At 40.2% G+C, this 63,385-nt stretch overlaps 3 protein-coding genes and 1 long non-coding RNA gene across 10 annotated transcripts; 2 read left to right on the forward strand and 2 right to left on the reverse strand.

Annotated features, from left to right (window-relative positions):
* Positions 1-2,273: 2,273 nt before the first annotated feature.
* On the reverse strand, positions 2,274-21,390 carry FAM210A (family with sequence similarity 210 member A). 5 transcript variants are annotated; one of them, XR_008331515.1, is made up of 7 exons: positions 21,274-21,390; positions 18,551-18,738; positions 12,034-12,529; positions 10,744-10,855; positions 5,084-6,174; positions 4,780-4,861; positions 2,274-2,658 (listed from the first exon to the last, which is right to left on the reverse strand). XR_008331515.1 is itself a non-coding variant. In XM_053396606.1 (5 exons), the coding sequence occupies exons 3-5, from the start codon at positions 12,501-12,503 to the stop codon at positions 5,875-5,877; spliced, it is 882 nt and encodes a 293-aa protein (XP_053252581.1). In that variant the 5' UTR covers positions 12,504-12,529; positions 18,551-18,738; positions 21,274-21,390; the 3' UTR covers positions 2,274-5,874. The 5 variants fall into 5 exon arrangements, 1 of the variants encoding a protein (XP_053252581.1); XR_008331514.1 differs by lacking the exon at positions 4,780-4,861; XR_008331512.1 differs by having other exon boundaries at positions 2,274-4,861.
* A 159-nt stretch (positions 21,391-21,549) lies between these two features.
* RNMT (RNA guanine-7 methyltransferase) lies at positions 21,550-35,721 on the forward strand. 2 transcript variants are annotated; one of them, XM_053396594.1, is made up of 12 exons: positions 21,550-21,651; positions 22,913-23,169; positions 23,341-23,580; positions 24,772-24,892; positions 25,713-25,835; positions 27,494-27,609; positions 28,139-28,320; positions 29,397-29,561; positions 30,385-30,502; positions 31,883-31,984; positions 33,689-33,722; positions 34,776-35,721. In XM_053396594.1, exons 2-12 carry the CDS (start codon positions 22,945-22,947, stop codon positions 34,811-34,813), a joined length of 1,464 nt encoding a protein of 487 aa, XP_053252569.1. In that variant the 5' UTR covers positions 21,550-21,651; positions 22,913-22,944; the 3' UTR covers positions 34,814-35,721. The 2 variants fall into 2 exon arrangements, with proteins under 2 accessions (XP_053252569.1, XP_053252570.1); XM_053396595.1 differs by lacking the exon at positions 21,550-21,651 and adding an exon at positions 21,663-21,761.
* Positions 30,496-33,564, reverse strand: LOC128417646 (uncharacterized). The gene is made up of 3 exons (XR_008331516.1): positions 33,453-33,564; positions 32,527-33,092; positions 30,496-30,895 (listed from the first exon to the last, which is right to left on the reverse strand). It is a non-coding gene; the product is annotated as an uncharacterized LOC128417646 (long non-coding RNA).
* A 19,298-nt stretch (positions 35,722-55,019) lies between the features above and the next one.
* Positions 55,020-62,274, forward strand: MC5R (melanocortin 5 receptor). Of its 2 annotated transcripts, XR_008331517.1 has the most exons (3): positions 55,020-55,228; positions 56,039-58,551; positions 58,901-62,274. XR_008331517.1 is itself a non-coding variant. In XM_053396607.1 (2 exons), exon 2 carries the CDS (start codon positions 56,125-56,127, stop codon positions 57,100-57,102), a length of 978 nt encoding a protein of 325 aa, XP_053252582.1. In that variant the 5' UTR covers positions 55,020-55,228; positions 56,039-56,124; the 3' UTR covers positions 57,103-62,274. The 2 variants fall into 2 exon arrangements, 1 of the variants encoding a protein (XP_053252582.1); XM_053396607.1 differs by having other exon boundaries at positions 56,039-62,274.
* Positions 62,275-63,385: the final 1,111 nt, after the last annotated feature.

Raw genomic sequence — 63,385 nt, forward strand, 5'->3', positions numbered from 1 at the left:
CTTCTATTTATTTAGTTTCTTTCCTTTTGAATGTATAACGGATTTGTTATTCTTTCTCATCTATATCCTCTACTCTCCAGACCTTAATATATGAAAGCAGGAATGGCTAAAGTGGGCACCCACCAGTTAATGTTGGACTACAAGTCTCAACATGGCAATTCCTGCTCTAATGCTACCCCTACCCCAAGGTACTGCTTGATATAACAAAGACACACACACACACACAAAAAAAAAATCAGTGTTAACCCTGGCTATAGTCAATCCTACAGTCATTATAGAATAGTTATCAGCAATGAAAAGCTGCTGACTTCTCCTTTTGTGTACCTTGCATTACTTACATTGTGGTGGACAAGTTCTCCATTATCTATTATTATTCTAGTCACATTTGCATGTCCAAATACATCCCCTTAATAAAAATCTACCACTATACTGTATGTTTTTTCTTTTTTTAAAAAAGCTGACAATTCCCTTTAAAAGCAACAAACCAAGTTTATATTAATGCACAGAGTCGCCTGTGATTGTCTCATCAATTAATCAGGCTGGGAAACAAACTCAATGTTACAGGCTTGCTTGCAGGCTTATACAATCAAGATGTGTTCTTTCTACTTACAGAATTGTCCTCATCAGACTAGCCACATAATTGCTAGAGGTAATTAAGATTCTGTAATTATTATTATGGGTGACAGTAAACGATTTATGCAGAAGGATAGAGCTTGATTTTTATTAAGCAAACCACCCAAAGGGATCACACATAACCAGAAGACCAGAGCATTAAACAAACCTGACAGAAAAGTCATAGAAAGGAGGAAAAAACACAAAGGCTATGCCAATATGAAATCAGGTTACCTGGGAGTCTGTTGCATGCAGATTCTGTGCACACATTATCTAGCATCTTGTTTCAGCGAGACAAGCAGCAAGTTCATGAGATGTAGCTTCCAAGCTAAAATAAAATCAGATGCCAAGTAAGCATGGCTGTTGAATTCACAGGTACTCTAGGGACACAGGGAGTGACCTGGATAGGCTATGATGGATGAATAAATTATTGACTTTGTGGGCCTTGTTCAGGTTCCAGTTCTAAGCAGATGTTGTATTGCAAAGCACGGAAGCTTTGATTTTAAACCCAAACTAGCCCTGGATTTATGAAAATACTAATTCACACACGAGGTGCAGTAATAGAAAGTTGACTGGATCTCCATCAGGCTGAAACAACATGAGAGATGCAATCGTGCATCTCGCAAGGCTTGGTTTCCAGACCCTCGATCATATAAAAATGGCAGAGGAAGCATTTATGCAATTGCTATCATGTGATGTTTAAGCCTCAGACCAGTATACTTATGGAAACTTACCCAGAGAGATCTTTACATCTGACCATTTCCAAAGTCTGAAACCTAAGTAAGATTACTTAGCTATTACAAAGCTTGTTTGTTCATAACAGTTATGTTAGACAGAAACTTGACAACCTAGTAGTGTGGAAATACCAAAGTGTCTCATGCTGTTTTAATACTTATTCTAAAAATGGTGACAAAAACTTTTGTGCATCTAAAAAGTACTTTATTTATAGTATTTTGTTTAAGAAATTAAAGGAACAAGACTAGGCTCCAAGAAAAGATGGCTGAAGGACTGTTGGATCCTGCAGGTGTCCTACTTTCTGCGTGGAAAAGGAGGTCTGCTGCTACACCAGCCCCTACCACCTTAGGATTGCTCTGCTGGTTGAACTTGTATTGATCACTTTGGTATATGCCAGGAAACACTTCATTATATTTGTACAAAACAAGTCTTGATAATGCTCTCTTCAGTTGAATCACTGCTGGCACCAGCAGCTGAGAAATTTATTTCACTAAAGATGCCTTCACATTACGTTTTATGCAGAATGTTTTGATTCAACTAAGAAGATAACATTTCACAGTCTGATCCATACTTTTCTGGAGAAGTTTGTTGGAATTAGTACCAGTTATTTGGAGGGAAATATTATGGATTTGTGCTTAACTGAAGTATTAAAACAGAACCCTTTCACCAAAGAATGAATGAAAAGCCATGATGTTTGGCGCTCCTGCTATGAAGCACGTTCCCTCCCCCCATATTGAATTATGTAATTCATATAGAATACATGAGGCCACAAGGTGTTTGAAGCAAATGGCTTGGGTCCAGTGGAGCTTTCTCCATTTGTCTGTTTTCTCTTTTGGATGGGAGTCACAAAGATAATTACGGTGGTAAAGAAAACAGTTCAAAGGAAAATTTGTAACAACAAACTAGTTATTAGGGACCAAGTGGAGAATGGTTGTGATGCAATTCAATATTATAACCATTTCACAAGCAAAAGTTTATTTTTCAGAAGAGTATCATTAGCGCTTAGGGAAAATTAGAATAACATCTCTGCAAACTCCAAGCAAAAGTCTCAGCACAATTATTTCCACAGTAAGGATACAAAAGTTATGAAAAAAAATCATTTAAAAGGTAATTGCTTTTCAAAAACATACACTACACACAACTTATATCTATATCAGCATAATGTTTAAAGCATATTGGAGGATGGTGAAAGGGAGTTATAACTTACAGATCCTCTTAGCTAGTGACACAAGAAGAACCCACAGACAGTCATGATGTGCCATGAGTACTTTAATAATGGTACTTTGCAAAATTTATTCCAGCAAGATCCATCTACAGTGGATATAAGAAAAAGGCAAACTTGTCAAGGAATAAATTGGATAGTGGATGAAACAGAACATTTCACCAAATATTGTGGCTTTGCCATCTTCCTTCAGTGTGGCTGGCGCAGAGAGCCAGGGAAAGTCACACTGAAATGAATGATCAAGCACAGCAGCAGCATGCAGATACTGCTTCCATCCCACCCCAATATTATTTTTAAGCCCTAGGTGTTATCACTACAACAAAACACAAATTTTATTTCAAGAAAGAGGACGGAATTGTTTCATTTTAAATAGACTGACATTAAACCAGAATATATTCTTTTAAACTTGGCTTAAAAGTACAGAGACAAGGAAGGGAAAGTCGTTCAGAAATAGAGGACTGCAGCCTAGAAATCTATTTCCCTCCTGTACTATTTTATGTGTATTATATATGCAAAGGTAAAAGTGGCCAGGTCTGTACTAGGGTGAAAGCTAACATCCATGCAATTGACATCTGACAGCATAACTCTCCAACATGCTCTTTGTGGAAACATAAAATATATATTGCGCTTAAGGCCATGGTGGTACTTCACTTCCAGCCATGGCTCTTATTTTTCACTATGCTGTCCTTGCACGTTGTGATGACCTCATGACCTCAGTGCTGCTTTCTGAAGTATGCTGTTCTAAGTATCAACCTTTGGGGCTTTCCTCTAGCAAGATCCGCAAATCTACCTAGGAAAAAGCAAACCAATACACACCAGGGTACAAGGCCAGGTAAACCATTTCTCATTAATAAGCAGGTGCCCACTTTGAATTCAGACTAACATTAGGGCTGCTTATTTTAGAGCTGCTTCTTTTTGACCCAAATATATGGGGGCACAACCATGGTCACAGTTCCCTGCGTCTCCCGATGCTGCCCATGTGCCTTGCTTTCATGTTGCTTTTGTTATTTTCAGCTTTATTACATATGCTAAGAAACTTTGTGAAAATGGCTGCTGATTCAAATCTCTGCAACAGGGGAGGTCCCAGTTTGACACCTGCAGTTAAAGCAATTTAAAATTGGTGTGGCAAATGTTCATGCTATACTGACTTCCACCTTTTTGAATATTTTATCCATAGCTATTTTCTCACAGAATCCTTTCACTCAATTAAAAGATACAAGAAAGACAAAGGGAAGACAATAAGCCAACTGCCAATGTCTTCTCTCTCGTGCATCCAGTCCCATTCACAAAGCATGCTTATAACAGCATTACACTGGTGGTGGATACAACTACCTATTTTATCACATATTTTTCTTCCTGATGTACACAGAAAATCCTCATTGCCAGCTGCCAGAATGACACAGGCAATTCATCTTCCATGTGATGAGAGAAAGGAGAAAAATTCATGTCAGGGGTATCTTGGATAGTTCAGTTGAACTAATACAGTAATGCCAGGATGAACATGCAGTGTCGAGTGGTGCTCATCCTGCACAATTGGGACCAAAGGAAACATACCACCTTGGAAGAAAAAAGGCATGGTGAGCACTTGGAAGATGGATTCAACAAACTCAGTCTGGGATACACAAGTGGCAGTAAGTTCAGCCTCACCATTGAAAACTGACCACATAAAGAGGGGAGCAATTTATATCATTGTACAATACTGTCTTTGAACTCTTATACAGGGTGAGTCTTTTAAAAGAGGTCCCGTGGAACATGGGTACATTGTATCCACGGGGGTTGTTTTAAAGGACTCACCCTGTAATAGTGTAACTCTCAAAAGTCTTAATTGCTCTGCACAAGATGGTTTGTTGGTAAGTGCTTCCCTCTTATACTTGAAAGCATTAAAGAAAACAATTCCTTAAATCAGTAGCATGAAAAGGTAGTCAGAGCACATTTTGGCAATGGACTTTGCAGATGCCTCTTGGACTGCCATCAATCTCCCTTACACTGTCCCTGAAAGAGGGCCTTTATGAAGTTAACTCTATAGATGCTTTCTGGTAACTTGACAGAAATAAAAGAAGCAAGTCTAGAAATAGATGGACAAATACATATCTTCCTTCATATAGCTTAAAGATAACCAGATTGCAAAAAATGTTTGCTGCTTTGGGTGCAATCCTCCTATCACTGGCTCCTTTTTCCACCAGTCACAGCACAAGCAGTGGTATACATACACAAGAGGTTGAAAGGGTGCACCATGAGTTTCTGGATCTCCCACTCCAATGCAGTACTCCTTTATATTCCAGCTTATAAGCGCTTTAAAAAACAAAACCATAGGAGAACTGAAATGCCATGTTATGCTTCAGACAGATCAGGTAACTTTGGATGGCATTCAATGAAGATATACTCAGAGATGACCCACTTAAACCAATGAACAAGGCTAAGTCAGGGCCATTAATTTCAATGGGTCTACTCTGAGTAAAACTTAACTGACTACCACAGAAAATGACAACAACATGGGAATCATAAAAATCACACCTGTAAATTTTAGATTACTCCATAGTACTCAACAGTATAGTAATGCTGAAGTTTTGTGGAAATTTTCTAGGATTCTTCAATGTAAAAGGCAGCAGCATCTATCAGTCTTTACTCTAAACACAAAGATGAAAATGTAAATGACTATTCATATGCAGAGGTAGGTTTATCTTCTCCATTTTCAAAACTTTTAATGATGGCATGACATTTTTAGTCTAACCGTGGAATAATCAATCCAATTGCACATTTGAAATATACAATTAAGTTTAGTATCATTTTACAGTCTCTCTCATACACCATTCAGTAAACTGTTTATAAGAATATAGCAGTAATATATATTTTATAATTACCTGATCTTTTAAGAATATTATGATTAAATGATTTACAAATATTGACACCATCTCCAAAATATGTTTGTGTACATGACCCAAACATTCTCATACATTGCTTCCAAGATACTTAACAGTGGCAAAGAGGTCAGCTCAAATCAGATGTGTAGATAACTTTGTTCTTTCTCCACAAAGATCCAGACAAGACTGTTGGTCATAATTCGGCAGACCACAGAACCCCACTTTGGGACCTAGCTATAGTCCCAAATCATAACACTTGAAAATATTGCAATAATTTTCTAAAGTTGGGTGTGAGCCTTAGATGTTATTCTTTTAGTTTTCAAATCACTGGCACTTTCTAATCAGCCCAAAACATCTAAAACAAGCAGAAACAAAAAGCAGCAAGTGTATACATTCCACATTTGCTAGAGAGTTACGAATGCTTTGGTTTTGCCGCCAATTTTCCTATTCTTTCTTTTTTATAAATGAAACCTTATCTTTTGTTTCTTGTATCTTTTCTGTTATCCTCTCTTTTGTTTCTTCCATCTTCCCAGTCAGCCTCTCTTTTGTTTCTTCCATTTTGCCACTAATCATGTCTCTGGTTTCCTCCATTTTCCCCGATAGTCGCTCTTTTGTTTCTTCCATTCGATCCTGAATGTAGTCCTTGACTAGAGGTGGTGTGGACATGTAGCCTTGCTTACGAAGGTACTTTACAGTGATAGATGTCCCTCCTAAAGTCACTGTGTATCTGGCCGGAGTTGCAATCTTGTCAATAAGAGGGAGGGAAATACACATACATGTATAACTTCAACGGCAAATTCCTCTTACCAGGCAAAATTCCTGACAGGTCTATCATTGTTAGCTGCAGCAGCACAAAAACTACTCATACCTCTTAAGCTAAAGCATCATCCTTACCCTGGCAGGAAAACTCTCCCTGCCATCCCAGTTTCCTACTATCTGAAAAGATATGTGCGAGTTTTCCCAAGCTTCAGTATACCTTCCAGTGACTAAATGAACACGAGGTATGGGGCAGTCTTTTTATATCTTCCCTTGTATAAGTAAGTATCGCTGCCTGACAGGAGCTGACAAATACTGCAGCAGCAGTGAGGATGCTGCTGAACTAGCAATGGTTGCTAGCAACAATATAGTTAGATCATGCCCCCTCCAGACCCTTAAACCTGATCCTTTAGAAGTGAAGCACTAGGAAATAGGATTAGTGTGCAAGTCATGACAAGCTTTACATGGTAAGGCAGCAGCTACTCAGTATCAAAGAAACTGACAATTAGGTTGAAGTATCTTTAGGATAACGTGAGCATATGAAGGCTAGACAGTGGTCAGGGTACCTTTTCATTCCTTACTGAAACAATGCTGCATTACTCTGTTATGGTAGATATTTTAAGGAGAGGGCAATAAATCAGACATATATTGTGGTCTTATTAACCTTCTGCCACATCCTCTAGACGTTACTAACTGAAGTTGTTTAGGGATTGATCAGTCTATTTCTGTCTCTCTTCAATTTTGCACATGCTCATTGAGAAGTCTATCCTGTCCTGTTTCAGCATACATCTGCAACTTTAAAAACCTGCACGAAAATTTATATTTAAATACTTATTCTGATCAAAAATATATATGTAAACATGCTTTTATTTCAGTGTGCTTATTTCCTAAACTATTTCACCCTAAAATATGCATTTAAATATATTTTCTCAGCTGAGTACCATATTACAATATTTAGAGACATGTAAAATCCAAAGGTTAATTTCCCATCTGCACATCAGGCCAGATATTGTTCAACAGGTCAGCTTGCATCAGAATTTGCAGAAATAAACTTTCCTAGTTCTGTGCAAAGTTATTTAGCGTCCAATCGTATGTCTGCTTGAAGGACTTATGACTGCAGCCTTCTACAGAAAAAGGATGAATTCTCCAGTATTATATACTTGAGATGATGGACAATAAATGACTGATAAAATAAAGAAGATATGTCACAAAAGTTACTAAGCTCATTAAGTTCTGTCTGCATTACTGTGCTTTTCTTAAAGTTTCTGAAGGTTGACAGTTGCAAAGCCCTGCTTAAGAAAAAATGGAATCTTGCTTTGAAAGTTAGCTATGCTATAGTGTGGCAATGCAATACAGTCATACCTTGGAAGTTGAATAGAATCCGTTCCAGAAATCCGTTCGACTTCCGAAACGTTCACCTTCCAAAGTGCGGTTTCTGATTGGCTGCAGGAATCTCCTGCAGCCAATATGAAGCCATGGAAGCACCGCCAGATGTTTGGCTTCCAAAAGAATGTTCAAAACCGGAACAATCACTTCTGGTTTTCGATTGTTTGGGAGCCAAAATGTTCGATTCCCAAGGCATTCGGGAGCCGAGGTACGACTGTACAGGTTTAATCTTGAAGAGTGACTTCAGTGGAGTGTGAAGCTTTTTCAAAGAATACATTTTCACAGCATGAAGATGATGTTATCTATGTAAGGACTAAACAAGACCTTTATATGCTTTTGATTGTCCTTTCTAATCTTGTACCCTCTGTGCTCGCTCTTTACTCCCACCCAAATCTTTGTTCCCAGTTTTGAGTTCCACATAATGACATATCATCAGGAAATAAGTGGGAGGACATATACTAATTCCTACTTCAATGAAAGCTGATGGTTTGGCAGTTTTGTATCTACTTATAAATGCTTTCTGCCTCTTGCATCAGAAAAAGCTCTCACTTTACTTGATAGTGTCTTATTGGAAAATATTTAGCACCTGGCAGTAGAATTAAAGCTCAGAGATCTTAATAAAAGGCTAGCCAGTGGCACGACGTGAGAAACGCAGGTGAAAGAAAAATAAAAAGCATTAAGACAGAGCACAGCCAATTCTATTGAGAGAGGAAAGCAATTAAAGCAATTCAGTATCCATGCAACAAAACAAAGCTGTTGTTAAAATTCAAATTGAGAGAACAAAAACTAAAAGACAAAAAAATCCCACATTTATTCTTTTTGAGAAGGTAAAATAATTTCCAATATTGTTCTTCAATTCTGGAAAAACTGGCAATTCCTGCCTTAGTCCTACGTATGGGAAGCAAGATCCAAACTCTATTCAGGAGCAAGGCTACTGCTGGTTAAACCAGCCTAAGACCAGCAGAGGGGAAACAAGCATAAATTCCACCACGTTGCCAGGTTACATGAGAAAACAGAATAGAGTTAGGATCCCGCATTAAGTTCACTCTCCCTGGTCTCACCTCCCTGCCCATTTTCCAAGGTTTATGTCAGTCTGGGCTCGGCACTAAGCCAGGATTAATGATTGGGGACTTATGCTGGCATAACCAGGCTGAGCACAGAGCCTGCTGGCTAAACCAGCGATCTGCCACATCTCTCATTTCAACAGATCTAGGGTTAGATCTTCACCCTTTGTATTGTATCCTTAGATGCATCTTAAAATCACTTCATGAAAAACAGCAACAAAATAGATTAAAACCTAAACTCTTGGGTGTGGAAGAAGTAGTGGGATTTTTAGATCTCATTCTTACTGGACTTGGTCATATTCATTTTAATAGCAGTAGGGCTTCCAATAGAAAGAAAAGAAAAAAATCTAATCAATTATAGTCTCCTTAGCAACTGAGAACACAAGTCAGACTCTCATTGAACAGACAAGAGAAATATCTAAGACATGTGAATCGGTGGGAGAACAACTCCCTACTTAATATTGATACCATGTACAGTGGTACCTCGCAAGACGAATGCCTCGCAAGACGAAAAACTCGCAAGACGAAAGGGTTTTTGGTTTTTTGAGTTGCTTCGCAAGACGAATTTCCCTATGGGCTTGCTTTGCAAGACGAAAACGTCTTGCAAAGTTTGTTTCCTTTTTCTTAAAATCGTTAATACCCAGGGTGCATTGCTTGAAGAGGTGCAGTTGCATGCAGTGTGGTAGCCTTTTTTGAGGTTTTTGTTGACTTTGGTGATTTCTGAAGCTTTTCCAAAACTTATTTTGAAACCGTGCTTTGCAAGACGAAAAATTCGCAAGACGAAAAAACTCGCAGAAAGAATTAATTTCGTCTTGTGAGGCACCACTGTATCTAGCACTTTCATCTTGTTCATTCTCAGAACAAATCTGCCGAGGTATGGCATTATTATTCCCATTTCACATATGGGAAATGGAGGAAGTGCCTTGCCACTCAAAAGTTCACCAGTATCATGGTTTAAGCTAGTGTCTCATTGGTTCACAAGCACTCCTTTTAATGCATTCAACTGGTCTTACAAATAAATGCAAAAAGGACAAACCAACACCATTAGTGCTGTGTTATATTTCCATGGTGACACACTAATGGAAGGACTGATCTTCTATTGCCTCCAGAACTTACAGGTTCTAATTCTGAGGAGAGGAAGAACATGCATGACCTTTCTCAGAAAGGAAAATATGTGGCCCTCCAGAACTACTACAACTCCCATCAGCCCAAACCAACATGGCCAATGGTCAGGAAAGATGCAACTTAGAGAGTTGAGCATCTGGAAGTTCCTCACCCCTGGCTGCACTGATGATAAATGAAAGCACTTTCATGCAGCGACACACAGAGATAAATAAGCACATGTAAAATCAGCCAAGCAACTTTGCTGTTCAACAGGCTTTCTTCATTATAACAAGGTGATAAGAAATGAAAAAGCACAGCCAAGAGTGGGGAAATAGCTAGCAGCTTAAAGGACAACAAAATGACTGGCCTTTTTGCAAGTCTGGAATTACAAGTTAGTGTAAATAAGGTTCCTGGAGCAACACAGCAAAGCAGAGAATATCCCATAATTGCCTAAACCCACATGCGTCAACAACTGAGAGGTCTTTCGTTCCTTACTGTGACACAAGTGTTTGACAATGGTGAAGAGTCAAATTTTACACCACGTTTTGCTAGAGAGGATGGACTTAGAGAGAAAATAAAGAATGGCAGGCAGGTAAAGTAAGGTGTTCTTCAGCTACATTACGTACAGTTTACAGAAAACTGTTAAAAATACCCACTTATTTCATACGTACAACTCTTAAAATGCTTTATGTCCACATTTAAATCTCTCATGATGCCCTGTAAATAGTATTTCCAATTGTTCCCTTCCTTTGCCAAAATGTTGACTTGGAATCTGTCTTCTTCATAACCACAGGATTGTTACCTACCCTGAGCTCTTGTGGCAAGGTCTACTTTGATAAATTTATTCACAGCTGTGACCTTTATTTCAGAAGTTCACAGCCTTGGTCATAACAGACTGCAGGGTTAATCAGTGGGCTGTAGCCCCTTCATTATACGATTACATGATCAATATTTTTATGGACAAGGTTGCAGATGAAATTAAGAAATCTTTGCAAGTACTTACCTTATACATTGCATAGGCAGTTAACGCGTTACCACTCTGAGAATGCTTTAGAATATTTACAATGCTTTCAGGCAACCCTATGAATTCGAGGAAAGGAACAACATTTATTCCTCTGTGAAAGAAAGAGATTAAAATGAATAAAGTACTAACAACCTTATAAACATTTATTCTGACAAGACTGCAGAATAAAAGATTTTTATATTTAACAATAAATACAGTACACTTGCAACCTATGCACATTTAACTGAACACTCATTCAGCTTTATGCACTTGAACATTAAAAAATAAAAGGGGGCAGACATGTTGGGGGCAATCTCACCCACTATTGCACTCAATGGGTTTTGACTGTAACCAATTTTGGCTTCAGGTGCAATGCCCGGAAAGTAACTCCTGTATAAGTTGAGGGCTTACTGTATTGCAATCAATCACACTTTTATTGCACCAGTATAAAGTGCAGATTCAAGCATTAATGGCCAATGAAGAGGAAAATGTCAAGAGAGATCATTCAGAAGATATTCCCAGTTGTAATACTTTAAACCAGAAGATCAAGATCAACTGTCAGATTTCTGGTTGATTTTCAATAGAATATTCAAGGGTTTTAGACTTAGTTGTTTAACAATAGCAATATCAAAATGACTTCTGTAGCCTAAATTATGCTGTTGAAATGAAGAAAGCACCCAGGAGTGGACTTCTGTATATAAGTCTATAAGCTCAGTTCATCTCTGATACTGAAATCAAAGTGCAAGGTACAGAGCTCTATAACCAGGTACCAGAGAACAAGAGCGGCAATGTACATGACTTCACAATGAATAGAAAATGTAGAAAAAGAAAAAGACTTCAAAAATATGACACAGAGAAAACTTCTAGAGTACTTTCCCAGATAGTCCCATCATTTTGGAAGGAAAATTGTGCACCTGAAGTACAAGCATTAGTGATTTACACATACATACTCTTTAAAATATTGGAATGTTATGTGCAACAGAATATCTTGTCCTCAACTGGTGATATGGGACACATACCTGAGTTGCAGCCTAATCCAAGTTGGGTGACCACCATAACAAAATGCATGATAAAAATTAAGAAATTGGATGGAATATTACTGGAATAGACCATTACATTCTACATATGCTTTTAGAACTTGGGGTTTTAATAATATCTGTAATGGAAGGTTGTGTGTGCATATTTGTGTGTGTGTATATATATCTCATACACTGCATAAGTGATTGGGCGCATTACTGTAAAGATTTGCTTAAGACTAATAAATATAGTGATTATGAGTTCATCACTTACTTTAAAGCTGCATAGTAAAAAATTCCAAACCATATGCTGGAAGTCAAAAGATGCACTGGAATCATAACTTTGCCATACTGTTTAAAAGTTCTCTTGAATCTCTGCACGAGACTAATAGATTTGTCTTGTAAGGGATCAAGCTCTACAGAATTTGGTTCTACAGAGTCTTTCTGGGCTAAGTTACCAGATGGTTTGGTATGAATTTCTCTTTCCAGTTCTTTATTGCGATGGTCTTCTAGTTGGGATGATGCCATGCCCAAGAATTGCCTTTCTTTGGAAACCCAAACAGCAGCAGATGCATGTAGACACTGGTGCTGGGAGCTCAACGCCAAGGAAACCATTTTCTGTCTAGTATTAAGCAAGGAGGCTTTTCCTTTTAAGAATGGAAAGATACAGCTGCGATAAGGCATCCAATATGTCCTGTACACCAGCTGAAATGGTTTATGCATTTTGGTTGATGGCAACAGCATATTGAAGATACTGTTATATACAGCTCCTAAGAAACGTTGAAAGGAAAACTGTTAAAATTAATAACAAATACATTGTAGGCTGCTGTAATACACTGAAATCAACTGTTACATTGTTATACCACAATGGTAAAAACTTTGCTCAAAAGAGGATAATTAATATTAGTACAATTATTCATCAGCCTGCAAATTTTGGCTGTGTTTACAAGCGAAGCCCATTGCCACCATGTGTTTCTGAAAAAGGTACAAACAGCACTTTGTAATGCTAACATTCTACAACAGTCCAACTATTCCTCCCTTCCAATTGGGTGGGTGGGTGAAAGGAAGGTTGTTGCTCTCCTGAGAGTAGGGCTTTTGCAGAAATCAAAAGCAATGGTTTGCTGCTGGCTCCTGCAAAAACCTGTCAGAAAAGGAAAGAAACTACACCTTTGTCCCCTTGGTTCTCTCCCTGTTGGGTTTTTACAAGAAGCTGTAGATAGACATTGCAGGAGTTTTCTGTAAAAAGCTCAACTTGCAGGATAGAAACCACCTCTCTTTCCCTCTACAGAGTATAGGAAGGACATTGCCTGTAGGAAGATTTTTGGGGAACCATCTCATGCTAAAACTAAACAGGAAGAGAAACATCTACTGCTTCTTTCCTCCACAGAGGAAAAAGACAAGAGTTGTTCCTTTCCCGTTGGGTTTTTGTTTGAAATTATACAAAAGGGAGGGGGGGTAAATGAAGTATTATAGAACACAATTCAAAACTGCATTCAAAAAACCATGAAGTCTTTGCTCGCTTGATTCCTTGTTTATTTGCGGGTGTGGGGTGCGTTACTTCACAACTTCCCCTTGCTCCACGACAAGTTCCCCAGGCTTTGTTTCGAAACTTCTTCACAAGCGGAATTTGAACTTCATTTAACAAGCTATAAGCCTGGGGAACTTGTCATGGAGCAAGAATTTGTGACGTAATGAACCCCGCATCTGTAAATAAAAAAGGAATAAAACAAGCAAAGACTTCACCATCGTTTTTTGAATGCAGTTTTGAACTGTGCTATATAGGGTTTCTGTATGAAGCAGAATTGAGATACTGCAGTGCTTTTTGCAAAAGTCAAAGTAAATTCTCCTTCTCTCCTAGAGCATGGAGAATGAAATAACTAGAATGGGGTATGAAAAAACTACCACAGGCAGGGCTGTGGGTGGAAAGACAGGGGGTGCTTGCTACTGCTGAGATGGTGCATGGGTTTATGGCAAGGAAACATAGCTGGAAATTAGGTTGTCACTCATTCTGTAATGTAAAGCACTTAAAAACTGAACTGAGATTTTAGAAAACAACTGAGTCCTAAGTTGTTGACAGAATTTTCCATTCTAGACACCCAGTTGCCTGAATGCACTTTTAGTTTACCACAAGCAAGTGACTAATTTGCAAGTGTGGTCCAAGGCCACTCTATCTTCACAACCCACTCATTTAATCGTCAAGAATATGGCTGCTCCAGAAATCCAATTTTCCAGGTCAACTTTAACTGCCTGCCTTTTTAATCAGACTTGATTTCACTAACATGCAGCTAACCTAGTGGTGCCATTCTTTTCTGGGTTCACAATGTTCATACTTCTTGATGATTTCATGTGTGTGCATGCATGTAACATAAATGTACAAACATGTAATGTGACATGGCTTTGGTTCAGAGGAACACACTTTTGATAATCATAAAAGCAGCAACTGCCTACTAAATCTTGAACATTTTAAGAGCTAAAGATCCCAGAATATATGCCTAAACTTTTCTATGCATATACCATGGCTTTCACAATAATTTCTCCAACTACATGAGACACAGTTCTGGAAGGTCTTTTAGTTTTCAGCTGTGACTTATATATGTATGTATACATGCATGCAAGAGTCACAAAAGGCCAAGTATTTGTTTCTATTAATTATTTTATTGGGGTTGAAGATCAGCGCTTTAGTAATGTTGTCTCAGATGAGGAATTAGATAGATTGATTTGAAGTTACGGTCTGCCCTCTACTGCACCTTCCTTAGATTACAACTAGTGTGGCAAACTTACTGTAATTGACCAGTAAACCTTTGTTACCCTTTATTCCCTGCTCCTAAAAATATCTCTTAGAATATCTATTGATCAAACAGCAAAGCAATTCCAATAAAAAGAAATTTTAGATCCTCATCCCACACATTTTCTAAGCATATTTTAAAAATGTTGGTTACTTTCATACCATTCACTGTAGCTAAGTTGCCTTAATTTTCTTTTACTTCCTATTCCCTATACAACCAAGCTAAATATAAAGTGCTCTCTTACTCACTTGCTGGAGCTGTCTGTTTCACAATGTGACACAAACACAAATTAGGCCTAAGAGCTAATGTACTGGCTAAATTTAAGAGCGGCTCTCCTTAGCTGAATGTATTTCAGCCATCTGCCAGAGATGCTGTAGTAGTTGCATCCTGCATTGCAGGTCCTGTACTGAGCATGAATTGAATTAGAATATGATTCATTCCAACTATGATTTTATTAGTGCTGTATGTGTATACAATAATGCCACTAGTGGTCAGGTATCAATTTATGCTAAATCAAAACTGAGTAAACTTTCATCTCAAGTAAGAGTTGGAACAGATTAATAACTTCTCTCAAAACTAACTTAATTTGTTCTGCAGATTTTTGAGTCATATTATGAATACAAGTTCCATAGGGAATTCACGTTATCTATAAATATTGTGATTAAATCCTTAGTTTACTACTGAATTAGTAGCAACCACTTTCTAGAACCCCTTCATGGATCACTGCCTTGCCGTGGCGAAGGGGCTTGAATAACTCAGAGAAGCTATGAGCTATGCCGTGCAGGGCCACCAAAGATGGACAAGTCATAGTGGAGAGTTTTGACCAAACGTGATCCACCTGGAGCAGGAACTGGCAAGTCACTCCAGTATCCCTGCCAAGAAAAACTCCATGGACAAAGACAACAGGCATATACAAGTTATGACGCCAGAAGATGAGCCCCTCAGGTCAGAAGGCGTCCAACATGCTACTGAGGAAGAGCAGAGGACAAGTACAAGTAGATTCAGAGCTGATGAAGCGGCTGGGCCAAAGCCGAAAGGTCACTCAGTTGTGGATATGCCTCGAAGTGAAAGGAAAGTCCAATGCTGTAAAGAAAAATATTGCATAGGAACCTGGAATGTAAGAACCATGAACCTTGGTAAGTTGGATGTGGTCAAAAATGAGATGGCAAGAATAAATATTGACATCCTGGACATCAGTGAACTAAAATGGATGGGAATGGACGAATTCAGTTCAGATGACCATCATATCTACTACTGTGGACAAGAATCCCGTAAAAGAAATGGAGTGGCCTTGATAGTCAACAAAAGAGGGGTGAAAGCTGTACTGGGATGCAATCTCAAAAATGATAGAATGATCTTGATACGAATCCAAGGCAGACCTTTTAACATCACAGTAATCCAAGTTTATGCACCAACTACTGGTGCTGAAGAAACTGAAATTGACCAATTCTATGAAGACTTACAACACCTTATAGAAATGACACCAAAGAAGGATGGTCTTCTCATTATAGGGGATTGGAATGCTAAAGTAGGGAATCAAGAGATAAAAGGAACAACTGGCAAGTTTGGCCTTGGAATTCAAAATGAAGCAGGGCAAAGGCTGATAGAGTTCTGTCAAGAGAACAAGCTGGTCATCACAAACACTCTTTTCCAACAACACAAGAGACGACTCTACACATGGACATCACCAGATGGGCAGCATAGAAATCAGATTTGATTATATTCTCTGCAGCCAAAGATGGAGAAGCTCTATACAGTCAGCAAAAACAAGACCTGGAGCTGACTGTGGCTCAGATCATCAGCTTCTTATAGCAAAATTCAAGCTTAAACTGAAGAAAGCAGGAAAAACCACTGGACCAGTAAGATACAATCGAAATCAAATCCTTTATGAATACACAGTGGAAGTGAGGAACAGGTTTAAGGATTTAGATTTGGTGGACAGAGTGCCTGAGGAACTATGGATGGAGGCTCATAACATTATACAGGAGGCAGCAACGAAAACCATCCCAATGAAAAGGAAATGCAAGAAAGCAAAGTGGCTGTCCAACGAGGCCTTACAAATAGCGGGAGGGAGAAGGCAAGCAAAATGTGAGGGAGATAGTGAAAGATACAGGAAATTGAATGCAGATTTCCAAAAAATAGCAAGGAGAGACAAGAAGGCCTTCTTAAACGAGCAATGCAAAGAAATAGAGGAGAACAATAGAATGGGAAAAACCAGAGATCTGTTCAATAAAATTTGAGATATGAAAGGAACATTTCGTTCAAAGATTACCATAATAAAGGACAAAAGTGGTAAGGACCTGACAGAAGCAGAAGACATTAAGAAGAGGTGGCAAGAATACACAGAGGAATTATACCAGAAAGATATGGATGTCTTACACCCCAGGTAGTGTGGTTGCTGACCTTGAGCCAGACATCCTGGAGAGTGAAGTCAAATGGGCCTTAGAAAGCACTGCTAATAACAAGGCCAGTGGAAGTGATGATATTCCAGCTGAACTATTTAAAATTTTAAAAGATGATGCTGTTAAGGTGCTACACTCAATATTGCCAGCAAATTTGGAAAACTCAGCAGTGGCCAGAGGATTGGAGAAGATCAGTCTACATCCCAATTCCAAAGAAGGGCAGTGCCAAAGAATGCTCCAACTACCACACAATTGCACTCATTTCATATGCTAGCAAGGTTATGCAGTATACTGCTTAAGCAGTATGTGGACCGAGAACTCCCAGAAGTGCAAGCTGGATTTCAAAGGGGCAGAGGAACCAGTGACCAAATTGCAAACATGCGCTGGATTATGGAGAAAGCTAGAGAGTTCCAGAAAGACATCTACTTCTGCTTCATTGACTATGCAAAAGCCTTTGACTGTGTCGACCACAGCAAACTATGGCAAGTTCTTAAAGAAGTGGGAGTGCCTGATCACCTCATCTGTCTCCTGAGAAATCTCTATGTGGGACAAGAAGCTACAGTTAGAACTGGATATGGAACAACTGATTGGTTCAAAATTGGGAAAGGAGTACGACAAGGCTGTATGTTGTCTCCCTGCTTATTTAACTTATATGCAGAATTCATCATGCAAAAGGCTGGGCTGGATGAATCCCAAGCTGGAATTAAGATTGCCGGAAAAAATATCAACCTCAGATATGAAGATGACACAACCTTGATGGCAGAAAGTGAGGAGGAATTAAAGAACCCTTTAATGAGGGTGAAAGAGGAGAGCGCAAAATATGGTCTGAAGCTCAACACCAAAAAAACGAAGATCATGGCCACTGGGCCCATCACCTCCTGGCAAATAGAAGGGGAAGAAATGGAGGCAGTGAGAGATTTTACTTTCTTGGGCTCCATGATCATTGCAGATGGTGACAACAGTCACGAAATTAAAAGACACCTGCTTCTTGGGAGAAAAGCAATGACAACCTAGACAGCATCTTAAAAAGCAGAGACATCACCTTGCCAACAAAGGTCCGTATAGTTAAAGTTATGATGTATGGAAGTGAGAGCTGGACCATAAAGAAGGCTGATCGCCAAAGAATTGATGTTTTTGAATTATGGTGCTGGAGGAGACTCTTAAGAGTCCCATGGACTGCAAGAAGATCAAACCTTTCCATTCTTAAGGAAATCAGCCCTGAGTGCTCACTGGAAGGACAGATCGTGAAGCTGAGGCTCCAATACTTTGGCCACCTCATGAGAAGAGAAGACTCCCTGGAAAAGACCCTGATGTTGGGAAAGATGGAGGGCACAAGGAGAAAGGGACGACAGAGGACGAGATGGTTGGACAGTGTTCTTGAAGCTACAAACGTGAGTCTGACCAAACTGCAGGAGTCAGTGGAAGACAGGAGTGCCTGGCGTGCTCTGGTCCATGGGGTCATGAGGAGTCGGACACGACTAAACAACAACAACAACTTTCTAGAATAACATCTCAAAATATCTGGTCACTTCTTAGCCAAAAAAATTTCAGTCCCAATACCATATTGCTAGGTTATTCACACACAGAAAAAGGAATTGCTTACCTTTTCCCAATACTCTTAAAAACAGAAAGTCTATCACAGGGACAATGCCTTTATCCTTAAAAGTTTATCACTTGTTTGATTAGGCTCCTGATCAAGTCATTGTACTTCTGATGCTTCAAAGGCCAAAGCCGCTGGACCAGACCACCGATTCGGTGTAAGGATTCTTCAGCTTCCAGCTAGAGTAAAACCTACATAAAAGTGAGGACATATTTCAAGGAAGCAAGGATCAGTAGAACAAATTTTTCATCTGGCATATGATGGTACCATTACCTTTGACTAGAGATACCTAGTTAGGAAAAGCCTCCAGGCCAGAGCTATCCCACTTTGTTCCAGCTGATTATTTGACATAGTATAGCAACCAGCTAACCATTAACGGACAGGCTGGAGATGGGATGGTGATCTACACAGACAGCTTACCCTATTGAAGGCATCCAATACCTAAACTGTAGAAAAAATGCTAACAGCATTTATTGAAGGGTACACAGTATTTATAAAATTGATTTGGGGATAGGCTGGATATAGCTCACCCATACAAGGCTTCCTAGCCAACTAGATCTCAGAAGCAGTGTTGAAGCTTCCCAGACTTCCAGAATGAAGTTGGTGCTCAAGGCTGCCTTGAAATTTCATAAACTTCAAGGCAAACATGGATTAATTCCATACACCTACTTCACTGAGCACAGATATAGAAATATTCAGCATTTGAGGTTTCAGATGGTCCATAATAATCCATAATACAGTACATTAATTCATGTCAGGTCTCTCGCTTGCTAAAGAAAAAGGTATGCACAGGGACATGAGAATGACCACTTGTAAACCTGGTTGGGAAGAGCTGGACTCTAGGAAAATTTCCCCCTCTGATTTCACTTACTTATTCTACACACCAGATAGACGAAGAGGTGTTTGGTGAATTGAGTACTACGCTGTTTTACTGAAGAATAATTGTTTTGATTGACAGTCACAAGCCTACCTCTGCAGCTGTGTTACTTTTGTTACTTCTACACACTCAAGGTCAATCTTCGGGTGATATCAGATGGCAGAGCCACAGGCTGACAAGTACTGTATACTAGGTTAATAAGGCCTAATTATTTTCCAGTCTACATAAAACCCCCTGAAAAGCTACCACAAGCATTTTAAACAATTCACTAGAAATGCAACACTCATTTTTGAAGTGATCACAACAGTATGCAAAAGAAAACAAACTGCTAAATGACATATACAGCAGAGCTATGAGAGCTAGGGGGTGGATGGGATTCCATTAGTCTGAATCTATGAACATTTGTTTGGAAGCCTGTCATTTAGTGCCATTTGCTTCCTAGAGTGTCTGACATTATCTCCTTGGTCTTCTTCGGGCCTTTTTGTTGTTGTTTTGTTTAACATACAGCCTGAAAAAAGAGTTCTGATAAATTCAAAAGCTCCTTTGCTTCACGATGACTTTTTTTGTTTTATCACTGAAGAGGCATACCACAAACACTTTCATAGGCTGCATAATGTGGTGTGTTCAGTGGCCTGGAGCTTCTGACCCCATTTGGAGGAAACGTGCAGCCATCATGACCACCGGCCTTTAAAAACAACAACAAAAAACCAAACCCACCCCACAAATTGGACACGAAACATTTCTTTCAGTTAATTTCAGCTGGGGGTCCCCGTCACACCTTTGTGGCGCCAAAGTCTACATTTTAACTATGCGCTCAGTGAGGAAGCCCTTTCTTGCGCCCGGCCTGAACCTCTCAACCCCCAGCTTCATTCAATGAACCTGGGTCCCTGTATTATGAGGGGAAGCATAGGAGCCAACTCCTAGGGCCCGAAATCCCTATGGCACCCCCCCTCCATTAAAATGTTTGAGGGGGCCGCCCTGCAAAGTTGATGGGGCATTGCCGTTCAAATAGTGAGCGTGCACCACGTTTTGTGATTGATTATGCCGGGTGGGGCTTACCTACCCCCCCCCCGCAGTACAGTGGTACCTCAGGTTACATACGCTTCAGGTTACATACGCTTCAGGTTACATACGCTTCAGGTTACACACTACCCAGAAATAGTGCTTCAGGTTAAGAACTTTGCTTCAGGATAAGAAGCGGTGGCAGCAGGAAGCCCCATTAGCTAAAGTGGTGCTTCAGGTTAAGAACACTTTCATGTTAAGAACGGACCTCCGGAACGAATTAAGTACTTAACCCGAGGTATCACTGTATTTTATTCAAGTTGGCACCCCTGAGGGGAAGGAAAAACCTGTCCCTTCCTTACTTTCTCTCCGCCCTGCGTGATTTTATACACTCCTTACTGCCCCCCCCCCCGCCCGCCGGCAATCCAAACGCGGCGACCTTTCACCCACAGTCTTAAGGGCTGCGGTCGTTGCCCGACCATTGAGCGAAGCCACTGAGGTATTAGCCATTGCCTCGGTCGATACCGAGCGGGATTTAGCCTTGCACCTGGTGGGTGTGGCGACCTGGGAGACGCAGCTTTCTCTCAGCTAGCCGAACAACGCCGGCCGCCCCGATCCCTGCAGCTTTCCCTTCATGGAGAGAGAGTGTGAGGAGGGGAGTTGCCTCCTCTGGAAAAACCAGCAGGACTTCCGAAGAAATAAGAGGAACGAGGAGCCCGCGCACCAAACTGGGCCCACAAGACGCCACAAAACGCGGGAAGAAGAGAAATAAGAAGCTGCAGCAACTCCTCTCCCTCATACGTCCTCCCCCCGCCCCGGAATAATACTAATAAAAATAATTCGCTACCTTTCGAAGAGAGCAACATCCCACCACAGGCGCGAAGCAGCGGGAGGTCGCTCTAGGCTCACTTCTCTCCTCCCCTCCACTGACCCCCATACGAGCAACGTGCCATTTGCAGTCCCAGCTGCTCCGCGAGGGGAGCGCGCTGCTGCGCATGCTCCTCGCGGGGTGCCTCTGGGGCTTGTAGTCCTTCCCGGCCAGCCGCATTTCTTGCCGCGTCTTGGTGGAGAGGGAAAGGGAGGCACGCTTGGCACGTATGCCCAAGTAGGCGCGCCCGCCCACTTCTTACGGAGGAGGAGGAGGAAGGCGCGCGTGGATGACCCGGATGCAAAACTGCGCCTCGTTTCCTGAGAGCGGGACGGTAGAAAAACTCAACTTTGGCGGGTGAGGAAGGTGGCTGCGCAGCGGGGCCGCTCGCAGGGTCTGAGGTTCGGGGCGGAGAGGCGTCGGCGGCGTCCTCGTGGCCGGGCAGAGTTAGGCGCGTTGTGCCGGGCGTAAGTTTGGGCCTACGCCGTCGCCGCCTCCTCGCACCGTCTAGTTTTTCTGAGGCCTTATAGGAGAAACGGTCGGTGGTGGGGGAGGGGAAGAGTTGTGGCTATTTGGATAATAATAACGGGCCTCTCTCGCCTCTCCCTTCGGAGTGTGAGAGGCCTCTGGAATCGGGGGCGGGAGGTTTCCACGCCATGGGACCCGCGAAGGGAGCGCCTGTAGCTGTTGGGCCCGACAGCCCTGCGTTGCGGGGCCCGTAGCTTTTGCTGGCGCTCACAATGCGCTCCGGAGCTGCGGTTTCAAATCCTCGGTTCAGAGCGACGTGAAGGGCTGCTTGCTTCTGCTTTGGCCTGGTTCCCAGGAAACTTAGGCAGTCTTCAGTCTGAACGTGATTTTTGCTGGGAGTTATCTCCTTGAGCACAGCGGGCCTTCCCCCCCCTGCCCTTTTCGAGTAGGCGTGCATGGCATTGTTTGGGGTGTGGAGGTGGTCGTTCCCTTTAATGGCAAACTCAACTGAGGGGCGCTCGCGGGATTGTAGACAAAACGGACCACCGAAACAAAAAGAGATGAGCAGCCTCAGGGAACCCCCAAGTTTGCAGGCATACAAAAATTAATAAATAGGAGTTTGTATGGAAGTTATGGTCAACCTCCCCCAGCTGCCCAGTGGTCACAATAATACTAGGTGGGGGACACAGTAATGGAATAGACCATATTGGAAGATAGCAAAATACACAAGAGAGCATAATAATACATATTGCTAAACAGCCTGTTTGCCTTGGCCAAGGGCTTTGTGGGAAGAAGTTTGGATTGCTGAAATAGATGCTTTAAGTACAGTAGATATTTCCATGAACTACTTTAGTTTTCTCATGGAAAATGTAAATGCCACCTTGAGTCTTTGTCTTTCGACAAAGAGGCTCAATACACAAATGATTTTTATATATATAAAAAAAGATTTAAACATCTTGGGATTCAAAATCAAGTTAGGCACAAATGAGCACATTTTAGCATTCCGATTTTAAACATAACAAGAACTCCATTTAACATGCAGTGTAAAACCATGACCACATCCGGTTTATCATGTTAATTATATCAATTATAACAGATTGGGGGTCTGAAGACTTGTCTTACAACAGAAAAAATATAACTCTGTTTACAGATATTTATAACACAATAATATTTATTGGAAGCATGGCTGAGTTACTAGACAGCGGAAAGAAAAAAAGAAAGAAATTTGAAGAAGCTGATAGCGCAACTGCTAAGGACTCAAAGGCTGATTCCTCTATCATAGCAAATGATGGTAAAACTTCTAGTACATGTGATGAAGATAAGGGAGATGGGAGTGCTCTTGATGACAAAAGACTGAAAAAGATGAAATTTGAATCTGAATCTGAAGAGGTTCCTGCAGATAAAATGGTGAGTGTTTCAAACAGCAATTTTGAAGCCTCTTTCTCTTTGAAGCATTTGTGCACTGTAGGCAGAAAATGTCTGTTTAGTTGTAACACACATTGATCAAGGTCATCAACTTTATATACAGATTGAGCTAAGGAATTTTTCTTCCATACCAACATGACTCTCTTTCCACAGGCTAGTGTTACTGACACAGCCAGTTTGGAGGTTCCAGAAGCTGGAAAGAACTTGGTTGAAGAAGCAAAGAGAGATGCTTCCCCAGACCTAGAGATAAAGCCTGCTGTCACGGTGGAAGAAAATAAAGCAGCAATAAATAAAGAATATTGTGACACAACTGAAAAGGGAGATGTGGACAGCAGGAGAGCAAGAAAAAGAAGAGGGGATCCTGATCTTGACCAAAGCCCAACAAAGAAAAGAGTAAGTGTTTCCATAGCAGTTCAGTCTTTATTCTTGAACTATAGCAGCACTAATAGGGGAAAAAAAGCTACTCTTTATTTCCTTAATCCAGGGATGTGTTTCCTTATTCCTCTGGATGTTTTTGGACTACAGTTTCCATAGTCCCTTATTGGCTATGCTTGGGGCTGAAGGGAGTTGGAGTCCAACATCATCTAATGGGTCACAAGCTTCCTACAGACTTCGTCTTTGTTTGCATTCATGTGTCATGACAAAACATAGTCAAATGGCTCCTGCTTGGCTCTTCCTGGTACAAGAAACAAATTGTGACTCCCGACTTAGCATTACATCTGAGCTGACTATCTTATTCTTGCTGTATGGATTGCATGTGAAGCTAAGGTTTGATAGGTTGTAATGCTAAATAAGGAGTCATAATTCTTTGATCACACAGATGGAGAGTAAAGCAGGAGCAATCTTTATGTTCACAATAAATGATTAAATTTGTCTTAATGGCATGCAGACTGAACATACAGATGATCTCCTGTTAAAACTGCTTGCTTGCATGATTGGACTTGCAGTTTCTCTTCTTGGTTCTCCAGCTGGGTATCTACAAGTTCTAAAACAGATTTTGGGAAGGTTCCTCCAACCCTTGGGAGCAGATTTTGGGAGCGCACCCAGCAGGAAGTGGGTGAAAGGAAAAGTTTCACTGCATAGGTCAACTCCTGCTTGTGCTACATTGGATCTCGCCCTATGTGCTGTTTAATCTTAGGAATTTTGTATGAAACAATACTTTTATATGTTTATTCCTAAAAAAAATTCTTTCTGGGTGGGGTAGGAAGCTGGAAAAAGCTGGATAGAGTTCAAGGTAATCTAATTAGTTGCATGAGACATGCTATTATTTTTATAGTACTATTAACTTTCCAAGGTTATTTAAGTTACAGTATTTCTAAGGTTTTTTAAGTACAATAATTTGTTGATCATCTAGTAACGTTCTTATTTACCAAGTGATTTCATTCTAGATTTCTACATCAAAACCAGATACTCTACCTACAAATCAGTGGTGTTGTTTTATGTTTGTATAAAGCTTATTTTTTTGTACTGTTCATAGTGCATAATGTGCTGTTCATAGCACATAATGCTACCACTAAGTAGCAAATGAATGCATATAAAGCTTCATATTTTTCACTTTATCTTTTATTTGATGTTCTTGTGCAGCATACTGAAACTGTAGCAGCACATTATAATAAGCTTGAAGAAGTTGGATTGGAACAGCGTAGTATGAGTCGCATTTTCTATCTTCGGAATTTTAACAACTGGATAAAGAGTGTGCTCATTGGTATGGCTATATATTTTGAAATATATATACTTCTAGTGTATTCATATTTTCAGATGCTACTTTGTTGGGATTGAAGAAAAAGCTACATTAGTAGTACAGTTAGGTATGGTGGGTCAGATCTTGCACTTGATTTTTGAATCCCAAATATGAAACCTAATATCTAAAGCAAAAGAACCATTATAATGTTAACATGTTTACTCTGTACAGTGCTCCTTAATGTAATACTAATTTATTGTTTGAGTGATTTGAGTGAATTCTATGATTGAGTGTTGGACTAGGGCCTGGAGTTTACTGGATGATATTGAGCTAGCCACTTTCTCTAAGCTTAACCTGCCTCACAGTGTTGTTAGGATAAAATGAAGAGAACCTTGAGACGGCGTATGAATCTAGTAATAAATAAAATAATTACACTATATTTAGATATGTATTTCCTACATCTATTGGGGTCTCTGGCTCTCAGTTTTAAGTGCTATGAACTTGTAATTGCAAAATTATTGTGAGCTAAACTACAATATTTTTTCTTTAAGAGATAACAAAAAATAGATGCCAAACCTATACATTTACCTGGGAATAATTTCCAGTGAATTCAGCAGAACTTATTTCTGAATAGGCATGCATAGGATAGTATTGTAAATGCCTTTTCCATGCTTACATTTTAAATTTATCTCAGACAAATGAATTTTCTTTGCTTTTAGTGGAGTGCAACTTTTTGTTTAAGTTACTCATGAGATGGTAAAACTCCCAGAATTACAAAAGGAAATGCACAATAGATGTATTTTTTTATTTATGCTAAAGATTTTATGTGTCTTTTCTTTCCTAGGTGAATTCCTTGAGAGGGTGCGGCAAAGAAGGCAAAGCATTGCAGTTTTAGACTTGGGATGTGGCAAAGGTGGGGACTTGCTAAAATGGAGAAAAGGCAGAATTAGTAGGCTTGTGTGTACAGGTAAGAAGGCAAATTTGATATGGGTTTATTATTCATAAAACTCAATTTTTTAGCAACTAAAAATTCACATTGGAAGCCATGTTTCTTCCGGTATATGGGTACCTCCATAGAAGAGTCCTGCTGCTTGCCTGAACCTACCAGCCTTGCCATGGTAAGGATACATGGACCAGAGACTTCGTGGATTATCTTAAGGGTTTGGCAGTTTCATTTTGTTCTGTATCTTCTTCGCAAGGAACTTGATTTAAACACTGAATCACTTAATATTTGGAAATGCATAAACTGTTATTTCAGTTCCAACTATTTAGCAAAACTGGTCTGCAATGCCATTAGCCAGGCTTTGCCAACCTGTTGCCCTAAGAATATTAGATATGCATTTCCAATTAGGCCTAATCAGCATAGGATGATGGAAATTGTAGTTCAATAGCATATGGAGGGCCACATGTTCAGCATTGATGCCATATACGGTATATGATATATCATATGTCATCTGCTTACGTTGAAAAACTCTGCAATTGTCTTTAATTGTCTTTAATTTAGCTGTTAGCATTCCAGTACTGTATTTTCATAGCAAGTTACAAAAAGTTATACAGAAACAATAACAAACAGAATGTCCCCTCCATCCCTTACCATTTTGCTCTGTCTCTATGCTAGATACACATTCCAGGGCTTGACCTTTGGAAGTTGCTATTTCATTTAATGTGATTGCAGCTTGAATTCTTCATTGTTTTGGCTTGAGCTGCTTGTCCTTTTTAAGTTCAGGTATTTTACAATTATTATATCCTGTGGTATGGCAAGCACTATTTTTAGTAAAAATTCACTCTGCAAATTACTTAATTGAGATGGCTCCTGGGGTTGTCTTCAGATTTAATGTAAAACTTTATCTGTGAAGGCATCTACTCAAATAGCTTGCTGAGAGTTCTTTAATTCTGAAAGACGAGGTTGCAGTGTTAAGAGTGGTTTTCAAGTCTTTTGTTCAGATATGGTTGTTTATTGCTTTCAGGAATACTTTTCTGCAGCTATTCAAAAGTCTAAATTAGGGTTTTCCAAGGCTGTCACCCCTTATATTTGTATTCACTGCCTGCTTAGTATAGCTGACATGATTACTTCCTTTAGCTCACTAACAATAAATGGTAAAAAGCAATCCCAGTATTGACCTAGAGATGGCAGCACAGCCTCCTTTTTGTTTTCCAAAACATGTGTAAATAGTTGTGTTAGGTAAGCATTCTTAAAAAGTTTTTTATGGTCAGAATAAAATTACTGATAGTCCTTTTCTTCACAGCATTAAGAATTCAAATTGAAAGTTGTCATGTTACAAAAAAGTAGTGTACTAAATCATTTTTTTAAAAATTAAAAACTTTTGAGTTAAGCCAAGAATGTGACACAGCTCTAGTTTTAAGAAAAATACACATCTCTTCCTCATGTAAATATTTAATATTAAATTATGAAATCTTTTTGCACATAAGGTGCAAATGCTTTTCTTTGTTTCCTAAGTGTTTTGGTTATGTACAGTGATTTTTTAGCATACCCTATGCAGATCTCTGAGTAGTTGTGATAAGCAGTTGCCAAATAAAATACTTTTAGCCTTCAATTATATACTTGCCTTCTCCTGCTTTACAGCTTTCTGAAGAGTTTTTTGATTATGCGTTTTTTAAAAATAGATATTGCTGATGTTTCCGTACAACAGTGTGAATCGCGGTACTATGATATGAAAAACCGTGGTCGTCAAAATGAGAGAATATTTAGTGCAGAATTTATAACTGCTGACAGCACAAAGGTATAGTTATTCCATGTTTTTTAAAATTAATGGTGGGTGTCTAAAATGTAAATGAAGGGAAAGGTTAGAAAACAAATGTGTAGAAGTAAACCAGCCATTGCCTTATTTTCTACATGATTGCATAGTTAAAAGACGAGGTCTGCATGAAAGTATTACTTCTTTGATAGGGTCACTTTATCAGGAACTCTAAATAAGTTAGTGTAACTATTCTTTTATGTGCTGTAGTGCAGATTTTTGCCTAAAAATAATTTATCTCCAATATTGGTGTTTTCTTTCCAGCAAGAAATATTTTTAGTTTTAGTTTTTAGTTCCTAACATTGGAGATAGGAAAATATAATGGGTTGAGGTGATTTAACTTGCAGGTTGTCAGTTGAAAAGAGCAGAAAAATAATCAGACGACTTTAGGTTTGTGCCTCCTAGATTAAAAAACTGTGTTTTTGTGGTAAGCGTACTGGAACAATGCAATTGTTTTCCCGTCCCAATTTTTTCCTAACAGCAAAAATAAACAATTCTCTTCTGTTTGCCTTAGGAACTTCTCTCCAAAAAGTACAATGACCGAAACATCCACTTTGACATTTGCAGTTGTCAATTTGTGTATCATTATTCTTTTGAGACATATGAACAAGCTGATATGATGCTTAGAAATGCCTGTGAAAGACTTGGCCATGGAGGATATTTTATTGGCACAACTCCAGATAGCTATGAACTTGTGTAAGTATGTATGAATGATGTTTTTTGATAATAATTGGGGGTGGATACTTTTTAGACTTCGTGTAGCATATTTACACATGTAAGCTTGTTGAGGACTCTTGGAAGAACTAATGTTGTATTGATACATTAGAATAGCACAGTCACCCACCTTATACACCTGCAAGTGTTTGTTAGGTCTCTTGTCTGCAGTTTTTCCACACTTTCCATCCCACACCTGCCTCAAAATACAACAGTTAGGACATGAAAAGGAATAAACTTTCTCCATAGATTTTGCCAGACTGTAGCCACAAAGAAAGTCTGGCGTCCTCAAGAAAATTCCAGGCCCTCTCCTTGAATTTCCATCTTTTGTCTGCAATAAGTCTGGAGTTTTTATTCTACTATCTAATAATTCACTTGCCAGCAAATGCAAAGGCCCCTGACTACCTAGTCCAAATATATGCAATTTAGCTAGATGTGCATTCTGGCAGGCAGGGCAGAGTAGTCTGCCATAAATATTGGAAGTACAGTTGTATCTCTGGTTACGTACTTAATTCGTTCTGGAGGTCCGTTCTTAACCTGAAACTGTTCTTAACCTGAAGCATCACTTTAGCTAATGGGGCCTCCTGCTGCTGCGCCGCCGGAGGAGCATGATTTCTGTTCTCATCCTGAAGTAAAGTTCTTAACCCAAGGTACTATTTCTGGGTTAGCGGAGTCTGTAACCTGAAGCGTATGTAACCCAAGGTACCACTGTATTATCATAAGTCAGCTGAAGAAGGCCATCAACCTCACTGGTGCAGTTAAAAGCAAGATTATCTGACTGGCCCAAATATTTGGTTAATCTTTTTTCCAGTTATTTAAATTCATAAAAATGAATCGTGGAGATACATATTACTGAAGTTACATTATATACAGGAAGTTAATATATTGCTCTAAATAGTCCTGGGATAGGATTTTATCATTGTTTTACTGTATCTGACTTCATTAGTGAGGTTAGAGATATGTAAACAGGCCCATACTGTTGTGTTATGTTTCAACAAAAGAGTTAGACGGTTTTGTGGGTTTTTAATTCCATGTCGATTTTTATTATGCTGTCATAGAAAGCGCCTTGAAGCTTCAGAAACAGACTCTTTTGGGAATGAAATATACACAGTGAAGTTTCAGAAGAAAGGAGATTACCCCTTGTTTGGCTGCAAGTATGATTTTAACCTGGAAGGAGTGGTTAATGTGCCAGAGTTCCTGGTCTATTTTCCATTGCTGGTAGAGTAAGTTTTTATGTTTTACCTTTTATTGTGTGTGTGTGTGTGTGTGTGTGTGTGTGAATGAAAAATGGTTGCTAGAGGAGTGCTATGTCAGCTTTTAGCCACTTGAGCTAAAATGTGGTAATTTGGAGGTTGGTCCATCATATCCTAGATATTAGAAGAAAATCTGACATGCCCTCCCTTTTAACCGCTTTCCTTTTTCTTGGCATCTTTTTAAAGCCATGATTCTTGGTTCTACAGGGCCATGGTATCCAGTTTTGTCTTCTATACTGCATAGCTGTTTTGCTTCCTTTCTGTGCCAGGTTCCCTCTTCTCCCCTGCTTATTATTTCCACTATAATGGTTGTTTTCTGGTCTGTGTTTACTAAGGCACACCTGAACCTATTAAAAGTGTATCCATAGCTTGGATACATTGCCACAGTCCACATTGTACTTCAAGGACATGATCTATATAAGTATGCATTGGTGCCAATGCCTAAGCATTTCATAACTAACTTATAATATTGAATATCTAACCCCCTGAGCTGCACTTTCAGGGTGTGGTTGCTGTTATAGTTGGGCATCAGTAGGTGTATGCATGCTGTACTGTGTATGTATATATAATAAATACGTATTTTAAATGTACAGTACCCTTACTAGTTTTTTTTAAAAAAACATGTTCACATTAAGTAGTGGTGAATTTAGATGAGTTGCAATGTTTCTTATGATCTTGTATTGTGACACAGAAGTAGTTTTTGGAAATTTGAATGATGCTTTGATGATCACTCATGATTTGTGTTTTGTGCTAATTAAGCATTTATATTTCTAACAAAATTTATTTTTCCTAGAATGGCCAAGAAGTATGGCATGAAACTAGTCTACAAAAAGACTTTCCGGGAGTTTTACGAAGAAAAGGTTAAGAATGAAGAACATAAAATTCTTTTGCAGCAAATGCTGGCATTGGAGGTTAGTTTTCAAATGCATATAGACAGATTTGTTCTAATTGTCAGCCTTGTCAATTGTTGCATTGCTTTTTGATAAACACTGTGCAGTAATTCTAAGACAAGTTAATTTATATGTTTACTTAGGCTATACTAGTTATCCATCTTACATTGCATTTGAATGGGATTGTGTTAGGTATGCTTTATTTCACGTACCCTGATATCTTGGTGTGTTCTGTCAATGTACAATCAGTGTGCAGACAATTACACTGGAGTTACATTTCTCATTTATTATAAACATGCTCACTTGGAAGTGTCTTTTTGATAATCTGTAGAACATAATTCTAAGTTGATGTACTGTACTTTGAATTCCTCCATTTCAAAACTTTTGGCTCATTGTAGTGCTAATGGCCTACTTCTGCAATAAATAACAATAATTAAATCATGATCATTAGAAATCTAAAGGATCTTGTATTGCTACAAGTGTTGGGCATGTTACTAAGAGATTCTATGATAGCTATCTTCAAATTCAGTGGTACCTCAGTTTTCGAATGTCTTGGAAATCGAACGGTTCAGTTTTTGAACGCCAAAAACCCGGAAGTAAATGCTTCTGTTTTCAAACGCACCTCGGAAGTTGAGCAGCTTCCACTGAGGTACCACTGTATTTTACTCAATTTTCTCTTTAAATTTGCAGACTGCCCTTTGGGCCTTGGTTTTCGAATGTTTCGGAAGTCGAAGGGTCTTCCGAAATGGATTACATTCGAAAACCGAGGTTTCACTGTATCTAAATGGAAGATAGAGAAAGCTTGTTTTCTACTGCTCCAGTGGGTAGGACCAGAACCAATGGATTAAAATTACAAGAAAGAAAATTTCTGACTAAACATTAGGAAGAACACTCTAGTAGAATGAGCTGCCGAGGTTTTTAAACAGATGTTGGATGGCCATCCATCAGTGATTCTTTCGCTGTGAACTAGATGATTTGTATGAATATGTGTCTTACACATCTCAGGCTGTGGTCTGAGGACGCTCCTTTCAGAAGCTAAGCAGGTCTGGATCAGGCCATTGCATGGAGCATGCATAAGAGCACAAGGTGAACCTCTATGAGTTTCATCATACAATAAATCAGAGCTATAAATGTGGAATGCAAGGTGACAGTGTTGGTGACACAGAATACATCTTTCATTGGGTCAACTACTAAATAGTACTTGGGGGCTTACAGTTGGAGCTATTATGACTGGGTATAAATACCTCATTTCTTTGTCATTGTTAGCTCAAGGGCAAAGTAGGCACCAGTACAGACAATTTGTGTCTGAATTTTCATTTGGGCAGGTACACAACAGTATTTTTTAGCTTGCCAACCCTTGGCTATATTTGCAGTAATTCTGTATAATCTGTTTTTTTTCAGAAATACCCTGCTGATGAAAGTTCCAGGCTGGTCTCAAATAAAAAAGAGGACTATGAGCATGCAGAAATGCTTACGAATGGTGGGAAAGCCAAGTTACCCCTTGTAAGTATCAAGTATCCAGTCTCTTGATAAACTAACGGGGAAAATCAGATTTCAGAGAGATTATGAGTTTTTAGAGGACTGGGGGAAATTCAGGGATTATTTGAAAACTGTATGTGAGGAAAATATAACGCTAGTGTGTTTTAAAGAAGCTTTGTGAAAAAACAAGGAATATTGCAAAAATGTAAAAGAGGATGGAAAATGTACTTAAATGGTAATATTATAATTAAGGAATGTGTAGATAAGAGATTAAGTATGGATGATTGTCAGAGGAGTTGAGGGAGGTCGGATAAGCTAAAATAAGTGATGTTCAAAATTGTAACATTGGAGATATTATGAAAAAATTTCAATAAATATTATTAAAAAAAAAAAAAAGTATCCAGTCTCTGGAGCAGATCAGGCTGCTTTGCAGCCCACTGTTTGCCTTCTGTGTCTCAACACTTGGCAAAGCTTATGCATGTTGGGGTGGGTCCATGGAACTGAAAAACTCAGGATAGTGCCCTGAAAATCATTGATGGCCATGTGCTAAGTGGAAAAGAGCATACCTTCCTGATAGCGCCATTGTGAAGCAAGAAGTAGTGACAAATGCTGGCCACCAATGGTGCTGCTGGATTTCTGTTCTTTTGTTTCTGCAGAATTATGAAACTTCTGTTGCCATTCTAATGCGCTTGAGTACTAGTCTCTCTGGGCATTAGAGCAGCTGCAGAGAGGCCTGTGCAGGAACTGTCCTCTCATTGTTGCTTTGAAAGTTTTCAGCCTTGAAAGGAGAAGGAAATGTGCTATATTCCCTTTTGTTTGGCATCTGAACTTTGGCAATTACAGCAGACTTATTTCTGAAGAGATAGTCCATAGTCATAATCTATGGTGCTCAAAATCGTATAGTATCAGCTTTGCAAATTAATCTATAAAAGCTATTAACATATAACTTTACTAGACAGCCTGCCCACCACATACTAATGCAAGTCATTTGCATCTTTAAAATAAAAGAGAAACTGCTTGATTACAAAAACTCATGTGTCTCCTTCCCTGAATGTGCAATCAGACATAGCTAAGTACATAATAAACCCGCCCCTTTACAGTGAGATACTTCAACTCACTGGTTGATCACCTTCTAAATGTGCTAACACAGGGGTGTCAAACTCAAATTCATCGGGGGCCGAATCAGCAGTTTGGTCACCCTCAAAGGGCCGGTTGTATCTGTAGGACTATGGCATGCGCTCAATATAAAAACAAGTGGAGGTTTCCTGAATGCATGTAAAGTGGAGGTTTCCTGTATAGAACGGCCGGCGCCGCTAGAGGGCAGACGTTCTCTGGCTTGTAGGCTGCCGCGCATGCGCTGAAGAGGCGGCTTTCTTGTGTCAAAAAAAAAAAAGCGAGAATAAAAGGTGAAGGCTGGCGGCCGGCGGCGGCTACACGGGCCACATGACGAGGTCTGGCGGGCCGGATTCGGCCCGCGGGCCTTGTGTTTGACACCCGTGTGCTAACAGATCTTTCCCTTTCATTGAGAATACTGAAGTATAGTGGCACATGTTTTGGCTTTCTGAAATCTGAAACTATTATTGATATCTGAAGCATTAAAATATTGCAGCAGGAAGGAACAGTTTGTCCCTGGAGAGAGAGAGAGAGAGAGAGAGAGATTCCTGCTAATTGCTTAAAATGTATACAATAATTTGCTGTCTGTAAATGTGACATTTTCTTTCTTTCAAGGGAACCCTGAGTAAATCTGAATGGGAGGCAACAAGTACGTACTATAACTGATGTTTAAATATTACTATAATAGTTCAGTATTGTATTTTATTCCCCCAAACCTGTTCTATAGCTGTCAGGCTAGTTTGTTTTTAAAATGTAAGAATTTCTCCAGCAGGAACTTTTTATGAGGGTATCTGCTAAGTACAGAGTTTTCAGGAAAAACGGGCGATACATAGCTGCTATGTAAAAATGCCTCTAGATCACAACTTCATTCAGCTCAAGTACATCACAAAGTAAATTTAGTAGCAAAATTGTTAGCTAACCAAGATTTGTTCTTGGCTGTAGAGCTTGTGGTAAGCGAGGCTAGAGTTTAACCACAAGCCCCAGTTCAGATGACATGGTAAGCCAAATGTTGGTTTAGCTGCTATGGGAGCACAAAGGACCAGACAGGTGTTGGAGTGACTACAACTTCCTCTCTGGGAATCTGCAGTTTGGTGATTTGGCTTACCATGGTGTGTGAACCAGGCCAGTATTTTTTCTATTAGGTATAGCCAGACAGCTTTGGTGCTATAATTTTTTTGCTTGCCTTTTGGTTTTGGATGCTCATAATAGCTGTCAGAGCTCTTATAAACAGAGCCGTCCCCTGTGTCTGGCCAAATACCGAACCAAATTGGGTTGACCCAGAATTTGGCTGGATCACGTTTGGGGCAGCCCCAAATCACTCCGAGTTGGATCAGGTCCACCTAAAGTGAAGTGGTCTTGGCAGTAAGGAGAGAGACGGGAGGAGAACTGCAGGCATCCTGCATGTGTCTTCTTTCCCCCTCCCAACTGAATGTTTAATTAGGATTTAAACCCCCGCCCAACCACCTGAATGTGCAAGGCCCTTGCATCAGTTGATAGGCTGGTGGAATGGGTCAGATTGGGAGCAATCCAAAGCCCAGGAGCACCACTGGAACTCTTCAAGGCCCTATCACCAGTGGCCTCAGATTGGCAACCCTTGCTCTAAGCTCTATTAGATGGTTATATGTTGTCAGATTTGGTTGTTTATGAACAGAAATCTTTGAAACAGGAGAAGGTTAATGCTTTCTTTTTCAATTTTTTCCAGGTATATATTTGATTTTTGCCTTTGAAAAGCAGCAGTAAAAGACCACAAAAACACAATTGAAGTGATCTAGCATCCAAAGTGACAGCTATTTTATATTTTTATGTTTAAAAGTGTGCAGGACACAACCAAATTGGGCAAGCTTACCTATGGTTTATGGTTGACTGTCTGTGACAGATGGAATTTTGTTTTGTGTGTCTGTCTATACACACATACACACACAATATGATTTTTTGTTTGGGAGGATGATTGGGTTCTTACTTTTAACAAAGGATACATTTCCTGAAATACTTAGTTTGCGTTCAGTTGCAATGGTTCATTACTGACTGCTTATAAACTTACAGCATGACGGTGATCACAGGATGAAGAAATTATAATGTAGCTTCCATCCAGATGGTAATCCAGCTATTGCCATACTCTTTCAATACCTTGACAAGCCAAGGTAGTAAGGGTCTTGGTAATTTATTGCAGATAGTAAGCTCTACATGCTGTTTAATCTGCCCCCAAGTTTTGAAGTGTTCATCATGCAACAAGTGTTTATTTGAAATCACCTGTTGTTCTGCTTCACAAAGTTGCAGACAAGCAAATTGGTAAATGTCAGCTGAATTCAGAACCACTGCACTCTATGGAAAAATAGCTGCCCCCATTCCAGAGCTATGTAACTGGGTGTCTCCTTTTAGAGGAGAAACCTTTGTCAACCAGTTTAAGTGAATGACGATGTGCTTGCATGCATGTGAGCTCTGTGCATCAGAATGCCAGACATCATTCATTGGTTGGGCTTTTTATCGCCACTCCACAGTGCAGTATTTTCAGTGTTAAATAATTGTGGTTGATGTGTCAGATGGGGAAGTATTTGGAGGAACACGAATTTTGTTGTTTGTGCTCATTGGTGTGTAATTTTTCATAGTATGTGATCAAGATTAAATAGAATTCTGTTCTGTACAAGTGATATGTGTCTGAGTTTTGTTTCCTTATTACATGACTGTTTATGCAGAATGGTCCAAAGAACTGAATGTGCAAGTAGCAAAACAGTCACTAAAATAACCCTTAAGAATTTTTGTCACCAAGAACTTTTGCAAACTAGCTGAGCTTTGGAAAGCAGCATAGAAACACAGTAGAATAAAGTTAATTACATAGGGTGAAATTAAACATTACTGTGAGCCATTTTAGTGAATCTTTGAACAAGAGATCCTTCAAATATTTAGAGGAAGTAAACTGCACATCAGAACTGCTTTGCATGTCATGATTGTCCTTTGTGCATGTTTGTATCTTGCTGTGTGTGACACAATACATAACTCTACATATATATGGTAAAACACATGTTTGTGTTCATCGAACATGAGGGATATGTGTAAGGAATTGTTAATTGAATATTGCCTATAAGATTTAGGCTATATAAACTCATGTCGAGACATATATCCTAAGGAAGCCTAATCAGAGCCCTGCAAAAGCATCCGGTCTTTTCAATGAAAGCAAAAATCTTTTGTTAAACAAGAACATGAAAGACTAAAGGAAATATGGTAGGAAGCACTTTGCAAAGGCAGAAATCAAGAGAGCGTAGAAGGTAACAGACCTCTATCAGATTGAGTGAGGACTGCAAGAAGCAGCCACAGTCCTGTAGATCACAGGAATACGCCTTTTATACCACCTGATTGTTTTAGATATAGATGTTAGGGATTGAACCTGGACAACTCTGTGGCCTCTGAACTTCGATTAAACTTCACTGTTGGAGGTTAGCCCTACCATCGCTTGGTTTACAATGTGTATTTTCACCAATCGCCGGTGTTTTCTAGAGATCCCTCCTGAGCACATGAAATAAAGGAGACACAGCTGTAACATGTAATTTCAATTATTCTCTGGTAGTTATTGAAAATTGCTCTGAAAATATCCTGAAAACAGTGAAGGGGAAGCTACTCCCCAAGAAAGTTTCAGCTTTAAAAATGGGCAATTGTTAAATGATTTTTCAAATATTTCCACAGCTTTATCCAAAATAACACATGTTGGAGAATAACCTTTAGCCAGGAATAATAACACATTTGATATACTTCTCACGAGAGGTGTTCCTTGTACCCTTAGCAAGGAGCTGTATCTGCTCCCCTTCTCCGCCCAGAAAAAATCGCTTTGCTGCAATAGCCACATTAGAAATTACTACATTTTACGTGACCCAAGTACAGTGGTACTTCTAGTTGCATTCCGCTCTTGTTACGGACTTTCAGCTTATGAACGCGGCAAACCCGGAAGTGTTTACTTCCAGGTTCGCCACGCACAGAAGTGATCTGCACGCTTTGTGCATGCGCAACAGCGCTTGATTGCGCTGCACTCATGCGTGGAAGAGGCGCTCTAGTTGCGGACTTTTTGGGGTGCGAATGGCATCCTGAAACGGATTAAGTCTGTAGCTAAAAGTACCACTACTTGAAGCATCTGGAGTGAGGGCAAGAAGGAAGGGCGAACATGTGCACACCTTTGTGTCACAGTGCAAGGACAGGAAGCTTCTCCTGTGTTGGATCTTGCCACAACAACAGCACCACGTTACACACATATACCTTTCTTAATTTTTTTCCACTCCATTTGATCTACACAGGCTAATTATACACATGCAGCTATAGTAACCATTGATTTGTGGGAATGAGAGAACTTTTGGGTGGGAAATGGCTGTCTTGCTGTTAGAAATACTGACACCAGCCTTTTTCTTCAGTGTTGGCCCAGGGCAGAAATCGGTGCCTCTATCTCTCACACACACCTTGTTTCCACATTTATTTTTCATGCATTTAGATGCATATGAAAACATTTCTATGCCTGTAGCATCTCTGTTGCTTAAAGAACAGAAATCTTACACTCCCTGTAACCTTGTTTGAGCACTCATGCTTTAAATTCACACTTTTATGTAGCCAAAATTTATTGGGCCATTTTGGATCATTAAAGGTCATATCCCATATGTTTGTGTGAAGCTGGTATATTGGTACCACCTCTGTTGTCTGCTTGGATAAAACTTGTCTGAGTGGCTGGTAGGATTTCAGTTCTCTTTCTGTCTGCCACCCCCTGCCTTTATTCCCCATTGATTACTTAAGTTATGTAGTCTTGAGAGGGTCAAGTTAAGATGGCTGAACACTGCTGAGGCACACCAGTCACAAAATGGTGGTGCAGTGAAATAGTGAGCCCAAAATGGTAGCAGGTGGAAGCAGAGTTTGGCATAATCAGCTGGCAGTGACTGAAATGATTTCCCCCTGTCATCTAATTCATCTTTGGAAATCGTTAAATTCTTGCCAAAACACTTTCCTTGTGTCAAGGAGTGCCATAGTTTTTCTTCATAGGCTGCAGGCATTTGTTCTGGACATACTGTGATAATCTCCCCATTTTAATCAGAATTTGAGCCTGATTCTTATTTTTCTCCATCTACTTTATATGAAGTGAAAATGGAGTAAGGTACTGTGAATATTGTCCCTGGAAGAAAAGGACATGGGGGAAGGGGATATCTTGGCCTAGCAACTATACTCTAATAACTTCATTTTCTTTATGGTTTCATGGTTTATAACAGGAGGCACAATTGAGGAAATTTGGGGGTATTTGCAGTCAAAAGACCAGGCCTTGAGTCTTTAGGAGCTACTTTTTCCCCCAAGCAAAATTTAGAAGGAAAGGGAAAATCTTTCCATGCATGTTCTGCACATTTTGCAATATTTTGCATTTCTTCCTTGATGCTCTTGGAAATTATTTCAAAATGTGGCTTTTTTCCAGGCAGAAATTGAAAGTTAGAGCCCCAAACGCTTATGCCAGCTGGGTACAAAATGTGATTTTGGGGCTATCCTTTAAATGTTTCTTCCAAAATACTTGAGCATATTTTGGAAAGAACCTTTAACCCAAGGTCTGGGGGTTATTGTCTATGAATATAAATAAATAAATGCAGAGATACTGTTATCCTCAAAAGCTTGCCATGACATATTCAATCACAGAGACCTTACCTCATGGCCTATATATCAAAAGTGTCACGCTTTCAAGCAGAAGAGCCCTTTTATGTATGACTTCTGAATCATTCTAGACAAAGCAAAAGAACATAAACATGAGATTTCTATAGCACTATTCAGGCCTATAGACGAAAAAAGCATTAAATAGCACTCTTACATTTTGACACCCAATATGATATACCCATTGATTTCTTCCTAAAGAAAGAAGTCTCTAACAGGTATTGGCTGATTACTAATGAGCATTCACGGTTATGCTGCTTTTCAGTTAAAAGGCACTCAAAGTGAACAACTTATTAAAATGCAATAAAAGCAATAGTAAGGCTAATATGAACAATCAAATTAAATAAATGAACAATATGAATACAACCGAAAGCAGAACAAAAACAACTGCCATGTTGTTGTTGCCATGACTTATCAGCAAAGGGAGGGAGATACTGTTTTACTACCACCAGCTGTTTGGACCTCCATTCTTCTCCTCTTGCTTGGCTTTTGTGGGTGATGTTACTGCCAAGCCAACCTCCATTGCGTGTAAAGAAGGAGGGTGCCTTGATGGGCTTCAGTATGTCCTGCCATGAACCTTATTTAGAACAGAGTCGGGTCAATGCTACCATCGCCATAGAAGAGCATGTGGCATTGTTAACGTCTAGACTGGTAATGACTACTTTCATGTTAAGATTTATTTATTTTTTAATGCTGATAACTTAAGTCCCATTCACAAATTCCTCACCATGTATTCTTCTGGCCCCACCCCAAACACTGCTGTGCCTGTAAGTTCTTTGCCCTCCTTGCCTCAGCATCTTTGATGACTGGTCTCAAGGGCAGCCTGCACATGTTCAGCTGAAAATGTATAGACTCCTCTTTCAGAGGAGAAGCAGAGGTCAGGAGGGAGGAGCCTGTGGGTGTGGACATAACCCCCCCCCCCGCATGTTTTGTGAAGGGAGTCTAGAGTGGTACTCTGTCACACAAGATTCTTTTCCTGTATTATTACCTCACATATGACTTCACAATGGCTATGTTCTACACCCACTGGAGGAGGCACTCAGCATTCTTTGGTTACTTATTAAACTGGTGGGGGGGTTGTTGGGGAGGGAGCTGCGCTCTTAGATCCTCTCCCCCCCCCATTTTAAATTTGGAAACCTTCTGCAAACCTTGGTATTTCCTGAGCAAGTTGATACTTCCCTCTTCTTTCTCAGTGCCCCCATTTGGGTTACGTAGCTGTTGCCACTCAGCACCTGAGTTTGGTACTAGAGGGGGTGGTTTAATCATTAGAACAAGCGAGAGGATCGTCTCACACATTTGTAACATACCCTTTTGCCTATTGTGACAGTCTGTTTTCCTTGTCACACAGCAGAAACTAAAAATTAGGGAATCATGGTGTTATGTACTGAGTTGAATAGGATCCAAAATGCAGCAGTCTGATTGGTCCTAGAACAATAGGATCCAAAATGCAGCAGTCTGATTGGTCCTAGAACAATAGGATCCAAAATGCAGCAGTCTGGTTGGTCCTAGAACAATAGGATTCTGAATGCAGCAGTCTGATTGGTCCTAGAACAATGCAGCAGTATGATTGGTCCGCAGGAGCCACCCAATCCAGCTCCAGATGGAAGTGAATCCACAACCTGATTGGCCTACAGGAGAATTCTGGAATTAGCCAATCATGTGCAGTCCATTGTGTAAATAATGTATATAAAGCAGATACTGTGGGGGAACTTTCATCCCTCCTCACCACTATGAGCTGAATAAAGAGCATGAAATCCACTCTCGACTGAGTATATTTCACATGGTTTGATTTCAGTTTGTAACTGCCGAAGTAGACTCGTGAGAACAAAAAGGAGCTCTTCCCCTGGCCCTTCATGATTCTTCCAACTTCTGTATTCAAATTAATTGAAGAATACATGTAAAGCCATGTACTGCCACAGGAGCATAGCCATTAGCCTGCAAGATAGGCCCGTAACATGCTTTGCTGAGCACTCAGGGAGAAATGGCAGATATATATATGGTCAATGAAGAATATCATTGCATTGCTATTTCCCTCCATGTTTCTATAGAATTTCCCAGGAGCCTTCCAAAAAACAAACAAAGGAAAATAAGCTAATTTAGTTCACCCTGAACTAGGGACCTGGGATATTGTATAGGCCAGGGGTGGCTTTTGGTGCTCTCCAGGTGTTGTTTAACTACAGTTCCCATCATCCCTGACCATTAGCCATTCTGTCTGGGTGTGATGGGAGTTGTAGTGCAACAACATCTGGAGGGCAGCCCATTGGCAGAGGAGAGGCAAAGGGTTTCAGAAAAAAAAAGTGCTGTCCTGGTCCACTCTTGTGCTCCTGTTCAATTTCTTTGTCTTTTAAAAATCCTAGATGTGGATTACAGTTTGTCTGGATGCCATTTTTAACCCCTTGACAGAGTGAGCAAGCGTGTGAGGAATGACAATATAGTATGCTTGGATTATCTGAAGGCTTTGTGTTGATGAAAATCAATCATCCCTGGCTTAGGAGAATGAAATAATCATTTGGCAGCACATCAGCCGTTTGTGATGACATCCAGTGTGTACAAGATGTGAAATCAAAGTCTAGGGATAAATGGTCCATTTCGACTGTGGGGAAGGTTAAATAGTGAGCTCCCAAAGGACTTTCACATTTTTTTTTTAAAGTGAAAAAAGTCTTTAGTGTAGTGCCAAGATTTGCACACATGAATTATTCAATCCAATCAATTCCTCTTCCTATTGTGAAGTGTTACAAAAGAATCTTGCAAAATTAGGTGAACAGATAATGGGGGGGGGGGAATCATACTTATATATGCCAAATAATATAAGTACAGTTGATACTGAGCAGCAGACACAGTTAGTTGCTTTTAATTTTCTTTTTAAAAAATCAATCCCATTCACTGCTATAGTAGAGCCCTATTCTCACAGAGCTACAGTTGCCAGAATTGTTTAATAATTAGTCCCTCTTCCCAGAATTGGAGTTGGAATAAACTGGAAATGGAATAAAATGCCATGATAATACAGCCACATTTTTGCATTTTTCCATACTTCTGCATCAGTTTACAGTGAAACCAGGAATAATAATAATAATAATAATAATAATAATAATAATAATAATAATTTATTTATACCCTGCCCATCTGGCTGGGCTTCCCCAGCCACTCTGGGCGGCTTCCAACAAAATATTAAAATACAGTAATCCATCAAACATTAAAAGCTTCCCTAAACAGGGCTGCATTCAGATGTCTTCTAAAAGACTGGTAGTTGTTGTTCTCTTTGACATCTGGTGGGAGGGTTTCCACAGGGCAGGTGCCACCACCAAGAAGGCCCTCTGCCTGATTCCCTGTAACTTGGCTTCTCGCAGTGAGGGAACTGCCAGAAGGCCCTTAGCATTGGACCTCAGTGTCAGGCTAAACGATGGGGATGGAGACGCTCCTTCAGGTATACTGGACCGAGGCCATTTAGGGCTTTAAAGGTTAGCACCAACACGTTGAATTGCGCTTTGAAACATACTGGGAGCCAATGTAGGTCTTTAAAGACTGGTGTTATATGGTCTTGGCAGCTGCTCCCAGTCACCAGTCTAGCTGCCTCATTCTGGATTAGTTGTAGTTTCTTGGCCACCTTCAAAGGTAGCCCCACATAGAGTGCATTGCAGTAGTCCAAGAGAGAGATAACTAGAGCATGCACCACTCTGGCGAGACAGTCTGCAGGCAGGTAGGGTCTCAGCCTGCGTACCAGATGGAGCTGGTAAACAGCTGCCCTGAACACAAAATTGACCTGTGCCTCCATGGACAGCTGCGAGTCCAAAATGACTCCCATGCTGCGCACCTGGTCCTTCAGGGGCACAGTTACCCCATTCAGGACCAGGGAGTCCTCCACACCTGTTCACCTCCTGTCCCCCAAAAACAGTACTTCTGTCTTGTCAGGATTCAACCTCAATCTGTTAGCCGCCATCCATGCTCCAACTTCCTCCAGACACTCACACAGGACTTCACCACCATCACTGGTTCTGATTTGAAAGAGAGGTAGAGCTGGGTATCATCCGCATATTGATGAACACCCAGCCCAAACCCCCTGATGATCTCTCCCAGCGACTGCATATAGATGTTGAAAAGCATGGGGGGGAGGACAGAATCCTGAGGCACCCCACAAGTGAGAACCCAGGGGTATGAACACTCATCCCTCACCACCACTTTCTGAACACGGCCCAGGAGGAAGGAGCAGAACCACTGTATTACAGTGCCCCCAGCTCCCAGCCCCCTAGACGGTCCAGAAGGATGTTATGGTAGATGGTGTCAAAGGCCGCTGAGAGATCCAGCAGAACTAGGAAACAGCTCTCACCTTTGTCCCTAGCCTGCCGGAGATCATCAACCAGTGTGACCAAGGCAGATTCAGTCCCATGATGAGACCTAAAACCTGATTGGAAGGGATCCAAATAGAAGAAAAATGCTTTTCATTTTCCCTGTATTAATGTGACTTCCATTAGCAATGGATCACTTTGAGAGCTGGTGTTAAACTACAGAAGGTGATAAGACAAAATTAGCTTGACATCCTTTGGGAGAAAAATGATTCCTTCAACTTAGGTTCTTATTAAGCTTATTCTTCTCTATTTGGCAGAAATGAAAAAGAATGCCTAATTTTCATCTCATTCTTTGACGGAAGGTTTATTATTCTGTTCTAATAGAGAATGTGTTCTCTGAAGTGCAAATGACTTAATACTTTTCCTATTGATGAGAAACGTCTGGATACTTTTGCATATGAGCTGTGTGGCACTATTATACTGAAATCAAGATTTTATTGTATCATTTTTCTAGGTTTGCTATCACATACTCAAGTTTGTCAGCCAATCTGGTTTTTCTTTTTTTCTTCTTGGTTCCCCAGAAAATTTGAGTATTTGATGACACAGCATACACATTAAAATGATTTCACTTGCCACTTTGAGATGGGAATTGAGACCAAGTTCTCTGCTGGTATAATACATACTAAAGGACAATTATTTAATCTTATAGCAAACTGCTGTTCAATTCTATTTTTTTTAAAGCACTCTATAAAGTGCTGTAATTCATGTACTTAGCTTAAAGAGTTCAAATAGCACTGCAGACTTGACTGGTATTGCTGCTCTGCTTATCATGAGCTGTTTTCATAAGTGTTCAGGACACGAGGGCCTTTGTTTAAACTGATTGTTGAAGATTACCCTGCAGAATCAAACTGCAGGTCAACCTTTTATTATTACTGTTCTATATTTACGACCTAGGAGTGAAATCTGCAGTATCTCCTCTAATTTATTTTAAGAACTTCACTCTGCTTCTCTGCAAGAAGCAAGGTTTATGCTGCAATCCTATGTCCATTTAATTGGGACTTCTGAGTAGAGACTTCTAGGCAGGGCTTTCTTTCAGCCGGAACTTGCTGGAACTCAGTTCTGGCACCTTTCAAGGTGGGTGCCATTGCCATTCTACGAGAATGAGGGAGATGTTAACAGTGAGTTCCGGCACCTCTTTTTCTAAAATTGCACCTCTGCATAAAGGAAGGAATTTCAGCAAGTGTAGTTCCCATGTCACCAACTGAAATTCTGCTCCTCTACACAAAAGGGACATATTGCAGTCTCCTATGCACACCCATCTGTGAGTATGTCCCATTGAACCCATATGGGGCTTACTTCTATTTATAGGATTGTGCAGTTACACATTAAAATTGTGTGTGCATGTGCATTCATCAACCTTTGTTACTGACTCAAAAATGACAAATATATGCACTGTTATTATTCTGTACCTAGATATTATTCTTGAACACACACACACACACACACACAGAGCAGGTGGTGAAACTGTGAGTCCCCAGTTGTTGTTGGGCTACAGTTTATATCACCCCTGATCTTTTGTTATGTTGACTGGAGCTGATGGGAGTTTAAGCCTGACAACATCTGGAGAGCAGCAAGTTCCCTACTCTGATTAGAAATACACCAAAATAGAACTATGTTAAAACACAGTTGTAACAAATGGTGCCAGCAATATATATATATATAAACAGACAGCAGCATGAAGCTAAAGGTTAGCAACAATAGTTTTGAAACAGTATAGGGCAGTCCAATGCAAAAGAGGACAGAGCTCATGAACTTTTAATAATTGTGTATAAAAGGGACCCTGAGCAGTATTGGGAGTGCATTGGTCAAGGAGGGAGTTTGCACTATGTGGGAAGCCGCCACTAGTTCCTTCCTAGTACAAATAGCAGCTTCAGAGGTAGGTTAGGATGGCCGTTTGTTGGTACCATGGCAAATGGAAAGGGCTAAACTTTTCTTCCTCACCCTCTGTTGTCCTGATGCTGTGCGCACGGTTATTTTATTCTTTCTTAAATCCCCCCCCCAATAAAGTTCATTTGAAATGTTGTCAGGCTAGGTTATTTTAGTTTTAAAATTATATTGCCATCAGAGGTGGAAGCACACTCAGCATTGTGGGATCAGAGCCCTGCAGTAGTTAATAACAAACCCCGTTGATCTGCAGCTGGTCTCTTATTAAGCGTTATACATAGAATGGACTGTGGCAGAAATATAAGCCACAGGCTTCAGTGAACTTGCAGAGAGAAGGTGGAAATTGAGACAAAAATGATTCATACTGGCAGGAGCTATTTACCAGCATTTCTGATTCCAAGCTAATAATAAACTACTTAGGCAGACTATCCAAAACCTCTGCTTTAGGTCTGGTGGCTCATGGAAGAGCTATGTACTACTGCAACATAGAGATGGGAGGTGTAAGACTACTAGGACACAGAATGCGAGTCTGCCACAATGATCATTTTTAAAGCTGTACATATAAGCTGTACACATATTTGGGCAAGGCAAAAAGCTACTAGGTGCCCCCTTTATTGCTATATGGTTTTTGAAAGGTCTTGTGTGTTGTAATTTAGAAAAATGGAAAAAAATTGCACCAGCTGCTTGGTAGCTGGTGCTAATGAGAGTCCCACCAGGACCCTCAACCACTCAGTTTGTGATAGATTTCTAGACCCTCATTGACCTATAATTTATGGTCAAATAATGTTGAATGGAATGTCCACCAAATGAGCAATTACATAATGACTTTTTGAATCTTCCTGCCTCATATATACAGAAAATTGAACTGAAATCTTGCATAATGCCCCCTTACAACAACATTTGGCAGACTGCCAACCAAAGCTGCATACAGTGGCTTATATACCAAACTGTTGGCATTTTAGGCTGAGATTCAATCACATATCAGTAAATTCAGGTTGTGCAATTATAGCTGATTGGGAGGTCTTACGCCACAAACTTCACTTCCCAAAAAGTTAGTCTTTTTTGCAATAAGGAAACTGATGGGGAGATATACAGGAAAATGTGGGATAACACTTGCTTCGACACAACCTCTTCTAATGAATGTGCAATAAACAATGGAACTGGAAGCAAACTTTGTAAACATCCTGGATAGAAGGCTGCCTGGGTTCATGTATAAGTCATTCTTAGGAAGAGTGAGAAAGAAATGTTATCAGTCAATAGGCATGCCATATGTCAGGAAAATTCCTGACACATCCCAGTTTTCGGGTGTAAAAATGGCATTGGGGGAATTTTGCCGAATTGGCAAAATGTCACGGAAAACCTGGATGTATGGCAGCGCGATGGAAAAAGCAGCGGAAACAGCTCAAAAAGCTTAAAATCACTACTCAACAATTTGGTGGCTCTTCCTCAAAAATGCTCAACCTGCAGTGTCAGGAATTTTACTTTTTGAAATATGGCAACTCAATATCAGTCAATCAACAATCCATCCGTCAGTCAGATAATATAAGAGGCAGATGTGAAGGGATCCCATTCCATCCCTACATGTGTCAGAGCACTGCCAGGTCTAAACTGCAACAGGATGGGTTGTTCCCTCATGGCAGGCCTTGAACCCTTACGTTAGATCTTAAGTGGCAATTCAAAATGCCTTTTAAGGTGTCTCATATAGTATCATAGAACTGTGCAGTTGGAAAGGACACAATGTTCATCTAGTCCAAACCTGCTGCAGTGCAGAAATCTCAACTAAAGCATCCATGACAGATGGCCATCCAACCTCTGCTGAAAAACCTCCAATATGTAGGAACAATATTTGAATGGATTATTTAAAAAAAGAAAGGTGCCAAAGATTTAGCAAAGTTAATCAAATGAGTCAGTCTGGTTTTTTGTTTTAAAAAAACTATGCACACATAACCCAAGGATCTATATTTCCATCCATGAAAGTCAATGGCCCATTTCCAAATTATTTCTCTGAAGCTGATTTGGCCCTTCAGCATTACTCAGTTGCCTGTCTGCCTTTAATGGAAAAAATAGCCTCCTGTTGCTAGATCCAGAAGCTGATTTCCCTTAATCTGTCTGTTTTTGTGGGGTCGTGCTGACTGCATGGTAATAGCCAATCTTCAGCCTTCACATCTGGCTGTGGCTGGTGTAGAAAACTAATGACTCCGAGCAGTAAAACTTGTCTGAGTTTCAAAACAGGTTTGTCATGGGGAGCTGATGTTTGGAAAACAAGAGCTCCAATGCTACCTCTTGAGCACTGGAACTAATTGTGTGGTTCTTTGGTTCAGGGGCTTTATTCTTCTATGTTTTTGGATAGTAAAGGTGATTTCTTTGTTGTAAAAAAGGGTTCTTTTAAATGCCCTGTAGGAATCCTATTATTCACAGTCAGCCCTTGCCAGAGTTCACTCCTTGCCTGTTAGCTGAGCTCTACCCCTGAAATGTAGTGTGTGTTCGGGGTGGCAGTTTAACATTCATATATTGCTTTCAAAGGAGAAATGACTCCTGTGGAAGCACTTTTTACCAAAATGATGACACATTCCATGCTAGGAGTTGTTTGCCAATGATGCTTCTGCAGTGGTGACGTGTCCTGAGCTTAGTCAAAAGTAAAGTTGTCTAAATATATGCTAAGACACCCAAATACATGGCATTTGAAAATTAGATAATTACCCATGCTTTAGGCTATGAACCCATACAAAGCGGGTGGGGAAACTGAGGGAAAGGCAGAACATCACAGCACCTTCCTCAAACTATAAATGGAAATATTTGCCTTAGCAAGTGGCTCTGGCCCTTCAAAGATTATAATCAGTCACAGTTGGGGTTGCCAGTAGCCAGGGCTAGTGGGAGATGTCAGAGACAAGCTGAGTCACCTCTGATTTACTTTCATACATTTTTCACTGCCCAATCCTATATAATCTATGCTTAGAGGGCCTAGTGTGAACTCCTCAATTGTTGCTAAGTAACAGCAGAGTTTGTGCCCCCCTTTTTGCACAGCAGCAACAAACAGCAAACAGAACAGGATAATGAACTGTTTCAATGATATTTCTTCATCAGCTGGCAGTAGTATAAAGGAATAAAAATGAAATACATTACATTAGATACAGTACAATAATTGAAAGGACATGCCTGCATATTCACTACCAAATTATGATACATTAATTATTACATTACCAAGTTAATAGTCCCCAAAGGTACATAAAGTGATCGTGGATCAATTCTCACTCAAAAGTGTAGTAGGCTGATACTGTTAACAGAAACCTGGTAGTATCATAAAGGCTACCAGCAGGTGCAATGAATAAGGTAAAACCACAAGGAATTTTAAAGGTACAAATCCAGAACGTACAAACAGCAGCCATCTTCCCAAGAAGCTTAAACAAAATGAAGGCTATCCACAGGTAATATAATTGTACAATATCCAGAGAATACAAACAACAACCATCTTACCAGAAAAAATATTGAACAATTTTTAAACAAAACAGTTATAATCTAGTTCGGTATTCAAATGCTCAGGGTGCAGTGATTTAAACAGGTAAATTAATCTGGTTTCTTGTTGGTGCAATAATTTGATATAATTTTTCCTCCTCCCAGATGTTCCCAGACTCACCCACAGGACTGTGTAGAGAAGATCTGTGTCTGAGTGATGATGTTTTACAAAGTGCTGAACCAAAGGAGCCTCCATAACTCGATTCCTAATATGGGATCGATGCTCCCCTATACAGTGGTACCTCTGGATGCGAACGGGATCCGTTCCGGAGCCCCATTTGCATCCTCAGTGGAACGTAACATGCGACTGTGCGTGTTACCACTTCTGCGTATGCGCGTGATGTCATTTTGAGCGTTTGTGCATGCACGAGTGGCGAAACCCGGAAGTAATGTGCTCCGTTACTTCCGGGTTGCCATGGAGCATAACCTGAAAACGCTCAACTGAAGCACATTTATCCTGAGGTATGACTGTACAGCCCATGTGGTGGATCCAATGTAACATAAATTACAAGGGCATCTTATTAAGTACACCACATCTTTGGTCTGACATTACTAAAATTACGGATGGTGAATCTGAAGTTAGAATGAGCATCATAGATCTCTTTCATCTGTAACATGAAAGGACAGGAAACACATCTGCTTACAGCACCACCCAGCTCCAGTTCATTCTCAACCAAACTTTGATATAGATATGAACTGTGGAAAGGCTTTCTGCCCAACTTCAGTGTTTCTTTGTGGTTGCACACCATGCTAAGCGTTCCTGTTGATGGAATATTTATTTGACGTCTATTAGTTCGTGACTTCTTGCACGTATTATATGGCTTTTGTTTATGAATTAAGAAGCAATTGATAGTGTTTCATAAATATTGCCAATACAGTGGTACCTTGAGTTACAAACACCTTGGGTTACAAACACTTTGGGTTACAGACTTCGCTAACCTGGAAGTAGTACCTTGGGTTAAGAACTTTGCCCCAAGATGAGAACAGAAATCATGCGCTGGTGGTGCGGCAGCAGCGGGAGGCCCCATTAGCTAAAATGGTTCCTCAGGTTAAGAACAGTTTCAGGTTAAGAACGGACCTCCAGAACAAATTAAGTTCGTAACCAGAGGTACCACTGTATATTATTAGCCCACGTGTTGCCGTTTGTTCATCAAAGTAACAACAGAGGTCAAGAGTACTGGTAGCTGGACCTGATCCAGGCCTGGCCATCGAGACAACCACCCCACTGTTTCTCATTTACATTCTGCAGTTACACTGTGGAAGGGCCTTTAAAATGCCTTAGGGGCAACCAATATAAAATCTTCAATTTTTGAAATATTTCAGAAAGGGAGGCAATATAATCTATTATTCACCTGCGGGTTCACTAGAACTTGATAAAAAGCATATCTTGCTGAAGTCTACATTGTAGTAGACTTGGAACAAGGATTGAACAGTTAGCTGCTGGGAGTTCTGCTGCTGTTGGTACATGAAACAATATTCCCATATGTCCTAAGATACTTGAAAAGTATGGCTGTGTTTCTGGCTGACTAGTTGGTGGACAGTTTGATATATAGATGTAACAGCTGAGCTATAGATCACCTTCCACCAGATCATTCCTTCTTTCCCCACCTGAGACATTATTAGTTAGAGTTGTAGTTTTCTCTAGTTTGGGAATGGGGAACCTATGGCCCTCCAGATGAACCCAGCGGTGCTTATGTCTGAGTAAATATGCATAGGATTGCACTGTTACTCACTGAAACAGAAATGGTGAAAGTGTGAGCCTCCAGATCTTGTTTTACTGCAGTTCCCATAATCCCTTGCCATTGGTCATACAGGTTGGGGTTGATGGGAGTTGGAACCAACAACATCAGGAAAGCTACAAGTTCCCTATCGCTGCTCTAGTTTTTCCATGGAGGCCTAATGACATAGCACTGTTGGTTACATAATACAGATAATTGTTTTATTCATTCATCATTATCACTCTTTTTAAAATGGGTCTTGTGTGCATGGAAGGGTCTCTAAGATGGTTTTCTAGCTGACCAGTTTAGAAATGACATAATGTTAGTTGTGATGCCCTTATTGTCAGGCTTACTCTGTTTTCTACTGCTCACGTTGCCTTTCTCTATTAAGATACGGACAGAATGAAATCTTGTTTTCAGCTTTTATTGTACCATGGCTGGGTCTATACAAAAATAAAGCACCGCAGTGTCTCTGGATACAGCAAAGGGGATACTGAAGTTATTAATTAAGCTAAGCTGAGCTGTAAGGGAATAAACAAATTGTGGAGAAGAATTTATAAATGGGTAAGATTATGGGAGTTAAACAAGAAAAAGTAAAAAAAAACCCAATTGGAGAACCACCCCAACCCTCCTGATCAGTGCTTAAAAGAATACATTGTCTACTGTGCTAAAAGACTTTGTGCATAATGGGAAACAGTGTTGCCTGTAGGGGGCTTATTTCTAGGCTGCAGATAAGAAAATATGGAGAAACACAGAACAAAAAAAGTACCTGCATTGTACATGAAGAGTTCGAAGGAAACTTCAGGTAGTGGACTTCGTTGTTCTCTGCAGGTGAGAGAATGTGAACTGAAAGTACTGCCCAGTGAAACAAATAATGCTTTCAAAAATCCTTGTTATGCAGCAGTGAAGCTGTGCTAGGTGTATAAGACCATGAGAACTGTGCTTCATTGTGGCTGCAACCAAGAGGGGCTAGGAGCACAGCTGGATGGATTGCTATTTTGCTTCAGTGCACTTTTCATAATACCAGTTACATCTAAAAAGATGTATAAAGAAAGGATTCCCATTGTGCTATGTCCTCTAGGCATGAATGACATATGTGCTGAGGGATATGTTCTGCCTGCCTGTTAGCTACTAAGCTAGCTTTAAGGTCTTGTTAATTATGTATTAATGTAGGCTTGGGGAGTCAGGCTGCATGATGCCCTGAGTCCTGTGAAATTCTTGAGTTCCTGTATCTGTGGCAGGTAGACGGTATGAGAGCAAGCTTGCTGAATCAGTCCCTTTGTCTAGCTAATGGTTGTGGCTAGCACCATGATAAGCATCAGAATGAACTAGACTGCAAGAGCTACAACTAAGTGAGGGTGGTGTGTGGGCAAATGAGTGTGTCTTCCCCGCTCCTCATCTGGCTGGTAGGTGAAGAACAATAGGAGTGTCATTGTGTATGAGCTGAGGTGGAAGAACAAGTTGAAGCTAGAGAGCCAGACACATGTTTGCTCTATGCTGGGCCCTGGGGTTCCTAACGGGGAAGCAAGATCTGTTGAGCTAGTAATGCCGTGAGCCCCTCCACCTTCGGCTCAGGTTGCATATATGTGTAAATAAACCATATATCCTAACACACCACAGTCTCCACATAGGAAACTGAACCCTGGGCAAGTGCCTGGAACCCCTGGAGTCTCTCACCACTCTGAGATTGGGCTAGCGTGTAACAATGCAAAGCCTGAAACAAATTTGGAACAGGTTATCTGAAAGACTGATCAACAAATGGAACGCAGTGAGTTTTTCCACAAACCAGGTGATTATCAGTTTATGGTCACATGGATGGGGCTTTTTCATTGGTGGTACTGGTGTGATGGAATGCACTCCTTGCTGAAATATGATCTCATTTGTTTTGGCATCTCACTGGCTTTTGAGGATGCAACTATTTGCATAGGCCTTCTACTGTAATCCTAGTCTCCTCTTTTAACTGTTTTGTTTTAATGGGATTGTTTTATTGTATATTCTAATCGTGGGTGTTTATTTCAATGTTTGCTTTTTATATTATGTAAACCTCTTAGAAGCCTATTTTGGCATTAAGTGGCAAAAGAACAAACAAACAAACAAACAACAAATAAACAAAAGGTGGAGGTAATTTGTTCTCAGTCAGTCAGTTTATTAATGCTTGGGCCATAAGCCATTCACGTATAAGATAAATAAATACAATACAAAACCCAGTACTGCATAAAATCACATTGCTGCCTAGAGTCATATATAAAATCTACATCTCTGAAATACTACATGAATTTGTTCTGCTCCCAAAGCTGTGGGAGTAACTATTGCCATTCTACAAAGACACTCCAAGGAGCAGAGATTTTCTTTTTTGGCCATTGTATGTGGAAGTAGTTACATTTTTCATAGGAAGGATCCCAATGGCTGGTGAAGGCAAAGAGCATGACATTTCTAAAACTGGTAATTAAATCCACTCTTTCTTTAAACTTCAGGCTATATAGTTCATGCTCTCTGGAACCACTTTTAATATAATGGCAGGGCCATTTTCCTCTCTAAATTGCTTCTGATTAGCAAGTCATTTTTATATTTCTTAACCTTTAATGTCTTGATATTAATATTCTCCTTTAATAGTTCTTATTTTAAAGAAAGAGAACTTGCTAGGAAATTGAGGGTGTTCACAGTATCCCCACCTTTAAGAGAGACAGCTGGCCTGCATGAACCTTGCTATGGTGTTTTACCATGTGGCCTTTTCTACCTCCATCAATGATTCTGCATGTGTACAAAAGTAAGACATATTTCTGTCTTTAAGTGAAAGTCAAAGTGCATCAGGACAGTAACTGGGGAACCTAGGTGGGGCTATAGTGCAGACTCAGTAGCTGAAGATAGGAGACTTACAGTCCACAGTCTATTAAACAAACAGGAGGATTACAGGAAAAGATCATCTCATCCCCTGCATATCCAACCAATCGCTGTGCTCTGTGGGAGAGGGCATCCTGCAGACGCCATCCTGTCAGGAGGTCCATTCTGCACATTGCCAGAATCAGGTCTTTAGTGTGACAGCACTATCAGACAGGTGGTTTATTGATTGTCCTTTGCCTGTTGAATATGTTCCTCTTTCAACAAGCTTTCTCAGTGGAGACTTTTATTCTAGCTGGTAACTCTCTCTCTCTCTCTTTGTGTGTGTATGCGTGTGTTGCTTTTATATACAGTATGCAGTTGTTCTTTGTATGCTTTTATTGTATTGTAAAACACTTTGAGATGCCTCATGGGAAGTGATTCATTCATGAAATAAATAAGAATAAAATAGCGTTCGAATGAGATCTCCAGTAACTTGGGTTAATCTTTAGAGGAGGTTTAGGATGGAGGAAAATGCTAAATGAGAGGGAGTGATGTACATAGGTTTTGGATGGATGGAAGAGGAGGAGGAGGAGGACTGATATCTTAAATGGACATGGGAGAGTGGTAGTTTGTTAAGAGTTCTGACCCACAGAGCTACAATCCCCAGCACCCTTAACAAACTACAGTTGCCAGGATTTTCCATGACTGGAGAATCACCACAGAGAGTGATAAAGTAGTGCTTCAAATGTATGGTGTGGACGTGACCTTAGTTCTGTGGCGTCCCGCTCACTCCCACATGTAAACAGTTACAGAACAAGATAGCTTCTTTTCAGCAGATGGCAATACCCAGCCAGCTTTTTTATAGTGTGCTGTCCAAGGTCCTGATAGACTCTACCATGTCTAAGCCAGGCTCTAGCATACCTGCTTTGGGGTTGGGGTTCAGTCCCCAGTTATGCCTTCTGTGGGTGGAGGAAGAATTGAAACAGAGAAGAAACTTTTGTGAGAAGAAACTGTGACTTTTGAAAGATAGTTTGTGAACCCCTATTGGCATTTCAACAGCTTATTTGTTTCTTTATTATAAAGTAGTCACCTAGCAAGGATAAGTGATGTTGCATGTACCCCTATAAGTGGTGTGTGGTCATGATATTTATTCCTTTTCCCTCCCACCATGAGTTTCTTATTTTCAGTTTCAAGTTTGCCGGATTAGAGTGTTGTGGGCTTAGTCCTTCTCACCATCTTGGAGCTGGTTGGCTGTCATTGGTGGAGGGGTGGACCCAAGTCCCAGGTTTATCTGTTGACTGGAATAGACACATGGCAACTATTCTTGTTGCAAGTATCCAAATGGAAACCAACACCATCTACATAGGGTTAGTCAATGTGGTGCCCTCCGGCAGTTGGTGGATTACAGCTCACACCATCCCAACCCATTTTGACTGGGGTTGATGGCAGCTGAAGTCCAGCAACATCTGGAGGGCGTTGCAATGGCTGTTCCTAATACAGAACACAAAGAGTTAGTTTCTTACACTTAGGAATAATACAATAAAAAAATTTATCAAGATGCTACACATGCATTCCCCTTAAAAAATTTCACTGAGAACAGGTGCAGAGGCTAATGAGCTCTGGTTCAAATTAAGCCTTTTACAGTAAGTCCATATCTCCCCCTCAGAGGAAATCAGTGATAGTCTTTTGCTGCAAAAAAAGGAACCTCGCTGCTTCTAAAGAATTTTCAGTAAAATGCCAGGTCATATTTCAGTCCATTTAATATTTGGGAGATTAAATGGAGGCAAAATATTAAAAATAGCATGGGAATTATATCATACAAATAATGTGTAAAGCAGGAAAAAATTGCAGTTTATAAAGATGGGGTGCATCACAAATATCAGCCACTAGGTGATGCTAAAAATTCAAGTCTTTGCATCTTATTGAAGTCTATGAGAAATTGGGTGGTAAGAAGGCGGGGGTGGGGGTGCGCAGAGGAGGAGCTGGAAGCCGAACATTGAAGTCATTAACTCTGAGACTATAAAAAGACAGCTCCACAGTAAGTAATTTATAACAGCCTTGTTTCTTTGGATGTGAATAGTGCTTTTCTACTGTTATGGCACTGGTTCCTGTCAAAAGTGCACAAACACTTGATGCTGAATGGACAGGTGATCAGAAACTTCTGACAGCCGGAAGAACATATGCAGGACCTGAAGAGAAATAGGAAGGAACAGCACTGGGTAAATAGCTACATTTTTTCTTTAATTGTAAATGGAAGCTATTAGGATCCTTCGAAAAATGTGTTGTATTCATGAAGGGTTTTGACTGCTTGCAACATCTTTCATAATGCAAACATTCAGAAACATCTCATTATTCAGACAGAACAGAAAAACCATACTGCACTTTAACCTTGAAGTAATAGTGATCAACTTAAAAAAATAGCAGCACCAAACCTGCTGTTATAGCAAACCCTTGAATATCAGTATATCTTTGGGGGTGTGAGATTTTGCTGCAAGACGGCTGGCTAATGCTACAGTCATTTGCTGTTTGTATCACAGTACTTGCAAACTTGAGAAGTGCAAAGATGAAGGAGAAGCTTTGAAAGCTTAGCTTGTAATTCTTGCAGGAATTCAAACTTTTATGTAAATCTGATTGGCTGAGCTAATGAAATCTGGTCTTATAGCTGTTCTGTTCAGTGGGGTTCTCAAGACTTTTTCAGACTGAACATACTAATTTTCTGCGGAAGTTTGCTCAGTGTATTTATCTTCTCTGGGATATATAGAAATGTGTCAATCGTGAGAAAAATAGGTGGTATAGGAAGAGAGATTTTGTGTGGGTATAAGATATGGGGTGGGGGAGTTCATCACCCTATCTCCTTCCTGTTCCTATGTTTTAAATTGCTCCTGTGCTCCTTGTTTTATTTGACTTTGGAAGCAACCCACATTGCAACTCTTGGGTCTGCCATTTACATATCTAGTTTCCCCTTTGCATTGCATTCCTTTTGTCATCATCAGCTCTGCTTTATGTCATGCTTTGTGATCGTTTGGCAGGATCTTCCGCCTTTCCGAAGAATGCATCTGCAGGACTGTTTTACAATAAGTCTCCCAGACTGAAAACAGCACCTTCTTCAGCCAAGATGAACTCATCTAATCAACCCAGCATTCCAGACCTTAACTTGAGCGCTCTTGGGAGCAACCTGACTGTGCCCACCGTCAAGACCAAGGCATCAACATGTGAGCAAGTGGTCATAGCAACGGAGGTGTTTCTCATACTTGGCATTGTAAGCCTTCTTGAAAACATCCTAGTTATCTGTGCCATAGTTAAGAACAAGAACTTGCACTCTCCTATGTATTTCTTTGTGTGCAGCTTAGCTGTTGCTGACATGCTGGTCAGCGTGTCAAATGCCTGGGAGACCATAACCATATATTTATTAAACAATAGGCATCTAATTATTGAAGATGTTTTTGTACGTCACATAGACAATGTTTTTGATTCGCTGATATGTATATCTGTTGTGGCTTCCATGTGCAGTTTGCTAGCTATTGCAGTAGACAGGTATATCACTATCTTTTATGCCCTCCGTTATCACAACATAATGACAGTGAAAAGATCAGGGCTCATAATTGCATGCATTTGGACCTTTTGTACTGGCTGTGGGATCATCTTCATCCTTTATTATGAATCGAAGTACGTCGTCATGTGTCTCATCACAATGTTCTTCACTATGTTGTTCCTCATGGTCTCGCTGTACATACACATGTTCCTTTTGGCTCGTACTCATGTCAAGAGGATAGCAGCCTTGCCAGGATATAATTCCGTTCACCAGAGGACCAGCATGAAAGGTGCCATCACCCTGACTATGCTGCTGGGCATCTTCATTGTCTGCTGGGCTCCATTTTTCCTCCATCTCATCCTGATGATATCCTGCCCTCAGAATCTCTACTGCATTTGCTTCATGTCACACTTCAACATGTACCTCATCCTCATCATGTGCAATTCAGTTATCGATCCCTTGATCTACGCCTTCCGAAGCCAGGAAATGCGAAAGACTTTCAAGGAGATCATCTGCTGCTACAGCATAAGAATGGTCTGCGGACTGCCCAGCAAGTATTAGGGGAAATGTGAATTTGGGTTAAAAGAACAAAACTTCTTAAGAGGCTCTCTAGATGTTGTTGGATTTGAACCTCCCAGCTGAATGGTTAATGGGCTGATGGAAACTGTCGTCCAACAACATTTGGATGGTCACATGTTCCCCATCCCTCTTCTGCAGATTTTATTGTTCCATATGGAATGCTATGTCCGGCTTGTGATAGTGGTCATTTCAGTGCGGGAACCTGAAATTTCTCTCACTGAAATTACTCATTTTGGACAGTTTTCCATGGGCTCGCATAAACATGAGTGGCGTCTGTTTACTATATGAAAGCACTTAGGGTGGAGGAGATAACCCAGCACTGATACTGACACACACACACACACACACACTGACTAAATAACTGTGCAAGTGGAACTACTTCTACCCCATTCTCCTTACCCCTAATTTTTTTTGGAGGGTTCCCCCAACATCCTGGAGCAGATTTGAGGGTGGCACAGGGCACATGGGGTGGAAGGGAGAGGGAGGGATAGTCCTGTTGTGCAAGTAGAAGTCATTTAACTCACACAATTATTTAGTTAAATATTGACATCTGCCTATCTATCTATGGCATGTGTGTGTGTATACACACCAGTGTGCAAAGGAGCAGAATCTATATTTTTCATTTTCCTAACTAGTGACTGTAAATATATTTGTTTCATTCCCTTTGCACTGCATGAAACCCTGGTGAGTTTTAAACCAAACAATGCATTTGTTGGCATCCTTTAGCTCTGATAGGATCTGTCAGGTACAGAGTGAAGAGTTTCCTTCACAGACTCTGATTAATACTAGGTGACAAATAGAATTTGCAAATGCCAGGCTCCATGTGCCTCAGCCTCTATGAGGATGGCCAAGAGATATTTAGACAGACCCACACAGCTCTTCATGATTTTAAAAACAAGAACAGCACAACAGATGAATGTAACCAAAATATTTTCTTATGTGGAATGCAAATTCTGAAGACGTCCATTTTGTTGTGTCTGTTACTTGTCGATAGAAACGTGGCTAAAAAGCCTGCTGTAGAACTGTAATAGAAATAACTAGTCAGAGTAGACCACTGGTGGGTGAAGGGGAATGGATGGTCCAACTCTGCAGCCCAGTCATTTTGGTTTACACAGACAGCACTGCTGTTGTGTGGCACAGGGAAGCAGGATGGACTGGGATAGAAGAGAGTCCAGGAGCAGCTCCGCAAATGGCATCCCAGTGCTGATCATTGGCTTGCAAATAGCAGCGGCAGTGCCTCTTGTGTTGCTGTATCATTAAAAAAGAAAAGTGGGTGGAGCAAGACCTCTGCCTCCAACATAGGAAACAGCTCTAGCTTCTGCAATGCGAATGTATTTTGGTATTATGACAGCTAAATTCCATTTACAGATCAGCTGCTCATCAGGTGCCCACTGACCTGTGCATAGCTCACTTGTTTTGATGAGATAACCTGTGCCCATGTTTACAAATGCACTTGAAGATACGCAAGGACACTTTTCAGTGAGGAAAAATGGTGGACTTTATGCGCCTTTCATATTAAAGATGCGTTAGAAACAGGGATGGTTAGAAACATTGTGGAATTGTAAAGTTGGAAGGGAGCGTGAGGATCATCTAGCCCAACCCCTTGCAATGCAGGAATCTTTCATCCAACATGGGGCTCAAAGCCACAACCTTAGATTAAGAGTCTCATGCTCTACCAACTGAGCTATCCCATTTGAAAGCCCAAATCAGAAAGAAGACCTGCAAACATGGGGCTCATCATAGGCATATACAGTACCGCAAGTCTCTGGTTGCAAAAGAGCTCCAATTTTCTTTTTTGGGAGGATGACAAAGGTCCTATGATGTAGAGACCTTGACCCTATTTGCATGAGCCTATTATTTCCTATTGAGAGTATCAACAATCAGTGTCATTAAAAACTCCTACCATGCTCAGAGTAAATGGGGCATGAATTAAGCACCTTTAAATTTCCGCTGATTTCAGTGGGAGAGTTAAGCATATGCTGAAATCTCTTTTGAATTAAATAGGATTTAATGTTGCCTAGATTAATGTCCTAGGTTTTTTTTTTTAGCACTGCAGGAACTGAATTCCAGAATCTATAGAACACATCCATTTCTTCACCCTGAGTGTGTATTTCAATGTCGAATCAAGAGGATTATTACCTTTGTGATTGTTCCAAGGTCAATACTGAGAAGCATTAAAGCACATTCTCATCTACACAGCAACTACGCAGTCAACCTTGGGAAGTCATTTTAGAAAAATGCGGAGGAACAGACATACCTGTAGGCTCCATCATTCTCAAGGAACAATTGCTTTTGGAAATTATGCTTTCGGGGAATTGCAGTGTTTAGGAAGGTGAGAGGTGGGTTTTTTTTCAAGGCATTAGTCTTCCAGAAAATATAGTGGATCTGCAAGATACCTTTTAAAATTTTTTTTATGTGTGCATTCATACATAAAATGCAATAACATGCAATTAATAGTTTTCTAACATATACTTGAAATCCTCTTGAGCTTTCAGTACAAAGTATAAATCTCAAAGTTTCAGCAGTGAACTTGTTTTAGGGCAAAGTTTTTTCAGGGCCAAATGTAGTCTTCAGACTGCTTGTAGGTCTTGGAACCAGGAAGCAGTATAGTGTAGTGCTTGATGTATTGGAAAGAGATAATTCTTTTGGTAGGGCTTTTAACTTTGGTTAAAAACTAAGTGATGGAAACTGTGGAAGAAACGTGCATTATTGAATTGTGCATAAGCAGATTTGCCTTTCTGTTGAATAATATTTTCATGTTTTCCTAAATATCTGACTATGCCTTCCATCACTGTGACATTGGGAAAATGATAACATTTTCTTATTTTCATCCCTGCAACATCTATATGAATCAGGGTGTTATCTCATTCTGCTGATGGGACACTGAGGCTAGGGGATTGCGACAGCATAATGTGACAATAACATACTTACTGAACCCATGACAGCATAATGAGGTAATAACTGAAGTAGAATTTGAACTTATATGGATTTCCTTATGCTCAGGTTCAACTACACTAGAATTGTGTAGTGAATTTGAATTTAGATGAATGACTTTCCATGATTTTTTTTTAATGACTGGACTTAGTTAATTCTTACCATACAGTCATAAGGGTGGCTAAGGGGTCAAAAGTCAGTTAAACCACGTCCTCCTTTGTCCCTTTCCCAAATCTTTCTTTTTTCTACATTTCCCTCCCATGTTTCCAATGGAAGGGAAATAAAAGGGTGATATTTACATTATCCCCTGAGCTGGTATAAAATTCTTCTAGGTTGGGGGAGTGGGATGGATGCAGATTCTTTAACTACAAATCTTTCCACAGTCTTCCCCAGCATATCCCCAACTCTTATATCATCTGCTTTTTGACCTTAGTGATTTTGGAGTTCCACAGAAGTTGCCACAGCTGTGGAGGGGTGATGGGGTCGGGCAGAATCTAATACTAGATCTTCCTCTCTCTTTCTTCAGCCCTGGTCATAGGATTGTAGCCTAAAACCTACACGAATGCATTGTGGTAGAGCCCAATACTGATGGTATTAGCAGTCTGAACTGCTGTGCCATGGTGAATTTTGTTTGTAGCATTAAGAATGGAGAGTTCATATTATTTATTGTTATATTGTAAAAAGGACAAGATGCATCCTATTTGTTCCATAAGGAAATCACAGTCTTCAGTGGGCATTCCATTTAAACATGATATAGATAATATTGAAAATTGAAAATTTCAGCTGGATAGTTTAAAAGATTTTGTTGAAATGTACATAATCTCATTTTCTCTGGAATTTTACTTGAAATAAAAATACACGTCTCTGATGTAGTTTTGAAATGGGTTGAAATTGAATTATAGAACTTTCCTGTGCTTGCCTGTGAATGATAGCACATCTCTGTCATTTTTAACAGTACAGTGGTACCTCTGGTTGAGAACGGGATCCATTCCAGAGGCTCGTTTACAACGTGAAAGGCCCGTAACCTGAAGCATCGTATCTGCGCAGGTGTGCGGTGTGATTTGGTGCTTGCGCGCATGCGCAAAGCGTGATTTAGCGCTTCTGCGCATGCGTGAGCAGCAAAACACAGAAGTAACCCTTTCCGGTACTTCCGGATTGCCACGGGACGCAACCTGAAAAAATGTAACATGAAGCAAACGTAAAATGAGGTATGACCGTATCAGTAAGACTGCAACTGGCCTATTTTAGTAGGCTTGTCTTCTAGAGTAAAATCACACATTTTAATTTCTCAGTTTAAATGCATGTATTAACTGCATTTTAAAAGTCAATTTTATTCTTGATTGCAAAAGAAATAGGATTGTCTCCAAATTTGTGTGAGTAGAAGGCAGTTCATGCAGAAGGCTTTCCCTTCTGCCCTTCTCCCACGCAGACCCAAAAAGTCACTCGCTGAGGCAGGGAGCATCTACCAAACAGTGCAGGATATTGTCAGGGACTGGCTGGATGACAAGGAGTGGTGCAAGGCACCTGATGGCGAACCCCTAGGAAAGCCTCAGTGGAGGAAGGTTCAGAGCATGAGGAATGGTAGTGGGACACTGAGGACAGGTCAGAAGATGAAGGAGGGAGGAGAATGGTGGGCCACTGAAGAAGCAACAGGCTTGAGAGGGAAGAGCCAAGGGCAGAAAGCTGTTCAGACTCAAAACATGAAGCAAGAGTCCTGTCCCACTGTGTTTATGGCTACGTGAGCAATCTCCAGAAGAGAAGGGGTCTTGGGGGCAAGTGTGAAGGAGGAACCATCAGTCCTGGAAACTGTGCTATGGAAGCTGGTCTTGCCTTGAGACTTCTTTGTGTTGTCTGCTGTTTTCTTGAATAAAGAATTAAACTTCCTGCTCGTCTCTATGTTTGAGTGCTGACCTATGTCAGAGCCAGCCCTGACTGATATGTTGTTTCATACAGGGCTGAAGTGGGAGGGTATCCTAAATTGCCCAAAATCAGGCAGAGAAGTCTCATCCTCAGTGTCTCTTTTCCCGATGACATTCTGGAAGGTTAAATGTACATTGATGGTGTGGAATAAATGCTAAAAATAAAGAAGGGAAGCCATTGTATGCACAGATATCCATGTATGGATGCAGGACAATGTACTTTGGACCATGTTCATTGTGATTTGAGAAGCAAAGTCACTTAACATTAGAAAACATATTGTGAATAAAATGATTGAACAAGTCCCTGTACGGACAGTGCACAGAATATTTATTTCATAAACTTTATACACCACGAGATTATGAAAACCCACAAAGTGGTATACAAAAAGATAAAACAAAAGAATCAAGAAAAATTAACAACCATATGCATATTCCTGTACATATTTGTCTAGACTGTATTTACTAGTTATGTGGATATTCCTGTAATGGAAAATTAATGTTCATAAAGCAGAAGAGTGAAAATGCACAAACCGTACCTCTGCATTATTTGTAGTATATAACTTGTAGTTTTAGATTGTATGCACACACATTCTATTTATATGAGCACAAAATCCAGTTCAGGGTTCAAGCCCACTGAATTCAGTAGGTATAAACTAACAACTGTGTGACTCGTTATCTGTGTCCATGTGTGCATTATATGCTCAAACTCCATGGTGTGCAAATATAATTGGAAATTATATTCCTATTTAATGAGGAGGAATATGAAAGGACTGAGCTACAGGTGCCAGGAATAACTTCTCACCTGAAGTGAGGGTTGAAAGTGCCATGTGTGAGCTAATGAGCAAACACATGGCAGGTGCCATTCTCTCTCTCTCTCTTTTTAAAATATTTTTTACTGGAATTTTATTTACAACATAAAATAACCCCCCACCCCCCAACACACAATCCACCCTCATTAAACGTGAACATAACATACAGTGAGCATAACATACAACAATGCAAACAATGAAATAAAAGACTTCCTTTATCCCGTATCTGGCCTCCTTATTTACTTCTCATAAACTGTTTTCTTTATGAATAATTATTAAGATTTTTCTAATTATAACTTAAATATCCACAAAGTCTCCTGCAGACATTAATCAAAACAAGTCCAGGTATGTATTTTAGGGCACTGTTTTGTGAAGTATTCTCTGCATTTTCCCCATGCTTTTTGAAACTCTTGTCTAGTGTGATCTCTAACTGCCTCTGTTAATCTAGCCAGTTCAGTTTAATCTAACAGTTTGTCATGCCATTCCTTTTTTGTTGGCACAATTTCTTTTTTCCAGTTTTTAGCAATTAGGATCCTTGCCGCTCCTGTGGCATAGAGGAATATTTTCTGATCTTCTCTTGCTATACCTGTGTCCATTATCCCT

The sequence above is a fragment of the Podarcis raffonei genome, chromosome 7 (genome assembly GCF_027172205.1).
Source record: "Podarcis raffonei isolate rPodRaf1 chromosome 7, rPodRaf1.pri, whole genome shotgun sequence".
NCBI classification, from domain to species: Eukaryota; Metazoa; Chordata; class Lepidosauria; order Squamata; family Lacertidae; genus Podarcis; species Podarcis raffonei.

What these genes read in the sequence shown, in the direction of transcription:
- FAM210A (XM_053396606.1), bottom strand. Translation starts at nt 12,503, where the DNA reads ATGCTGTTGCCATCAACCAAAATGCATAAACCATTTCAGCTGGTGTAC. An exon ending in TTTTACTATGCAGCTTTAAA is followed by an intron (nt 10,856 to 12,033) that starts GTAAGTGATGAA and finishes TTTCTTTCACAG; the next exon opens with AGGAATAAATGTTGTTCCTT. An exon ending in CTGCCTATGCAATGTATAAG is followed by an intron (nt 6,175 to 10,743) that starts GTAAGTACTTGC and finishes CTTATTGACAAG; the next exon opens with ATTGCAACTCCGGCCAGATA.
- MC5R (XM_053396607.1), top strand. Translation starts at nt 56,125, where the DNA reads ATGAACTCATCTAATCAACCCAGCATTCCAGACCTTAACTTGAGCGCT.
- RNMT (XM_053396594.1), top strand. Translation starts at nt 22,945, where the DNA reads ATGGCTGAGTTACTAGACAGCGGAAAGAAAAAAAGAAAGAAATTTGAA. An exon ending in AGGTTCCTGCAGATAAAATG is followed by an intron (nt 23,170 to 23,340) that starts GTGAGTGTTTCA and finishes CTCTTTCCACAG; the next exon opens with GCTAGTGTTACTGACACAGC. An exon ending in AAAGCCCAACAAAGAAAAGA is followed by an intron (nt 23,581 to 24,771) that starts GTAAGTGTTTCC and finishes GTTCTTGTGCAG; the next exon opens with CATACTGAAACTGTAGCAGC.